Raw genomic sequence first — 60,457 nt, 5'->3', positions numbered from 1 at the left:
CCGTATAGTTCTGTAAATTTAGTTTTGAGGAGCTGGAACTTTTTAAAATCAAAACGTTGTATTATTCAGATTGATCTTTATAATAATATTGATATTATTTGACGAGCATTTCATACTAAGGTAAACATATAAATGTAAGCAGCCCGAATTCGTGAAAGGCGCTATATAAACGTAAGTTCTTTCTTCCTTTTCTTTATCTACAAATATTTGATAATCTGAGGCAAAGGTTTACAAAATGTATTCAAGTTCCATCCCACAGGTATATTTCATATTATTTATGCCAAATTCCGCCATCATTATTGAAGCCGACCAGTTGCTTTACCGTAGATGAAATTTCCATAATGACATGGTTACAGCATGCCGTGTATTCCGCGGAGTAATTTTGATCAGTGTAGTTGGAACACACAAACACACACACAGAATTTTGATAGGGCTCACTCGCCAAAGCAAAACTATTTTGCGCAACTAATGGTTTTTAATATAAATTATACTCTAGTTGAAATTGACTTTTTATGCAACCGATTATTTAAATAACATTCAACTTCATGACTAACGGCTCGCTGAATCTGACTTTCTATGTAAGTCTTAGATTGCAAACTAATACACCACATTTTCATAGGATAAATCATTACAATTTGAGTTAGAGAGGGGATGCATCGTCAAGCCAAACACCATAATAACTGTTCTGAAGAAGATTCATATTCGGCTCGAAACGTAAACTCTGTTTCTCTCTCCACAGATGCCAGATTTCCGGCATCGGCAGTATTTTGCTTTTATTACCATAATGTATAACCATTTGTGGGGAAGTACATACAGAAATCTTCTCATCATTACTACGTAAGGCTACCTAATCTTGAAGGATTTACTTTAGCTGTGAAGCTATAAGAACGAAAGGGACAAGAGGGATATTGGCCCCAGTTGAACATTTTTCAGTATGTTTAGTAAAAATTTGGTAGGCAGTACTTAGCCCAAAAGACCAGAATTTTACCTGCAGCCACCCATTGAATATATTCAGATTAGTCATATGACACTTTCTCACTCAAAGAAAAGGGCGACCACTGTATCACCAGAGATTGGAGGTATAGCCGTAGATCTACAATTTAGAAACAGGGAATGAAGTACAACCATACATTTTGTAAAAGAAAGAAAATGAAGACTTGCATTCATGAGCATCTTTCACTGCTATAGGACCTCTCAATGTTTTTAGAGTTAGAGAAGCCATTGTGACCTTTGAAGTGTAGTCACTGTTGTAATGTAGAAAATGCAGCAACCAATTTTCACACAGCAATCTCCCACAAATTGCAATGTGACAATGACCAGATGATCTGTTTTTGTGATGTTGATTGAGGTATACATATTGGCCAGGACATTGGGATAACTCCCCTGCCTCAAAATATTGCCCTGGGATCTTATATCTGAGAGGGCAGATAGGGCTTCGGTTTAAGATCTCATCCAAAACAAGCATCTGAGTCAGAGCAGAAATTCCTCAGTTCTGCACTGAAGCGTCAGCCTTGATTTTTTTGTGCTAAAGTCCTGGAATTGGGAATACAACTCACAACCTTGTGACTCAGTGCGCTACTCACCAACTGAGCTACAGCTGACATAAGACATGCAGGGAGCATCGTAAAATCAACCAAACGAGATTGCATCTTTTAAAAAATCGGAGACGCCAATGTCAGAACATTTTAAATTTTCAGCGCTGTGCCAATCACCTGATGTTGAGCGAGTAAAGTCCCTCCCATGGCACTCTGACGCAGCGAGACTGTAAAAGGCTTTTCCTTTTTGCAAGTTACAGCTTGAAACTGTGTGGTTGTGTATGTTATGGAGAAGTGGTGCATTATTTTCTGTTAATATACATCTTAAAATTATTTCCCCTCTAAAGCTCCTGCTTTAATGACCTTACCCTCACGATCTACACAAAATAATCTTTTCTTTCCCCAACTTTTCCCCCCTCAATGTGTTTGTGAAATATTTTCAGCAGATAGTTGGCTGCAGAGTGAGAGAGACTGAGTGGTCTGGTGTAGCGCTGCTGTTGCCGCTGCTGCTGCCTACTGTGGGTTGCAAGTGAAGTCGAGGAGGAGTTGAGTTTGCCAGTGAAGTTTGGCTCATCCCCCATCCCTCCTTCCCCGCCCCGTGGCCGTGGCCGCAGTGACCGGGGTTGCAGGCGGCGAGCGACGGGCGGCTCTAACTTTCCCCTCAGAGTCTCTCAGTCTCAGTGTGTGTGTGTGTGTGTGTGTGTGTGGAGGGGGGAGAGGGAGAGTGCGCTGCACTGCGCATGAGTGTCACCCACGGTGACTGCTAATTGTCCGTTTTTTTTTCTTTTTATTTTTTAAAGAGGCCCGAGCGCTTGAAGATGGTGAGTGTTTCTCAAATGATCTTTCACAATGTAATCGCGCCGGCGGGCGGGCGAGCGACTCCACGCCATCCCTTGTAAGCGGCGGCCGCTCGGGTTTGCTCGGGCTCGGCCTGGCCCTCCGGTTTCGCCACAAGCCGGGCCCGGCTGCGGCTGCCGCTGCCGCCGCCTCCTCCTCTAGCCCCCACACCCCCCACGACACATTTCACCATTGAATAGCATTCCCTTCCCCGCCGCCCCGTGTGAGCTCTCTAAGGGAGGGCTGGAGGTTACCCCGAGTGACAGGCCCTCCCTCCGCGGACTCTCTACCGGCAGCCGGCCGGCCGGCCTCGGCCAGCACCCAGAGGAAAGCGGTCGGCGCCATCGTCACTCGAGGCCCGCTGCTTTCCAGGCCTACAGCAGACGGATGTGTGCTGGGGGTTTTTTTTTACCCCCCCTTCATGATTTATTTTTAAACTGAAATGTGGACGAGTTTGTGTAGTGGGGACTGGGGGTCGGTTTCACAGGCTGCCCTTCATATTCTGCGTTATATAAACTCTTGCTGTCCTCTTCCCGTGTTTCTGTGCTTTTTTAAAAAAATAAAATGCTCTCTTCCTCCCCCGCCCCCCCCCCCCCCCCCCCCCATCTCCTCCAATGCCTTTCTGGTCTAAACTGCGCCACTGTAGAGGGTTTCTTGGGTTTTACTCCGTTCGTATTTATCTGGTAAATAGAAATAGCAGCTCATTTTCTAAAGGGGCGAATACTCTGTAGTTAATGCCAACGCTTGCAGCAACCATTCGTAAATGTTAGTTTTTATTAATTCTGTTTTAGGTTTATCAGTACTGCCACGGGGAAGACTGCTTTATAGTTTACTAAAAGTTGAAAGGATTGTGTGTTGGATACATTTTTATTTATGTAACTATTACACTGCTATTCAATGATTCTTTCCTTGTATGATTTATTAATCAGGACTTGATCATACTTGAACATTGTTAATATTTTGTGGCAAGTCTGATTTTGGTCAAGCTGAATGTGCAGTTTGCAAAGAAACCCTTTGTTGAGAACTACTTTGCAAATAGGGACAAAAGTAGTTGCTGCACTCATTTGTGCTTCCGTATTTATCATGCAATTTTGAACCTATATGGAGAAACAAATTACTACCCCTGAGTGAAGAACTAAGTCGTGTAATCGAAGGTTCCAAAACCCCCCAAAATTGCGCAGTTCTTGTGCCGTTGACTTAGGCCATTTGTAACAATATTAATTCTTTACGAGGTTAGCATGATTTAAATACTGAATATTGCTTTTCTGTTCTTTATCTTATAACGATGAGCATGTTGATATATATTGGCCTTGGAATTTCTTAGCAATTACTGTTTCTAAATGCTCTCACTTCAATGGTGATAGCCTAATCGTTCAGTCCTTGTGTAAATGTCACAGAATATCAAGAACATTGAATTTGATAATGGTTGGTGTCTGTATTGATAGCTAAGTGAGAATGCTTTTGTGAAATGCTTCTTAGGGTGTTTTTCAGGTCAATACAGTACACTTGATCACCCCATCTAACAGAGAAAACATTTGCTCCCTCCACCACAAGTGTACTATAGCTGTGATGTGTCCTGTCGACAGATAACAACACTACAGCAAGTTGTCAAGGCTCCTCCCAAACCCACAACCTTCCACCTAGAAGAAGGAAAACAGGTGCATGGGAACAGCTATCACCTCCAGTGTCCTCTTCTAGCTACAGAGCATCCATGCCTGGATATATATTGCTCTTTCTCTCTGGATCAAAACTCTGAAACTCATCTGACAGCATTGTCAGCACAATGTGTCACCACAATGACTGTGGTGGTTCAAAAAGAAAGTACACCGCCACTTTCTCAAGGACAGCTAGTGATTGGGCAATAAATGACAGACGTGCCTGTATCTTGAGAATGAAACACTATAAAAGTTGAATTGAAACTGACTAAAAGTGGGACAAAATTACCAATGTAATACCAGCTTTGCAGGTTATATTAACACTATGTGTATTTTAACATAATTATCAGAACCCAAACAATATTTTCACACATCTCTTGTACTACTGTCATACGTCATTAGTCTACAAGACGCTGCACATCTATTTCACTACATTGAACTATTATTTTTCTTTTAGCAGAAATTTGGTTAGAAATTCCTAAGACTTTTCAAAAGTTAGTAACAAATTGAACAAACCTAATAGATTTCTCAGATCAGACTAGCTCATTTTGACTTTGTAATTTTAGTTCTTTGAAATTTATAAAAGTTTGTGCTTTGTTTTTGGATCACTTGTGCTTAGCTTGGCAAATTTAGGCACAAATTTACATTCTGTATGCAAGTAAGACGTGTTTATCTTTAATATTGGTTTTTAACATTTCTCTCTTTCCCAGGAAGATCCCTAGGTTTTATCCTGGTCTGAGTTAGTTGATCTCAGCTAAGTTGCAATTTGGACTTCTACAGTTGGTTTGAGCTGCTGGGTTAGAGAGGGCAAAACGAGCCAGGGTTCCTGCTTCTTGACTCTTATTCAGCAGCCTAGCCTGGAAGTCCATGTGTGTGGACATTGGGTAAGGTTATCTGGATTGGGATCAGCTGTGATGCCTCCAGCGTTTGAATAGTGCACTGACACAAAGTCAAGATTCACATGAATAATGGCTATCTAGGCTAGGCAAGCTATTAGGGAACACCTGCAACTTGTGAAACTATACAGCAAGTAGTCAATGAAGTGGGGAAGGAAATAACTTAGAAAGAAGGAAAATAAACTCCATCTTTTTTTTGAAGATGTTGAGATTGGAAAAAGAACTGATGCTCGCTTAATATCATTTTGGAATTCTTTATTTAGTAGAGTTATTGGACAACCAGGTCAATTTTTGTTACTCTATTTTAGTTATGCATTAATGTGTGAGTTTCCTTAGTATGTGGATTTTGGAAAAGGAACATTCATTTTCAATCCCAGTAACTTTCTTGGGGTTGCAGGGTTACTTTTTAAAGCTACATTTTGCAATTAAATGCAGGGCATTTGGATGCATATTGTAAAGTGTTATACTTTTGAATGCTTTGCAGTAAGATTTTGTGTACGCGTTCAATGAGAAAATGCATCCCACTGAGTCTGTGAATTTTTTATACCAGAAATCATGTTTCTCAGCATAGTTGGACAGCTATGATATTACTGTGCTCCATACTGTTTGTCTACTTTGTAAGAAATTTTTTTTTAAATGGAATCTTCTTCACAGATTGTATAAATCTTCCTTTGTGCAGATTTTAAAACATCTAAATTTTAATAATTAACTCCACTAAAAATGCAGAGGATTCAAGTGAACCATGCTACATCCCACTAACTTCTGGAGCATAACATTTGAATGGAAAATTCTGATCTATGCATAAAGGATTTCCTAACTTTGTTTAAAACTCAGCATGGTGACTACAATTTACTTTTGAAGATTAATTACAATTGATAAATGCTTTTACTTTTTATATTTTGGCTGATTTGCTGAATGGTGGACTATGGAACTAAGAATTTAAAATAAGCTACTTTATTTGAATTCGATTTTTACAAATTGTTATCATAAGACCTTTAACCAATTTAAGAAATTTTAAGATTCAACTTTTATTTGACTTGTGTAACTAGTGTCTTGAATCCATTTAAACAATTGTAGCTATTTCTATAGTTTCTTATCTCTTAATCATTTAACACTTAATAAATCACAATGTTTAATTAAGAAGTTGTAACATTTTGAAAAGTATATGTGAAATCTGATCTCATATGAGATCTAATCCATTTGACAGATACACAGCATCTTGGGTTTCAGTCCAGAAATACATGCTCTAATGTCATTGGGATGTGCCAGATCAATCCTGTTTTTGGCACCAGGAAGCTATTTTTAGTTTCTATGAGGGAGGACAAAAACATATTTGGTGGTGCCTGTAACAAAATGTTAGTACAATGCTCATTTTGAGGTAGGGGGTGTACCCTTGGCTCCTTAATAAGTTACACAAGCATAGAAGATAAGTATGATTTGCTTATGCTTAAACAGAGTTGGGCTACATTTTGTGTGTGTTTTTCTGTTTTACTCCCATGTGTTAGCTCACCTAGGCCTTATTTTTGTTTCAGTATTTTAGCTACAATGGAGAAGATTAAAATAGCATAATTTAAGCCATGTCCAAAATATTCAAACAACTTCAAATTTTATTGAGTAAAAATATTTTTTCCATTAGCAAACAAAAAGAATACTCTACTAAATATTTGTTGCACACATCCTGATAAATATGTTACTGAACAAAAATGTGGCTTTCCACTTTGTGCTGCGTTGGGCCTTGTATAGAATTTTTCTTCTGAATGTAATCCTAATTCTCTGTTAATTTCTGAGCTCTATTGTGATTTGCAGCTTTCCTGCTCTATAATGAAACTGTATTCTTTGGAGTATTTCTATTCCACTACCTTGTGTGCTTTTGTAGATTCAGTTTCTGCTTCTCCCCCTGAGATTTTCACTTTGCTGGCTAGATCTGATCTGTTCCTCCTGGTTCCCATCTTATTCTGGATGCTGTTCCTATGGTGCTCAATTATCTCTGCTGATAGCTGTTTGCTTCTGTGGTTACTGCTTCACCCTCTGGTTTCAATCTTCACCTCAACTCCGTTAAGCCACCCATTGCCAGATTTGGCTGGTCCACATTGAGTTCTTCTCTGCCAAAACTGCCCACTACTCTGCAATCATCCTGGGCAATAAAGATAAGCCACACTTAATATCGCTTCTGTTGAACTTCTCTCCCCTGTCCCTTCATCCTCCCCTCTAACAAGTGTGATGAGCTCTTAAATTTCTTTGTTACTAAAATAGGACCTATCCTTTCCTTAGCTGCTTAACTCCCTACTCTTGACCATTAAGGCAAACCTTTCCCATGCTCCAGGAAGGGTATTGCAGGGGTCAGGGGTTCTCAGAGCTCCTATCTCTCCCTCCAATATTGTCTATTTTGGACCTAAATCTGTCTTTTCTTTCTCTGTCATTTCATTTAATGTGCTCTTCAACCTCACTGTACCTATATCATTTCTACCACAGGTCTCTCTTTGTATCTCTGAATCTTGGGTGACAATGACGATGATAACTTGTATTTATATAGTGCCTTAAAGTAATGAATTATCCAAAAATATCTCTCAGAAGCATTATAAATGAAGGTATAATGCCAGGCCACATAAGGAGATACTTGACCAAAGGTTTAATCAAAGAGGAAGATTTTAAGGCGCCTCATAAAGATGAGTTAGATAGATGGAGGGGTGTAGGGAGGCAATTCCAGACCTTGGGGCCTAGGCAACTGAAGGCATGCCACCAGTGGTGGAGCAATTAAAATTAAGGATACGCAAAAAGCCAAAATTAGAGGAATGCAGGTATTTCGGAGGGTTGTGGAGGAGATTGTAGAGATTGTGGACTGGAGGAAATTGTAGAGATGGTGGGGCAAGGCCGTGGTAGCATTTGAAAACAAGGATGAGAATTTTAAAGTAAAAATGTTAACTGCTCAATCCATTCACCTGCAACAGCGTTGCTTGAATACTTTGCTTGATTGGACTCAATGTAGTTCAGCAAGCACAAGGATGATAGGGCAATGGGACTTGCTGTGAGTTAAGACACAGGCAGCAGTTTACTGATGGTAGAATATGGGAGGTCAGGCAGAAGTGCATTGGAATAGGTGGGTCGAGAGGTAACAAAGGCACGAATGAGGGTTCAGTAGCATGATGGGCGAAGTCAGGCAATGTTATGGAGATGGAAACCCCAAGTTTACACCCTTAACCCTCGTTCCTTTTCTATATGCTGCTTATTGGCAACTTTATCAGCAGATAAGGAGTCAGCTTCCTTGTGTGTGCTGATGATACCCAGCTCAACCTCTCCATCAGCTCCCTTGACGGACTGCTTATTTGACAGCCAGCTTTGGTTTAAGCCATGAAACATTGAGAAGACCCGAGTTATCATCTTTGGCCTCACCACTGCCTCTGTCACATCCTGCACCAATTCTTTCTATTGCATTAGCTGCCCTTGCTGACCTACAATGTGCCTCCTAGTGCCTCCAATTTAAAATGCTTATCCCCTAAGAGGTCTCACCACCTCTCATTTTGTAACTACCTCCAGCCCTATAAACCCCCTCTGAAATCTTTCGCATTCCCATTTCCCTGTCTTTAATAACTCTTTAACACCGCTTCTTTTACCAAGCTTTTAGTCAATGCATCTAAGATCTCTTGCTTTGGCTCTGTCCCTTTTCTTAAAATCTTTGTGACGTTTATCTTCAGTAAACGTGTTAATGTAAGTTGTTTTTGCATTGTTTGGTTGACTGTGAAATGCTGACAAAGCAGCAGATCTTATTGCTGAAATGTAATAGTTGCATTCATATGTGTAGACACAACAGGTTGTCAGTCATTCTTTGAAAGGAATGTGTTAATTCATACTGCAACTATAGATGTATTTATTTAAACTTTTTAAAAATTGTTTTGTCAGTGTATTATTTTCTATAACTTAAAATATATGCACTTATGTAACTAGTGTATTTGTTATCCTAATGGATTTCTTTAACATATTAAGTAGAACTGCTGCAACTTTGATTATGTTGTGTAGAACCTGTGTAGTTAATCTGGACTAGCTGATATCTGCACCTCATATTTTTCATTTAGGAGCTGCATGTTATATAATCATAGAATGGTAATAGCACAGGAGAAGGCGATTTGGCTCATTATGTTCATGCTTGCTGTCTGTAAGAGTGACTCAGCTAGCCCCACTCCCCTTCCTTTACTCATATCCAGTTCCCTTTTGAAAGCCACAGTTAAATTTGCCTCTACCTTATGCTCGGGCAATGTATTCCAGATTCTAATCACTCGCAGCATAAAATAAGTTTCCTCATGTTCACCCACAGTCTATCACTATTTCCCAAATTGCTCACAGTATAACATCTGAAGCTACAAGTTTTCTATAGCCTCTGTTCTTCCAGTTGACTTAGATGCAATGAAGGAGTGGGTCTTTGTTGCTTTATGGGAAATATTCTATCCTATTATTCTTGATGTCTGTCTATATTTCAGTTTAGAAACAAAGTAACCTCAAATTAACACCTTTTGAAAAAAACATTTTTGCTGTACATTGCTTATTTTCCCCTACTTGGCTTTCTCTGGTTAGGTGGAATTGAAGGTTTCCCAGTATTATCAGGGTTCCTCTATGATCTCATGATATGATTTGAGCTGCTGAATTAGTTGACCTATTCCCCAACTTCTAATGGCACAATACTTGAGCAATATTTTGTTTAATAATTTGACTTAAACCAAGGAAACCCAATTATGAAAGTGAATTCATCTGCAACTATTGAACTTTCACTGTTTCACTTTTTTGGAAAGTTAAATCCACAAGTATTTGGGCAATAAAGCATCCTTTTTATGGAATTAATGCTTATAATTTACAGATATAACCAATATAGTTGCTAAATTTAGTGAAGAATGAGATGAAAAAATCAGCCATACTCCCTGCATCAGTTATGCAGGATCATTACAATGGGCACCTGTAGTTAAAAGGCTGATGATCTTTTTTTAAAAATAAAACTTAATGTTGAATGGGATCAGCTTTTTTTTGCAGTGGCATATGCTAAGTGCTCTGGGACTTGGTTGGTTGTGTGTCTAAGTATCTGCATATTTGTAAAACTTGACCAAGTAATCAAAGCATAAGCTAAGCACTAACAACTTGTTCCTTTATTCTATGCAGAACAAGCTGAAGTCCTCACAGAAGGATAAAGTGCGTCAGTTTATGGTCTTCACACAGTCCAGTGAGAAAACTGCAGTATGTTGTTTATCGCAGAATGACTGGAAGTTAGATGTTGCTACAGACAATTTTTTTCAAAATCCAGAACTTTATGTTCGTGAAAGTCTGAAAGGTTCATTGGATAGAAAGAGATTAGAACAGTTATACCATAGATACCGAGGTAAGTGCAATTTTTGCATTTTTGAAGCATAAATTTATTTCATTAAAGTGTGGGACTTCTTTCAAAGCTTCAGCCAATGGCTTTGATCTATAACACTTTGCCTTTAGGATCTTTTTAGAGTTATTGAAATATATGTCCTGGCCTTCTGTACAGCCTTTGTAGTATTTGAGTACACTCCTAAGAGGTCATTATTTTTTCAAAGAAGGAACTAATTGGACTAGTTATTTTAAGTACTCCAGTGCCGTAGTGGAATGGGCTGATTTCATTTCAGTTTTGTATCATAGATTATACCTATGTTTCACGAGAAATCCATGTCATTAAAAATAGACAGGGCACATTTTGCAAGGAGGTACAAATTGAAGGCAAATCAACGCATGTACACTTTTAGTAACTGACTGAAAAGGCATTGGTATGAAACAATTGTAGCCAAGGCTTTGATCCTGTTTGCAGATGTATCCGCGTACAGGCATCCATATTGTGAGCAGCGTTCCCAACATTTGTTTTCCTAATGTGTGCAGTTATATGGGACAGTAAACATTACAGTTCGACTACTTTCTTCTAAATTGCCACATGATATTCAATGATGCAGATAGATATACTTGTAAACTTTTCTGTGTGTAAGACATCTGTGGGATGTGTGGGTCACAATCTGCTATGTTGTGCATGATTAGACTTGAGGGTTCTTTGCAAATTATCTATATCTAGACTTTAACTAATAATTCTGCTTTTTTTATATTGATTTTTCTACCGTTATCCAATTTCTTCACAAATGGTGATGTGGTAGATTATGGTTTATGGCTGGAAGAAGACCTCTGGTACCTCACTCAACAGCAGCTCTTAAAGTGTGCCTGGATAGTAAATGTTGGCAAACTATTCATCTGTGGGAGTGTCACAGTTGTGCCCACTCCTGTATTTTTCTTGAATTCCAAATATATTCTATCAAGGGTAGCTGCTGCATAGCAATCAGGAATGAGTCCTGATCATTTATTTTTCACTCAAACCTTGAGGTCTCTAAATCCAAATGTAGTGGCCTCTTTGCAGTTGTCTGATGGGTCAAACCTGGGGACATGCAAGATCTGTATGATTGAGTCACAGTGTATATAGTACGTTAACTCAAAGTTCAATTTGGAGGGGAGCTCTACACAGCTGCTTAGAGGATTAGAACAGCAGCAATTTATATTTATATATCACATTTAATATATTGAAATGTCCCAAAGTGCTACACAGGAGTGTTCTAAAACTAAGTATGACGCTGAGCCACATAAGGAGATATTAGGCCAGAAAGACTTGGTCAAAGCAGAAGATTTTACTGAGTGTCTTAAAGGAGAAAGCGAAGTAGAGTAGTGGAGAGGCGTAGGGAGGGTATTCCAGAGCTTGGGATCTTGTCATTTATTGTCCCTTGATTCAAAGGTGATGTCTGCTCAGGATCGTGGGTTTCTGCCATGGGTCATAAGATAACTGAATAGACTGATTTTCGACCCACAGTTCTTTGGGTACATGGGGCAGAATGTCCAACGAGATAGTGGGATCCGGAGTGCAAGATTTGCATCCTTTTCTTTCCATCTCTGTCATTGCTCTGCTTCATCATTAAGATGTTGTGACTCAAAACATGATGCAGCTTGATGGACATTTTGCTGCCATTTTGAATGATTGGCCACTCTTGAAATTATCCATGAATGTTCTAACACTCCAAGTTGCAAAATTTAGAGTTTTCCTCCTTTGACCACAGATAGTGATCCCACAGGGTGTGGTTCCCCAGACAAGAGAAAATGGAACAGCCTATTTTTAGGGCACCTTTCCAAACTCATTCCCACTTGAGGTAAGCAGAGAGTATCCGGAAGAGGACCAGAACAGGGCTGTGAATCTGCAAGTCACTAATCAAGATTCTGCACAAAGGTGATAGAAGCATGAAAATCACTAGATACCTGCATTGGGACAAAGGTGTCTTTGGGCAGCAGCATCTGTGACTGAGCTCAGTCACAGATGCTGCTGCCCAAAGACACCTTTGTCCCAATGCAGGTATCTAGTGATTTTCATGCTTCTATCACCTTTGTGCAGAATCTTGATTAGTGACTTGCAGATTCATAGCCCTGTTCTGGTTGCCAATTCTCCAACGCCACTGGATGAACCCTGCGTATGACTTTGTTTAACGTGGGGATCTTGGGGTGCCGTCATTGTACACATGACCTTGAAAGGTTGGTGGTCAGATTTAGGTGGCGTTTTGAACCAGCCGGTGAAATGCACAGTCTTTGTCTGTTCTGCTGATGAGGACTTTTTGGACCGAAGTTTGTCTGACAACTCTCCCTGACCTTGCTGCCATGGGTGGCCCTACCAGGAGCAAGGAGGTCCTGATGGCATTTCTCAAGGGATCATTGGAGCACACAGCCCGCTCCAACTAGTCAAGGTAGAGATCCACAGAGGGTGCCATGGCTTGGGACCTAGACAACTGAAGGCACGTTCACCAGTGATGGAGCAATTAAACTGGGGATACCAAGAGGCCAGAATTGGAGGAGTGCAGATATCTCAGAGGGTTGTGGGGCTGGAGGTGACTACAAAGGTGAGGAAGGGCAAGGCCATGGAGGGATTTGAAAACAAAGATGACAGGCTTGAAATCAAGACATTGCTTGACTGTGGGAGCCAATGTCGGCTCAGTGAGCACAAGAATAGCAGTGGAAAAGGGACTTGCTGTGAGTTAAGACACTGGCAGCAAAGTTTTGGATGACCTCAAGTTTATGGAGGATAGAGTGTGGGAGATCAGCCAGGAGTGCATTGGAATAGATGAGTCTAGAGGTAACAAAGGCATGAATGAGATTTTCAGTAGTAGACGAGCTGAGACAGATGGAGTTGGGTGCTGTTATGGAGGTGGAAATATTTGATCTTGGTGATGGCACAAATGAGGTCAGAAGCTCATCTTAGGATCAAATGTCACACCAAGGTTGTGAACATACTGACTCAGACTGTTGCCAGGGAGAGCAATTGAGTTGGTAGCTAGAGCAGAGTTTGGAGCAGTGACTGAAAACAATGGCTTCAATCTTCTCAATTTTTCATTGGAAGAAATTTCTGCTTATCCTGTACTGAATGCCAGATAAGCAGTCTGATAATTTAACAACAGTGGCGAGGCCAAGACAGGTCGTTGTGAGATAGAGTTGGGTGTGAACAGCGTACATATTACAATTGACGTTGTGCCTTTGGATTAAGGCGCCAAGGGGCAGCATGTAGATGAGAAATAGGAGGGGGCCAAGGATAGATCCTTGGGCGAGACACCAGAGTTAACTGCGTGGGAGCAGGGAAAAAACCCATTGCAGATGATACTCTGACTATGATAAGCTTGATAAGAATGGAACCAGATGAGAACAATCAAACCCAACTGGATGACAGTGCAGTGGTGTTTGGGGAGGGTGGTGCGGTAAACCGTGTCAGAGGCTGCAGACAAGTCAAGAAGGATGAGGGGGAAAGTTTACCTTTATCTCAGTAACATAGATGTAATTTGTGACTTTGATAGCTGTTTTGGTACAGTGGCAGGGACGGAAACCTAATGGGAGGGATTCAGACATGGAGTACTGGGGAAAATGGGAACAAATTTGGGAGGCAACAACATCTTCTAGGACTTTGTAGAGGGATAAGAAACTTTTAGGTGGGATGTTAGTTTGCAAGGACAGTCAAGGATTGTGTTTTAGAGGCGAGGGATGATTGTAGGCAGATTTAAAGAGAGAGGTTCAATACCTGAAGAGAGAAAACTCTTCACAATATTGCTTAACATGGGGGTCGGGAGGGGAAGTTGGTGATCAGTTTAGTGGGAATAGGATCGAGGGATCAGGATGTGAGTCTCGTGGACAGAATCAGCTCCGAGAGGGCGAGATGAGCTAGGAGAGAAAGCAGAGAAATATGCAAGTTCAGCATTAGGGTGGGGGAAGGGGCATTAAGGAAGTTTGGCCTGGTGACGGGGGAAATGGGGATACAGATGGATAAAAGATGCTGATAAACGTGTTTCTTTATGTCATTAAGGATAAGGTGACAATTTAGCAGAAATATGTTCACTTTTAAGGGTTTATAGTATGTGGTTTGTCTTGAATCGTCCAGACAAAGCAGGGTTATGTGAAAAATGCTATGTGAGTACTTTGAATTTTAATTGTCACAGTAGTCTTGTAGAGCTAACAGTTGAAATCCAAACATGAGTTCAAAGTTACCGCCTGCTCCTTTAACAGAATTAACAGCTGTGCAATTTCAGATTTGGTCAGGTTTTCTCAGAATAATGGAAAAGATATTACTGGCCTTAGTAAAATTCAAAAACTGCATTTGTGATCATCTTTGCTGCTTTTAGTTAAAACCGCACTGAAGACTTCTAAAAATTGAATCCAATCCATTCCTTGAGCATATTTGAAGTAATGGAGATGCAAACTTGCAGAATGACAGTACTGCACTTGTAGTAGAGGCTGATATTTTGGAAAGGTCTTGCTACATTAAAGTTGTGTGTGACCTCCATACTTGATGAGGGAATTATAAAAACTAACGTACTTATCTTTTTGAAAGTTGAATAAACATCAATATTTGAGTTCTAATTTGTCAATATTCTACATACCTCAACTGATTGCAACTAACTTTTTTTTAAATGTGATTGTGTCAAAAGCTTTCTGCATCTAATTCTTGATTTTGCTTTATGAAAAGTTTAATGTATTAGAATTTGGTATTTTTCTATCCTGCTATTCCATAACATTTCGGCATCCTTTATGATTTTTTCTTACTAAAATAGCCTGCAGTGCATCTTTCTTTTTTTGTGAAGGGCATTCGTTTTATTAATAACTGCTCCATTGCTTGTGTTGGAGATGAGCAGAAGACTTTTGTTGTAGGATTGTCTGAACACTGGGTTGACACCTCAAGTTAAGTACATTACCAGAATGTTCCAAAGTGTTTCACAGCCAGTGAACTAGTCTTGAAGTGTACACTGTTGTATCCTCTTGGAATTATCTGCTTCTTTTTAATGATGGACATGTTCAAGATTTTGCTCTATTCACTTGGATCTATGAAGTTTGAAAGAAATGCTTCAGCGTATTAAAGTGAAAATGATAGGTTTTCAGATAATTGCTGTTGAGATTCATGTTTCCTGTCAAGTTTCATGTAAATGCATTTTAACCTACAATTATCATAGAATATTTCAGCAGTATTCCATTTATCTAGATTGTCAACTCTTGTTTAGATCAAAATGGCTGAGCCTACTTTAATCAAAATTTAAGTTTTTCCTGGCAATTCAGACAGTTTTCTTTTTATCTAATGCTGTGTATGTTCAACTTTTAATCTTTTGAGTGGGTGGAAGTATTAACTTTTTTCAAAATGTGAGCATTTGTTATCAAAGACATGGTGGTTTTTAAGAATAGCTAATTGGTCTTTTTATTTCCCTTCTACAAATCTTCGCCCCCTTCCCTGTTCCTGTCACAAAGCTAATGACCTGGAATTCACCAAACAGCATTAGTTAGTCCATGGTGCTGTTTGGTCTCCAGTGATGAATTTGTCAAAATTTGATGGAAGAAAAACTAAAATTCTCCGTAATGAGAACAGCAGCAGATTGGGAATCACTGGATATTTAAGAATTTATTTTGCTGCTTGTTTTCTGTGGGATTTTCAGTCTATTCTGTTTATTTATAGCTGGCCAGAAGACACTAAAATATATAAATGGAAATAAATACTGGCATAAGAAAAAGAATTATTAGAAAATTAGCAGTTCATTAACTCTCCAAATATATCTCAAGACTGACTATGAGCTGTTGAGTGTAGGATGGATGCTGTAGTGTATCCCTGATTAACTTTAGAATGATTTCAAGAAACAGAGCAGAAAATAGTTGTCCCAAGAGACAATTTCACAGTGTATCAAGGATTACCCTATAAATGGAAAAAAACTAGCATTCAGCCATGTGAGATATAAGTAAAGTTATGAGGGGCATGGACAGGGTGGATAGGGAGCAGCTGTTCCCCTTAGTTGAAGGGTCAGTCACAAGGGGACATAAGTTCAAGGTGAGGGGCAGGAGGTTTAGGGGGAATGTGAGGAAAAACCTTTTTACCCAGAAGGTGGTGACTGTCTGGAATGTGCTGCCTGGGAGGGTGGTGGAGGCGGGTTGCCTCACATTCTTTTAAAAAGTGCCTGGATGAACACTTAGCACGTCATAACATTAATGGCTACGGGCCAAGTGCTGGTAAATGGGATTAGGTAGGTAGGTCAGGTGTTTCTCACGTGTCGGTACAGACTCGATGGGCCGCAGGGCTCTTATAGACTGTGTGATTCTGTGAAGATATTCACATTTGCATTACAGTCAATTACAGGGGGTGGGGTTCTTGGATTGATCTGATCAGGTAAATGTAGAATGCAGGCACTATAGATTCATCGATTTTCATCTTATAGAAGGAGACCATTTAGTGCACAGTGCCTATACTGGCTCTTTTGAAGAAACTATCCAACTAGTCCCAATTCATTGCTTTTTTACCCCATTGCCCCTGCAGTTTTTTCCTATTCGAGTGCTTGTCCAGTTTCCCTTTTGAAAGTTACTACAGTATGAAATCCACTTCCACCTCCCTTTCAGGCAGTGAATTCTTGATCATAATTTGGTGTGAATATAAATTCTGTTCATCTCTCCTGGTTGTTTTGCCAATTATGCTAAATGTATCCCTGTTACTGACCCACCCACCAATGGCAACAGTTCTCTATCTATTATCAAAACACCTCATAATTTTGAACACCTCTGTCAAAGTTTCTCTTCTCCTGCTCCACGGAGAAAATTATCAGCTTCTTCAGCCTCTCCACATACTAAAGTACCCTCGTATAATTCTGGTAAATCTTCTCTGCATTCCCTCCAAAGCCTTGATGGCCTTCCTAAAATGTGGTGCCCATAATTAGATGCAATACCCTCGCTGGGATATGACCAGTTATTTATAAAGGTTTAATGTAACTTCCTTGCATTTGTACTGTGTCTCTATTTATAAAGCATTTCCCAAATGCTCTTTTAACAGCTTTATACACTTGTCCTGACACCAACAGGGGTACAGTAGCACAGCAGTTCTGATACCTGGAGAGGCCTGGACTAATGATCTGGAGATATGAATTCAAACCAGCACCATAGCACCTGAGGAATTTAAGTTAAATTAATTAAATATAATCTGAAATTAAAAGTTGACATCAGTAATGATGACTATGAAACTACTTTTTGTTTTTAAAAAAATATCTGGTGCACTAATGTCTTTTAGGGAACACATTCTGTCGTTTTACCTCGTTTGACCTGCATGTGATTCCATAACCACATGTGAATGACTCTTAATTGACCTTACCAGTGACATCCAGATATAGTGAATGAATTTTTCAGAAATGTGTATGTGAACCTGTTCCTGCACCTCCTTTAAAATTGTACCATTTAGTATATATCGCCTCTTCCCATTTTTCTTCCCAAATAGCAACTATTATATGTCCAAAAGCAATTTTGTCTCTGTCTTGTATACTTTGCTCACCAATGCCATCTTGCAAAAATCTAAGTGGCAGTGGTGGAATCAGTTTGTTAAGTTCAGCAAACTCAGTCTCTCCATTGATTTCAATTAGCCAGAGTTATAATTCACTGTTCGGCTGTATTGGTGAAGGGAATGGCTGGGTGGCACCAAAAGTCTCAGGAAATTATGAAGTCATATCAGTAACTATTGAAGTTACCCCATTATTTCCTGGGAATTCTGGACTGTAAATTGGGCCCTGCGCCTTTACAATGGCAAAGATCTCCTGGAAATTACGAACCTTTGACCTCTTGCAGGCACTGGTCATCCTCCAGTATTCTAGACAGAAAAAAGGAGGGTTTTAGGGTTGAAAGAAGTTAGTTACTAAATAGATTGGTCTGCTGACACTAGTATGTGGTGCTTGCTGTAAAGCTGCTTTCTCATTTACTGCTAAGAGCAAGTTTGGACTATTAATAACTAGGTAAATGCGATACCAGTTGAGTGAAGAGTATGCAGCCAAAGCACAATCATATTTCCTTGAGAGAAAAAAAAGTGTTTCATTGAGAAATTTTTTAATAAGATGTATGCAAAGTTATAATCATGTGACTAATGTTTCACATCTAGTTCTGGTCCATGTAAGCTGCCCATCTGTATTAGGTCTGCATACTGCAAAGATTACTGAATTAACTTTTCTCTGACTAAGTTTAAGAAATGATTTAACAATATTTGTGATAAAATATTGGAACCCGAGTTGAAATAATATATCCAAAAAATTGTCAGGATCTTTGCTTTTGAGGTGCTAACTTCCACTTTGGCCTATTTGTGGTTTTCAGCTAATTTCTGTTTTATTTTAAGTCCACACTTAAGTTTGGAATCCAAATATAGATAGAAATATTTTAATTAGAACAAGATGTAATTGTTTAGAATGGTAAATATAGTTGTTCTGAAATCTGCCTCCAGAAATTGTCTAAATTGTGTATTCCTAATTAGCACTACATGAATCATATTGCCTTCAGGGTACATCCTCTGCGAGTGCCAAATTTGGTATTTGTCAGTAGGAATAGGTGACTTTTACTGGAATCCTTTCCCCTCCATGTTCTTTGTGTTGTGTGTGTTCCCTGACTGCCTTTATCCCCTATGCTTCTATGTGGACATGCATACATGGTATCTGATACACAGGCATTAAATTTGACATGGCTTTCCTCAGTCCGTTTGCAATATTACGAAACCCAGATTATGTACAATTGGCTTCTGTATGGAAAAAGGTATCAAATGACAACTCGTTAATTTAAAAAAAAAAGCCAATGACTTTTCAGTTTCGCACAATACTTTGTCTATTATGCTGTTGCTAGTTACTGAAAATATCACATTGATAAGCTTTTCCACACACTTCTACTCTATGCAGATTACAAAAATGGATAATGATACTTAAGGTTGTATTCTAGTAAGAATTTATCTCTGTGTGACAAGGACACATTCACAATATCACGTTTTAGATTCCTTGTTTTAAATGTCCTGCTGTCTTTATACACTCCTCACAAATACAGAACAAATGTCCAGTTGACCACGTCTTTGAATTTTATCAGTTTTTTATTGTATCTTAAAATTAATTGATAAATGCACAGATTGTGTGTTTTGGGAAAACCAGTAATCTGTTTTGTCTCTATGATGTTGGGTTTTTATATAACTATTTACAGTTTGGACTAAGACCTAAAACTTACAAAGCCTTTTTTTTTGTTGTTGCAAGAAATGTTTGGAAAATGAAGCTGAGCTGGCTTTTTCTTTATAACCTTGTACAATGATTTCACCAGGCCACTAACAATTTAAATTCTCTTCCAGTAGCAGTCTACTGATTTTGTCTTTATTCTTTCACGGGATGTGAGCGTCGCTGTCTAGGCCAGCATTTATTGTCCGTCCAAGATTGCCCTTGAGAAGGTGGTGGTGAGCCGCCACCTCGAACCGCCGCAGTACTCGTGGTGTAGGTACACCCACAGTGCTGTTAGGAAGAGAAATCTGTGAAATGCATTGCATGCTAATGAAAAAGAGGACATGCTTGTAACATTGACTTGTGTAAAGGACAAAGGAAATCCTTTCTGTGTTGGGGTACACAATTGGAACGTATGACCTTTTTCTTAAAAAGATTTGCATTTATATGGTACCTTTCATGATTTGGCCCCAAAGTGCTCCACAGCTAATGAAGCACTTTGGAAGTGGTAGTCATTATTATAATTGAGGAAATGCAACAGTCAATCTGCACATGTAATCATTTTTACAGATTTGGACCAGTGGCAACTGGAACTGTCAAACTAATGGCAAACTGTATATGCTTCAGCTTAATTTTTACAGGGCACCAGTTACATTTCTGTCTCTCTCAATCCCCTTTACCACTTTACCTGAAGTCTGCCTGCTGGATTACAGGTGCATGGCTTGCTATCAGGCTGCTGTCAATGTTGTCATGTGACTGGCTCCCAGAGTCTGTCTCTAAATTACTCTTCCCTCCACTTTCCACTTCGAGTTATGACATAACCGTAACTCGAAGTTAAAAGACTCGGTTTGAAAGGCAGCAGTATAATTTTGTATTAGTATAATTTTCTTGCTGTTTGTAAGCTTTTATTTGGTCTGACTTTTCACTCATTGATCCTTTAAGCAGTCTGGAACTGACTGATCTGATTTTAGTACTATAATGTACCCTGAAAATTACATGAAAGGTGAATGAATGAAGGAAAGATGGTTACCTTTGTTTTTACCTTCCAAAGTTTGTTAGTTTTTTTCCTCCACATTTCTCACTCAAATTCTCCTTTCCAACTGTTTTAAATAGATTAGCCATTATGAGTAAATTTTAAGAAAGTTATCTCTCTTAGTCTACACCGCAGGCTGGTCTATCCCCATTTGTAAAGAATTGAAAAACCATCTGTAGGGTGGGTTTTAATGTAGTGAGAGACACTGGAATGGTGCAAGGCTATCATGTCTTCAAAGAATGAAACTCCTGAGGGAAGTTCTTGATTGTGACATTTTTCCACCAGAATGATGGACCCATGCTAAAGTTATTTAGAAGGAAAATTACGTTTGAAACCATTCTGAAGCTAATCATCGTGGTTAATGCTAAATCTGTTTTCACTGGAAAAACATATGGTGGGATTATCAAGGTTTTTCTTAAAATAAAAAGAATTGATATGAATGTAGAAATATTTTGAGTAGACCTACATTGAGGGTAATGAGAGCATAAGCAATAGCCACATGTAACATATTGGCTCGGATTTTGTAGTCAGAAGCTAGCACTTTTTATTCGCCATTCATTACATTCACACTTGTCCACAGACTATGGGGTTTTGTACTGGGATTTGCTGTTATTAAAACTCAAAAACAGTGTGGTGCCCTCTACAGGGATCTGAGAGTTGTGAAAAGAGCAAGCAACAGTGTGTCTCCTTAATCAGAATGAAGAATGCTTACTGAGACATAGTCTAAATGAAGAAGTATAAATTAGAATAGTTAATTCAATGGAAATGAAGTATAGAAAGCAAAATAGAAATGGAAAGAAAGATGGGATTAGGAGAGAGAAAAGTAAGAGTCTAAAAGAAAAAGGTCCAGATTTTGCTGTTGCAATGACTGCAAATCTGTCGGCGTTTGCTTTGACAGCAACTTCTGAAGTCCACACATGCGCGATGTGCTGTTGTAGTCTCCCCCGACTGCAATCAAATAGAAGGGACTGAACTGATGAGAATTTGTCTCCTACGGAATTAGTTTTGCTGTAAAAGCACGGAAACAGTTACACTCGTTGAATGAGGTGTGACTAGGTTTTTAACAGCATACTAAGTTTTAGAATTACTGCTGAGCAGCCTCACAGGCCCTGAGAAACTGATTTTATATTTGTGGAATTTCATTTTAAAATCCTTTTTTAAAAGTTAGTTTGATACTTCAGCTTCTTCCTTAACTTCATGTATATCTGAATCATTTATTTAGTTCTACATGTAGTTTAATTAGAAGTGAAAGCTGGGCTTTTTTTCTTTCTGACTGTTACTTTTCTCTCTCCTAATCCCATCTTTCCTTCCATTTCTGTTTCGCTTTCTATACATCATTTCCATTGAATTAACTTCCTCATTTAGACTGTGTGTCTCAGTGCACTTTGCTTCCTGGTTTGCTATGAAAATACTTGTGTCATTAGCTGATTATCCTGCGATGATACTACTATTGCTGGATGACTAAAGATCCCATTTAACTTGTTCAGATTCAAACTGATATGGGGAAAGAGAAATCCAAGCTGGAGAAAGCAGTAGATCTTTGTGGGCATCTATCTTTGAGGTCAGCAGCAAGCACCATTGCTTCACTGCTGATTGGTCTAGATTTTGCAATGTTTGAAAAAATTTTTTTAATTGTTTTCGAAATCTCCCAATGATACTTCAGTTCTGCAGGAAAGTGTCTCCACGTTTGTAAAAGTAAATTTTCAGTGCTAGTAATTAAGACTTAACACATTGTTTAAAAAATCACTTACACTTGAATGGACAAACTCTAACCTTTTCTGGTGTGTTTATTGGGTATCTATCATACATGTGCCCGAACTTCACACTGCATCTGTTTGAATGTTGAGAGTCTCACTGAGGTACCAGTTCAGCACAGCTTCTGGAAGGACAGTGCATCTTGAACAGCAAATGTGATTCCTGTGTTTAAATGCATAAGTATCTGCGCTGGAAGTTGTGGTCTGATTTGCACCTTAATTTCAGTGAGCACTGATTTATTTATTTATTTAATTTATTTATCTACAGTTTATTTATATGCTTCTACCACAAAATTCAGTGCCTGGAATAGACTGCTACTTAGTATATTAGATACTGATTCAGCTTGAGCATTTCAGAAGGAATGTAGATGTAATTTAAGAGAGTGGAGAGGCAGTAATTAATGTATTGGATTCTGACATAGGACAAATTTTCTGCCCTGGATACGAACTACCCATGCTTACAATTGTGGTACAGATTTTTTTAAGTTTCTCCTTTCTTACACTGCTTGCTTTTGTGGCCAGGTTTAACAAAATTGTTGTTGTTCTACACTTTATTGCAATTGGACTATAAGGGGTTCTTGATGATTGAAAGGCAATGGGTCAGGAAAATTGGCTCATGTGTCTCTATGCATATACTTGCTGTTGGCAAAACCACAGGTAGGAGACCTTGCATGCCAAGAGATATAGAGACATGTGGGTATTTGGTAAAGTCAGAAGTTGCAGCATAATGGCTTTTGTATATAAGAACTGATTCATAGGAAAAGGAGATTGAAATCTGAGAACCGATCCTTTTTTTCAGTTTGTGTGAAAGTTAAGTGCTTGTATACACTAGGAGTAAATGATCCACACTTTAATAAGGAGTAGTGACTTCCATTCTGCACCAGAGCATGATTTAGCAAGATAAATGTGATGGTCAGGGCATTTAACTATATAGCTGAAGACTGAGATCTTCGAATGGTGATGGAATAGATCCCACCTCGAAAAAGATTATTAAAGAAGCAACGCCTGAGATGATACAACTGTGAACAAAGGCTTGAATGGAAGAATGATTGCATGTGCATTGCTATGAGAGCAGGCAGAGTTGGGAATCAATAGTGAGGTCCTATGGTATATATAGTCAGTCTTACAACTGATTGATCTCAGCAATGCATGTTAAATTTGAAGAAAAGATGGCTGCAAAATTTGTATGTTTTAATGTAATTATGTATTTATACCTGTTTGTTTATATTGTTAAAACAAAGTCTCAGGTCATTGAATCCTTGTTTTGTTCAGAGATATTACTTATGAATTGCAGGTGCCAACTCAGAAATGCATTGTATTTAGTATTTTGAAGTTTTTTTATGTCCGAGTGCAGACGTGGCTTTTTAATATTTTGGTGGGACTTCTGTTAGTCAAAGGAAATGCTATTTTATTTCATGTAGCATGCCATTGTATCAAGACACTGAATAATTCAAGTTACATTTTTATTAAGTGCCCAGGGAGTGTCAGCATTTTTGTCTGGTCCAAATTAAGTGTTTATGTTTATATTTTGAGGAAAATATGCATCGATGATCTTTATTATTTTTATTTATGCACTCAATTCATCTTTGTTAAAGCTTTTTTTAAAAATTCAGGACATAGTGGAAGAAGGTAGAATAGAGGCTACTGTTGTGCGAAAGTGGTGTGGCATTGCTCAGGTGGGGGTTTACTCAGACCTACTCCTGGGATCTGAACAAGAGCAAACTAAAGGTTATGCAGGAGAGATTGAGAGTTTGGGAGAACCTCTGAGAAGGATGCTGGGTTCTTGGAAGCATTGAAAGTAGGGCTCAATTATTTTTGGCAGTTTTTATGGTGGACATTGGCATATAGGAGAATGGAAACTGTCAGCTTTGACCTGTCTACCCGTTCTCCCTTGACATTTGAACGATTTGGACTTGTAAGGATGGCTTCCCAGCCCTGAGCTGGAAACTGGCTCTTGTTTAAAGCACTTGGTTTACATATACTGTGTGCTGACCGCCTGTCGGCTCTCTGTGCTTCGAAAAGCCAAGGGACTACTTCAAATAGAGAAGCTGTTGCTGACCACCTCAACCCTTGAAATGTCACGTTTTTAACTGAGCACCAGCTTATGTTCTTTGAAATGGCTCCTGTGCTATTTTATTAACTTTAACAAGTCCTTCAAAGAATCTAAAGCTGGTGTTCAACATGCCCTTATTTAGGAGCTGGGTAGGGCTGGCAGAGCCATTGGCTCTTGGGTTGTGTAAGGAGCACCCAGCAGAGCTCTGGCTGGGCAAGTCTTCAGCAACAGATGAATGAAGTTATTAAGAACAGGACCACCTGCAGCTAAAGGATGCAAGTCAAAAGCTAGGAGGACCAGAGCTGGAGTAAATTGTGGAAATAATGAGCCAAAATAGTTGTGTTAATTTAAAAAAAAATAGATTTCTGTGGCATTTACAGGAAGTACATGTTATATGTAGGAGTTTTAATATATTGATAGTAGATCTGTTGTGATGTACCTCCTTGTCATAAAACTGCATTGCCTCTGACTAAGGGTGGATTATCAGTAAAATGTGATTTAAGAAAGTAGAGGAAGTTAAGTTTGACACTTCTGGGAAGCGTTTCATATACTCAACATTCTTAATATATTCTAAATGAATCAAAAGGAAGTTTGGGCATTCTTACTAAAACTTGCATTAGGTCCTAGCAATTATGTAATACTTTAGACAAAAATAGCTACACCACTCTAGCCAAAGATGTGACAGATTCCTTTGAGTATCATTACAACACCCATTAGATTTTTCTAGACTGGGGAATGTTCAACTCCAGCAAAATCTGGGCCTTTATTCTACTATTTGCCCACAAAGTATTAAATTTGCTGCTGAGATAAAGCTATCACAAATTCTGTGACAGAATTTTGTAGCTCTATCTAAGTTGGATGCAGGAGTCATGTGCAACAGTCTGCATCTTGTTCCATTCCTCTGTCTTGGTTATATGTTGCAAGCTTTTTTCTAATGTAGCTGGTTGATACCAGCCTATGTGTGGCCTACTATTCAGTTAATTCATCTAAACATAGCTTTTTGAATATTAAAACTATGAAATGGTAGCTAGTGATGTCCTGTTGGAATGACTACCATTTATACAGAATGTTTAATTTGATTACATGAGATTGTATAAAAGACAAAAATTTGCAGGGCATAATATTCAGATGGGAAATTTGGAGACCCAGTACAATGATAGATGCATAGAAAAATTCAACACTGATCAGCATAAAGTAACACAGGGATAGAACATCAACAGATGACAAAGGAGGAAAGAGTGAGAGTAATTAATTAATGGCAATTAAAGGTTGCTAAAGGAAGAGGAATGTTTGGGTCTATAGGTATGAAATGTGCAAAAAGTGGCAGACACATATGGAGTATTTCTTAGCTTGTGCTGGGGGTAGGTATTGTTATAGTTCTAGCTTTTTAAAAAAATTCATTCATGGGATGTGGGCGTCACTGGCCAGGCCAGCATTTATTGCCCATCCCTATTTGCCCTTGAGAAGTTGGTGGTGAGCTGCCTTCTTGAACCACTGCCGTCCCAGTGGTGTTGGTGCACCCACAGTGCTGTTAGGGAGGGAGTTCCAGGATTTTGACCCAATGACATTGAAAGAATGGCGATATGTTTCCAAGTCAGGATGGTCAGTGGCTTGGAGGGAATCTTGCAGGTGGTGGTGTTCCCATGTATCTGCTGCCCTTGTCCTTCTGCTGGTAGTGGTCATGTGTTTGGAAGGTGCTAAGGAGCCTTGATGAGTTTCTGCAGTGCATCTTGTAGATGGTACACGCTGCTGCCACCCTTCGTTGGTGGTGGAGGGAGTGAATGTTTATGGAAGGAGGACCAATCAAGCAGCCTGCTTTGTCCTGGAAGCTGTCAAGCTTCTTCAGTGTTGTTGGGTTGCACTTATCCAGAGAAGTGGTGAGTAATCCATCATACTCCTGACTTGTGCCTTGTAAATGGTGGATAGGCTTTGGGGAGTCAGGAGGTGAGTTACTCGCCTCAGGACCCATAGCCTCTGACCTGCTCTTGTAGCCACAATATTTATATGGCTAGTCCATTTCAGTTTCTGGTCAATGGTAACTTGCAGGATGTTGATAATGGGGGATTCAGTGATGGTAATGCCATTGAATGTCAAGGGACAATGGTTAGATTCTCTCAAGTTGGAGATGGCCATTGCTTGGTACTTGTGTGGCATGAATGCTACTTGCCACTTGTTAGCCCAAGCCTGAATATTGTCCAGGTCTTGCTGCATCTGGACTTGGACTGCTTCAGTAAATGAGGAGTCATAAATGGTGCTGAACATTGTGCAATCGTCAGCGAACATCCCCACTTCTGACCTTATGATGGAAAGAAGGTCATTGATGAAGCAGCTGAAGAGAGTTGGACCTAGGACACTGCCCTGAGGAACTCCAACAGTGATATCCTGGAACTGAGATGATTTTCCTCCAACAACCACAACCACCTTCCTTTGTGCTAGGTATGACTCCAACCAATGGAGAGTTTTCCCCCGATTCCCATTGACTCCAGTTTTGCTAGGGCTCCTTGATGCCGTACTCAGTCAAATGCTGCCTTGATGTCAAGGGCAGTCACTCTCACCTCACCTTTGTTTACGTTGCATCACCAATGTCCGTTGAAAGGGTGAGGGCTTACCCTGGTACCCCAAAACGCCTTGAGCGTTGGATGTCTTGTTTAACCTAGCGATTATTATTATGAGCATGCAAGGAGAAGGCCCACTCTCACGAGTAGGGGTTCTACAGCACGATGTATAAGCAGTTAATTTATATTGTTAGAAAAAGTTCACTTCACCAGCTGCCTCCTCTTTAATTGGATCTTTTCACCTGCCTGTGTCTTTCCCTGTTCTCATCTTTTCTTAATCATGTTTCCTCTCCTCATCTCATTTCCTCTTAATTAGATCTACTCTGCCTCACACACGTTATACAAGATTTAACAGTTTTCGGTTTTCACTCAAGTTACCCATGATTCCCCTATGCCATATGTCAATTCCCCCTGTCAGAGCGCCCCCTTTTGGCACTTGGCCAGCATCTGGCCCAGGGAAGGCATTACCATAGAATCCACTGCCCATTGAATAATCCAGGGATCCTACCGGTTTCGACGAGCTTCGAATCCTTACTGAGGATCCTCTTACAACCTCACCTGTGTCCTAGTGACCAGGCTTAGACTGTAATTGATACTTTGTATTATGTTAAGCATGTGCTGAAATAAATTATAACCCGCGTTAAACTTCTACTCAAGCTAAACTATAACCTGCTTGCAATCTCTGCTTAGGGTACACTAAGGACTAAACTGATCCTCCCCAGTAGGTGCTCCCACCTTTCAAAAGTTCTCTTTCTGTACCTTCCAGAACATTGACCAGTGACATTTTTCGCTGTCTCTTTAGTCTGCACAAGAGACAAGTCATATATAGCAACATCACCAACTGGGCAACCACCAAAACGTGGGAGATAATCCGGATCCACAGATGGATCTGCACGTTGAGGCCCTGATTCCAGAGGACCTCCCACCAAGTGGTGTCGTCTATCTGCTCAATGTCCTTGCTCTTATACTGCGGAGCATGGTATGTCTTATGCACCCTTTCAAGTGCCTCCCGTATTGCATCAAGGTACTCAGGCAGTGGGGGTATTGGTAGGAGAATTGGCTAACATATTGTGCCAGGTTATCCTTCGTGTTTCCCTCAACTTGCATAAAAACTTTCTCCTGCTTGTGGATGTCTACCAGTTCAACCCTTCCCACCAGGGGTGTAGACATTTGGTATGGTTGGTCAGTGGACATGGGTGATTCCCATGACAGTATTCCTGTCATGATGTGATACAATATCTCCTTTTGCCCAGATATGTTACTCGTGTTGGTTCCAATTCAGCTGCTATAGCTTCCATTGTACAATTAGCCATTGCTGTAAGTTCACAACTGGTCTCTGCCTTCTTGTATATTGGGTGGGAGCACACCACTGTGGAGGACCCTACACTGCACTCATCTAAAGTGATACTTATCATGCTTCCCCCTTTCTCTACTACGTATGATGAAACAACATAGTGTCTTACATAATAATCCCCTCTAATTACTCCTATATTCTCTACTCTATACAAGGTTCTTGCTGGTGTTAATTCTGTCAAAAGCAGGATTGCTAAGACCATGCCAAACAACAATCCATTTCTTAACACATTCAGTATTTGCTGAATACACATAAATTAAACCCCTGAGCTGGCAGCTGGCTATGTTCGACCCTGCCTTTATAGAAAGGTTGGTCAACTGTTTGTTTGTAATCCACTTGGGTAGTTCTCCCTCATGAATTTGCCTTAGATTACCCCATGTCTGTTCAAGCACCCATGACCCACAAGTACTACAGACATCATTTTGAGCTGCCTTACGTGAGGCATTATGGCCTTCATTAATCAATTCGTTAATGGTCTGAGTGTGACCCTCCAATACAGTTGCCTAGGCCTGGACTCCTTGCTCTTTTTTTAATATTTCTTTAAGTTGAACGCTTAATTTACAGACCTTATGGCCCACCAAGGCCAGATCAATCAAACTTACTGTTGAGGTTCCTGTATTAAACTGCACAGTAGAGTCACTTACCAAGCTGCGCTTCCTCCACCCCTTTCTCTGGAGGTGGGGATCTCACCTGCTTCTACTACTAATCTGGGCTGCTTGTTGCTTCTGCAGTGCTGTGTATAGTGCCCAAGTTTTAGTTGAGCACCAAAGGGGTAAGCCTAACTCTGATGTTCAGTACTATGGGTACCAGCTGGTGGTGTACATTGTCACATACCTTTGTTTTCTCTTACTAACAGTAATCCGCTTGCTGGACCTGTTTCCTGTTCTGGGCAGAGTAGCACAGTTCATTGGTCAGGTCCCATAATGGTTGTCTTTTGTTCCTTCCCGAAATATCTGGCATATGTGGATACTGTTGTAGCCAGTAGTCCAATGCATATCGCAATCTGTATCGGTCGCCCATGATTCAACCTGTAACGATATTGTTAGTTTCTGGGATCCATGTTGATCTCCCTGTAGAGTAAACAAATCAGCCATTAAATGGTTTTACTTGTGACCAGTGTTTCCATCCTTACATACCCTTACAGTCCATACACACAAAGTGTCACTACTCATCATACTGTCATCGGGTTTGTTTCACCTTGCTTGCCATCCTGGTTTCTCTAGTAACACTTTAAGGACTACCTGACTGCCCCTCTCAGTATCTCCAGGTCTCCCTTGTCCCCGGTGGTCCTAATCAGGTCCGCCATGTCTTGTTGCCTCCCCCTGTGCCTGGTCTACCCACGCATTTCCCTGCTGGATTGGGATAATGATCTCCTAGAGAACTTTTAACTACTGCAACTTTCTTTGGTAGTCCTGCTGCCTCTACAAGGTTCCTAATTATTTTTTTCTGTATCTGACCTCCTGCCTGCTTCAGGCAATCATGTAGTCATGCACCACCTACTACAGTCCAAATGCAGACCTACTTTCCATGTATATGTTGTAACTTTGGTACTAAAGTTTAGAACTTAAAAATTACTAGAGTTTCATCCAGAGTTGTGCCAAAGTATTTTAGCTTTAGAGTTTCCCTGAAAGTCACTCTTACCCAGTAACTTAAATCTTTAAGCCTAGTTAATTTCCCTTAGCCCTGTGGCTTGCAGGATTTTAGATTAATTGTCATTTGTCTCCAAACTTCTGTTTCTCTTTTTTTTGAATTTAGATCACCTGCTGTTTCAGTCCTAAAATGTTTATTTCCAAGTTTCAATTAACATTAAGAATAAATTCCCTCTTTTTTTGAGAACTGTGACAGGAGCCAAAATCCTCAAATCGTTAAACTTTGCAGGAAGTTTTTAACACAAGACCAATCCAATCCAACTCAATTAATTAGAATGAATTATAATTACTCCAAACATTTCAAAATAAAGTATCCTCCCCTTAACCCTAATCATAAAGTTACACATTCACACATACAAACATCATGCATACAAAAAATAAATCCACACACACACAGCCAGAAAAGAGCAGCACGTGCTTTTAAAGGAAGGTAAACAGAAATAAATCAATTATGTCAACAATCCCAATTTTTCTTTCTTCGAATGTCTTTCAACAACTGTAATTGGAAACGACAGTGAAAAAGTAAGTTCTCTCAAACAGACAAACTCTCCAAGAGGTTATGTGTCAGCCTTTCAAGTCATTCCAATCATTCAAATTCTTATTTTTATCATGATTAGTTTCTTCTTTTCTTAGCTTAGATCCACTTGATGCAACTTTGCTCAGAGACATTTCACACACGTTTGCCATTCAACAGCTTCCAAATGCACAGAGACCAAATATCAACATAGACTTACACGCACACACAAATTTTCCTTCTTTTGTCCTTTCAACAGCATTCTAGACTACTATGGTACTTCCAATGTAATTTCTACTAAACTTTCCCTGACTGCTCTCTGGGTTTGTTTTTACCACTAATTCTTTATCGGCCTGGTCTTGTTCCTGAATTCACTGGCAGAATCCCAAATAAGAATTGATTATGTTCATAATTGTTTTATCCTTCCCATCTTTCATTTGGCCCTTCCACCATTCTTCTTGTGCTTCTGGTGGGTCATTAAATTCCCATCTATCTTTTTTTCTGATCAGATTCTCATATTTATCTGCTATAAACCTGGTAAGGAACACCTCTGGTCTCCAATCCAGGCTTTTCAACACTATCGGTCATTTTGTCAGAGTATTGTCTGCCTGAACAGTGTTGACCTACAGGATACCCTTTAAATCCCCTGTGCAGCTTGATCTCTTGTGAAGGTCTGCTTTACGGTCTCTCTCAGTGCGGTGTCCTGCGTGGTAACAGCCTTCAGGATACCTCCTAAACCCCCCACGCGGCTTCACCTACTATCTGGCTTTGTGTTGTGGCTTTCTCAGCATGGCTGTCTGTCTGGCCCTTTCAACTCGTTACCTTCTTCTCTGGCACTCGCTTTGATTGCTCGACACTTGAGTCTCCAGGTGTTGGTTGTTTGATACCCAATTAAGTTGCCAGTCCTGCGACTGCATGGTAGACCTTTCCTAACTATGGTGGTAAAATAAAAGATACTCACCCATTGGTCAGTTCCTCACTGTCGGGGTCCAGATGTGTCATATCCCATCCTCGTCGCTATATGAAAGGGTGAGGACTCGCCTCGGTACCCAAAAACAGCTTGCAAGTTGGATGTCTTGTTCAAGTGAGTGATCTTTATTACAAGCATGCAAGTAGAAGCTCCGCTCTCACGGATAGCAGTTCTATAGTTTAACCAGTCAATACTGTTATACTGTTACAAAAAGTTCACTTGACCAGCTGCCTCCTCCTTAATTGGATCTTTTCACCTAACGCTGCCTCTTTCCCTGATCTCATATTTTCTTAATCATGTTTCCTCATATGGCTCTGTCTCCTCCCCTGATCTTGTTTCCTCTTGATTAGATCTTCTCATATAACACTGCCTCATAGACATTATACAAGTTTTAGTAGTTTTCAGTTTTAAATCAAGTATCCCATGATTCCCATATGCCATACATCAATCCCCCCTTTCACTGTAAAGGCACTGGAGAGTTTCTTTAGTGTTTTTTTTTATTGGGAATTCCTTGGTGGTGTTTGTTTATTCCTATCTGGGCCCAAATTAAGTTTAGGCATTGATAGGAAACCAGTTTTTTTTTGGACTCACTGCAGAATAATTGAACCCCACAAAAAATTTGTTTTTAAAATTATTTCCAAGGAACCTGTTAGCTTGCCTGTGAATGTTTTAAGCTTCATTTTAAATTTGTAGTGCTGCCAAGGAGCTGACTTCAGACTTCCCAATATTTAATCGGAGGAAATTTCTGCTTATCATAAGGAAATGTTAGGAAAGATGATTAAAAGCTCAGTTTTAGAATTTAAGCCATGCTTTAGGGGAGGAGGAGAAGAGGGAGGCAAATAAGTTTTTGGGACAGGAATTTTTTTAAAAAATTGATTATGAAGAGTTTTAAGATGTTTGAGACATGTAGGCTACTGACTCCATACCTCTCCTTGACAACAATCCGAGACTGAACCAATCTATCCACAACCTGGGTGTCATATTTGACACCGAGATGAGCTTCTGACCTCTTATTTGTGCCATCATTAAGATTGCCTATTTCCACTGCTGTAACATTGTCCAACTTCACCCCGTCTTGGCTCATCTGCTGCTGAAACTCCCATTTGTTATTAAGGTGCTATATAAATATAGGTTATATAAATGTAAGTCGTATGTTTTGCTGGTGGTCACTGAGGGTAAGAATGTTGGCCTGGATACTGGGACAATAATTCTCCTTGGATGCTAGGAGAGCAATTCACTTTGGACAATGCTTTGTGATTTTTAATGTTCACTTCAATCCCACAACAGGCCTTTAATTTAGCATCTCATTTGAAGGATGACATCTCAAAATCTGAGCACTCTTCTAATGACGCACTGAAATGCCAAGCTAGATTATGTGCTCAAGTGTAGCTGGAACTCTTAAACTTCAGACTCAATTGTATGTGTGCAACCAACTGGGTTAGACAGACACCTTTTCGAGAAAGATTAGCACATTCTGAGTAAATGTGTACTTTTCTTTGCTTTTAGATCCGCAAGATGAAAATAAAATAGGAATAGACGGTATTCAACAGTTCTGTGATGATTTAGGATTGGATCCAGCCAGTATCAGTGTACTGGTCGTTGCATGGAAATTTCGAGCAGCCACACAGTGTGAATTCTCAAAACAAGAATTCATAGATGGTATGACAGAATTAGGGTAAGTAAAATAATACATTTGTACATGTCTAGAAATAGAAATTCATGTCTAATAAGCTTGTTTGTTTATTCACTATGAAACCCTTCAAATCCGTGTTGCAGTTATATAGATTTTATAGTCCTAGTTTTCAAGAATTGGTTCTGTAGGTTGAAATCTTGGACTTCCCTTCTATTAAAGCAATTTTTACATTACAGGGTAACTTTAACATCAAAGAGAGCAACAGAGATAGCAAAACGCCATAGAATAGTGTTGAAGCACTGTTGCCCATTCCTGTATAGAGAAGGGATTTCACAGCTACATTTATACAGGGCTCCCCCAGATTGAAACACAAAATTGAAACTATATATACGCAAGCAATAGTCACTCATACACGTAATTGTTTTGGACAAGATTTGACTATGTTTGTTCTAATTATGGCAGCTGCTGAGCAAGTGCTGTACAGTGAACTGGTAGTGAAATTGCTTACATTCCGCATGGTGTGGGAATACTTCAGCCATTTGCATTAATCCCTTGTTTTGTGGCTTCTCTATTTGATTTCAGCAAAGTTTCTGCTTATGGTGAAGACAGGATTCTAGCTTGTATCACCCTTTGTTTGGAAAATAAATCATATTGGTCAGTTGTACGTATTGCCTTTCAAGAACCATTTTTTTCAACAACATGGAAATCTTTTGATCTTAACACTTCAATTTGGTGCTTTTCAAACTTTAACTCCCGCAGTTTCTGTGATGGTTTGTCTTGAACTACCGTTTTTAAAAGGTAGATTGTAAAATGCTGTAATAAAAAATACTATCTGCTTAAATAGGTTCTTCCCTTCAGAATTACTCAATCTTTTAGTAAAAGTCACAAATAATATTCTCTTTTACTATAATGTGTTATTCCTTCCAATGTTTCTCAACCCCTTTGTGGTTGACCACCGCACCATACTCCATTACCTCTCCTTCACTTGTCTATCTTGGTGAGACTGTCTTGCTTGGTTTAACCTGAGTTACCCAATTGTACCCAGAAGCAGTGGCTTCTCTTTGCACCCCTGTACCCTCACCTGCAGTGTCCATCAAGAATTATCCCTGCCCACCCCCCCTTTCCTATCTGTTACATCAGCTAAAGACATGGAGTCAGTTTCCATATATGCTCCAGTGATGGCCAGCTCTAACTCTTCACAACCTTTCTCACCCCTCGACTGTCTCTTATGTTGGGTTGCTTGTCCAGCTTTCAGTCTTGGATAAGCCGCAATTTCATTCAGCTAAGCTTTGGGAAAGCTCTAGTCATTGTCTTTTGCTCCAAATACAACAATTTATAACACCTTTTAAAGTAATAAATTATCCAAGGTGCTTTGCAGGAGCATAATACAACCAAATATGACACCGAGCCATAAAAGGTGATATTAGGTCAGATGACCAAAAGCTTTATCAATGTCATAGATTTAAGGAATATTTTAGAGGAAAATGAGGTAGAGAAATGGAGAGGTTTAGGCAGGGAATTCCAGAGCTTGGGGCCAAGGCAATAGAAAGCATGGTCACCAATGGCGAAGTGACTAAAAATGGGACAGGAGTGCAGATATCTCACATGGTTGTGGGCTGAGCGAGATTACAGTGATTGGGAGGGGCAAGACCATGAAAGGATTTGAAAAAAGGATTAGAATTTTAAAATCAAGATGTTGCTTGACCACGAGTCATTGTAGGTCAGTGAGCAATAGGGGTGATGGGTGAATGGGACTTTATGTACGTTAAGAGTATTGCAAGCAGCGTTTTGGAATGTCAGTTTTATGGAGGTTATAATGTAGCCAGGAGTCCAAGTAGACATCTAGAGGTCACAAAGGCATGACTGAATATTTCAACAGTAGATGAACTGAGATAGGGATGGAGTTAGGCAGTAGCTGAACTGAGATAGGGATGGGGTCAGGCAATGTTATAGAGGTGGAAATAATAAGCAGTCTTTAATGATGACATGAATATATGGTCAGAAGTACATCTCTGGGTCAAATATGACAGCAAGGTTGCAAACAGTCTGGTTTTTCAGGAAAGGTGGGAATAGATTTGGGAGGCAACAACATGTTCCAGGACTTTGGACACAAAGGGGAGGTTGGATATGGGACTGTAGTTTGCAAGGACGGGTTAGGGTTAAGTTTTGAAGAGAGGGATGATGGCCAATTTAAAAGAGAGAGGGATAGCACCTGTAAAGAGAGAACTATTAATCATATTGGCTAACTTGGGGGCCAAGAATGGAATTTGGTTCATCAGTTTAGTGGGACTAGGGTCGAAGGAGCTGGAGGTGGGTATCAAGGACAAGATGAAGGCATGAGGGGGAATAGGAGAGAAACTAGAGAAAGATGCATGCTCAAGGCCGGGGTGGCGGGAGCTTTAGAGGAAGTTTGGCCCGGTAGGTTCATGGAAGGGAGGGATGAGGCAGTGTCAGCTCATGAGATAGCATTAATCTTAGTGACGAAGAAGTCCATGAGCTTGACACCTATTGTTGGAGGTGAGGGTGGAGAAGAGAGGGAAATGGGGTTTAAGATGACAGTTTGAAGTAGCGAAAAGAAGGTGTTATCCTTGGTTTCCAGAATGATTGTGGAATAGTGAGCAGTTTCAGCAAACGAGAGCAGGCAGGGCCTGATGGTGCCTAATGTGGTCTAGCCAGATCTAACTGTGAATGGCTGAACCAGCTGTTCACCATATTCTTTTAAGGATTTTGTCCCTTGGATGTAAGGGAGTGGAGATGAGGAGCGTACTGGGGGAGAAGCCAGGGTGAGAGAGAGCAATAGTTTTATTGGGACTTGGGCTTCAAAGGGTGAGGTTGAATAAATCAGTAGCTGAAGAAATGTGGCAAACAGAGGGCCAAAGGTTAGAGAGTTGGGATTTTGAAAGTGCAGTTGTAAATGAATTAGGGGATTTTTTTTTTCAGGTGCAGATACAGAAGGTGGTGGGGTTGGGACTTGTAAAGGAATATGTGCGTAGAGTGATACAAAGGAGTGATCAGAGATGGCCTTATTTGTGTTTAACAGAATGGGATTAATAAGACCACGAGTGACAGCAAGGTCAAGGGGTAGCCTTGAATATGAACATGGAGGGAGAAATTTAGGGAGGATAAGAAGGCAGTGAACTCAGAAGAGAGAGGATGGTGAAATAAAATGGAAGTTGAAACTACCAAGGATGAGAAGTCATTCGGTGCAGAGGCTTCACCACAAGCTCTGTACTTGCCCTGGCCACTGTCTTAGATTGAACCAGACTATTTGCAAGCTCAAGTGTCCAGTGTGACCCTGAGTTTAGTTTCCAACTCCATTTCCTTCCAATCAAAGATTGGCACTTCTTCCAAAATGACTTTATTATCCACTGCCCCTGCCTGAGCCCATCTGCTACTGAAGCTCTTACCCATTCTTTGCCAAATGTGGACTCAACAGTATTAATGCTGTCCTGGGCTGCCTTCCATCCGGCGTAAATTCAGCAGATTCATGACTCTGCTGCCCTTCTTGCTGACCTGCATTAGCGCCCTGTCTCCAAATGCCTCAAATTTATAATTGTTCTTGTTCCAATTTCTCCCCATCTCTGTAGGCTCCTTTGTGCTACAAGCTCCCCCCCCTAGACTGAAGTTTGCTCTGATTGTCTGACTGCAGAGTCATGCATCCCTATCTTTTTACTCCATTATTGGCGGCTCTGCCTACAGCTGCTTATGCTTGTATGCAGGAAAGTCCTAAACTCCATCCCCCTACCTCCCTCCACTTCTCTCTCCTCCTTGGCACCACCTTTTTTGACCAAACCTTTTCCTCCCCACTCCTAATATCTCATTTGGCTTTGTGTCTGCTTTGTCTTGTACTTCTGAAGCAACATGGGGCATTTTGCTATATAAAAGCAAATTGCTGATGCTGTTGATGATATTGCTCTTATGTCAACTGAGTAGGTCCAGTTTATGCAGGCTTTCAAATGAATTGAATGAGTATATGGAGAGGGAATGGGTGGAGTATTTCAGGATGACTCTATTCGCTCTATTACTTAATCCTATATTGCAATGCATTGTTGCAGGTTTCAACCAATTTCAGTTGGATAGTCTTTGTTGCCCCATCCATACTATCATCATCCTATTGAACATTGACTTAAAAAAAAAGGGATTCTGTTCCAAGTTTAGGGATTACACTTTGCTATCGCATTTAAAATCTGTACCTCAGTTGCCCAAAGATGTGAAGGACGAATGATTATTGAGTTGAATTGGATGGATGTTTTAAAAAAAATATAGGCTTGGATTTAACAGTCAGTGCCGAAACGAAGATGCTTGCTGCTGACTGAAAAGAAAACTGTGTAGAAAGATTTCACAGTTTCTGTGGCATGGATTTCCCCTTTCCCACATTAGTTTGAATCTGGCTCCAGGTCAAGGAGATCTCCTGGTGTCCAGCAGCATTGATGTCATCATGGATCTATGAGGGAATGCAGGCTCTCCAAATATAAGAAGTCCTTTATTGGAGAGTTGAATTGTGAGGACAGATTTCATAAACTTGCCTTGAATATAAGTGGTTGAGGGGTGATCGAGGTGCTTAAAACTTTAAAAGGATTTGATTGGATCGAAATAAATATTGCCTCTGCTGGGGTAATCGAGGGTAAGGGGACACTGTCTTAAAATAAGAGTGTCGGCATTCAGGTGAGAAATCAGAAAGCATTTTTTCACACATAGGGTAGTGAAAATTTGTATGCTCTTCTTCCTAAAGGCTGTGAATGCTGGGACAATTGCTGCTGTCAAGACTGAAATAGTTTTTTTGTTATGTAAGGGTATTAAGGGGTATGGGTAGAGCAAAGGTGAGAAAGTGGAGTAGAGATGCAGATCAGTCGTGATCTAATTGAATAGTGTATAGGCCCAAGGGACTGAATGGCCAATTCTTGTCACAAAAGCAAAATACTGCAGTTGTGGAAACCTGGAATAAAAGCAAAATGCTGGAAATACTCAGCATGTCAGGCAGCACCTGCAGAGAGAACAGTTAACACTTCAGGTTGATGACCCTTTATCAGATCTGATGAAAGGTCAACCTGAAACATTAACTTATTATTTCTGGCTTTTTCTTGTTCTTATATCTTCAGCTTTTATGGCTATGGAGGTAGCTGCAGTGCCCAATAAAATTTAAATGCCTGGAGCATTTGTTTTTACTGTGGTTAATTGATAAAAGTAGCTGACTGAAGTAGAGTGTGCCTACATGGTGAGGGGATGGGAGTGCAAGTGAGTGTGCAGGTTAATTAGTTAGTACTTGAGGTTCATTGGCAGAGAAAAATTCTAACGGTCATAGGATATTTGGGCAATCAGGCTTGCCTAGTTTATATGGCTACATTTTCATTATATCTATTCCTGGCGTGGTTTATCATATACCACTGTTGACAATTCATTTAGTGATCATACAAACTGGAGAGCATGTAAGGTGCCTGTATTGCATTGTCCAAAAAATAAATTATTGGTAACTTGTCAAAACTCTGGCCTGAGAAATTTTTCATGTGTCTGTATAAGGGAGATTTGTCAAGCTTCAGCGAATGAAGATTTTATGGAGGAAGAGGAATTTTGAGTCCACAGATTGACGTATGACAAAAAACTTAGAAATTTGTAAATGTGTGTTGGAAACTGCTGGTGTAGTTGCTTTCTTAATGAAATTGTGTAAATTGTTACAATCCATGTATAGACCGATAACTTATTAAAAGAAATTTGAACTTCCATTGACTGACATGATTGAATTATATAAGATCCTGAACAATCTTGACAAGGTGGATGTGGAAAGGATGTTTCCTGGTGGGTGAGTCCAGAACTAGGGGGGCACTGTTTTAAAATTAGGGGTTGCTCTTTAAGGACAGAAATGAGGAGAAATTTTTTGAGGGCTGTGCAACTTTGGAACACTCTGCCTCAGGAGGCAGGGTCATTGAATATTTTTAAGGCAGATTTAGATAGATTCTTGTTAGGCAAGAGAATCAAAGGTTAACGGGGGTAGATGTGAATGTGAAATTCGAAACACAAGCAGAGCACCCATGATCTTATTGAATGGCGGAGCAGGCTTGAAGGGTTGAATGGCCTACTCCTTTTTCTTATATTCTTATGACTGACTGGAAAGGTCAGAAGACAAATTAATTAAAAGCAACATTGAAAAATATACTATTTTTGTAGGCAACTTATACTTTAACTACAGCATACTTAACTTTTTAACTGTTCACATATGGGAAAATTCCATGTTAAGGTTGTACTTCACACAGTCTCCAGAAGCCAATCTAAAGTGATTCTTAGCTTCTGCGGGCTGGCTTCCTTACTTTTTCTTTCCCACAACTCATTTCTATCTTGGAATTAAATAGACAGTTCAAAGTATGACTGTTCATAAAGCCTGATCTTCTAAACACTTCCCTTTGAGACTTGGAGGCTAAAAGCCTATTCACTGTCAGTGCAGCTGCTCTAGTCGTGCTTTACACGTGTGAAAATCTTGCACCTTCTTCCTAGTAAATCAATTTGGGCCTCACTGGCTCCATAGCAACCAAGCCACCCAGGCTTTTTGTGGAGCAGGTCTCATGTCCCCCTTCACTAATGCATTTTACTTTAAATTAAACACAGTCCCAAAACATAAACTTTTAAACTTTGCATTTGAAACAAAATATTTTATTTCCAGGTAATAACTTACACCTATAAAACAGTACTGGTTAAGCCCTAACTTAGTCTACTGCATTCGTTGCTCCCAATGCAGTCTCCTCTACATTGGAGAGACCAAACATAAACTGGGCGACCGCTTTGCAGAAAACCTGAGGTCTGTCCGCAAGAAAGACCCAAACCTCCCTGTCGCTTGCCATTTTAACACTCCACCCTGCTCTCTTGCCCACATGTCTGTCCTTGGCTTGCTGCATTGCTCCAGTGAAGCCCAACGCAAACTGGAGGAACAGCACCTCATCTTCCGACTAGGCACTTTACAGCCTTTCGGACTGAATATTGAATTCAACAACTTTAGATCTTGAACTCCCTCCTCCATCCCCACCCCCTTTCCATTTCTTCCCCCTTCCTTTTGTTTTTCCCAATAATTTATATAGATTTTTCTTTTCCCACCTATTTCCATTATTTTTAAATCTATACCTTTTATGCCCTGTTAGTCTTTCCACCCTACCCCCACTAGAGCTGTACCTTGGGTGCCCTGCCATTCATTCTTAATTAGCACATTTGTTTAGATAAGATCACCACCTTCAACACCTCTTTGTTCTTTTGTCTGTGACATCTTTTGATTATCTGCTCCTATCACTGCTTGCTTGTCACTACACCCACCCCCCCAGCCCAAACCTTGAACCAGCTTATATTTCACCCCTCCCTGATATTACTCAGTTCTGCTGAAGGGTCATGGGGACTCGAAACTTCAACTTTGTTCTTCTCTGCCGATGCTGCCAGATCTGCTGAGTTCTTCCAGGTAATTCTGTTTTTGTTCTGGTTAAGAGCTAAGTGCTACATTCATGAACTAGGAATAGCCTTGGGCTACCCAAAGATGCATTTTCAAATGTGTGCAGAGTACTTACTGTGTCTTCTCCAAAATCCTAGTTCTCTTTTTCTCTTCTGTATTGTAAAAATGATCAATTTTCAGTTGAATCATAGTGCACTAGTTCAAAGGTACTGCACAGTTGTGACTTTGATGCATTGTAACACTTTGGCAGTTACGTCATTCCACGGGACCAGTAATTCAGAATTTGATACAGGCATCTATGCACTTCCAAAAATTTGAAGTTAATTAACGTCAAAAGTTTGATGACTTGACATACCCTATAATTGTTTAGAGGTACTATTTTTGTGATTACGAAAACTCATGAGCACCAGATAAATTTTAGACAAAGCTTGAAATGTGTTTGTATGGAACAAAGTGCAAACTATAAGGGCTAGCACTTTGCCTGCTTGTTTGCCCTTCCTCCTCCATTCCTTCCTTCCACTCTGTCTCAAACTTTTTTGCCTTATATTCCAAGCTACCTATTTCCTTCTCAAGAGGTGGAAGGAACTGACCTTGCATAGACTCTTACCTCAGACATAGTTGGAAAATACAAAACCATATAGAGAAATGAATAGCTGAATTGGGGCCTTATGGTAACATCCAAAGCTCTGAGGGCATCCAAATGCAATACCTTTCCAATTTTACTATGAACTTCAGTTATTTGTATCTTTCATACAAATATACTGACATGTTTTAAGTTGCAGAATTCTGAATCATCCTTTTAAAAGTGTGATTGGTAAGCATGCAGATCTTTTTGAATTTTTAAAAAACTCTTAAGTTTGACATTTCAGCTCCTTTGCTTACTTTGTTGGGCTTTCATTGTGCAGTAATAAATAAAAAGTGTTTTGAATCAGATCTTAAAGCCTAATGGAGATGCTACAGCTTTCTGATTGGAAAGATAGAGGGAGGATGAAGGAATTTTAATTGCTCCGTAAGAACTATGGATGAATTATGTGATATATTGATTTAAAGAAAAACATTTTTCTTATTGCTTAAGGTGTGACAGCATAGAAAAACTGAAAATCCTACTGCCAAAGTTGGAACTAGAATTAAAAGATCAAGCAAAGTTTAAGGATTTTTACCAGTTCACATTCAACTTTGCAAAGAACCCAGGCCAGAAGGGCTTAGGTAAGTGCAGTATAAAAGATCTGTTTACATTCCAAAAAAAATCATTACATCAGTAAACTAAAAACGAACAGCATTCTGATGGACTTTATTTATTGTAGCTGTTTCAGAGTAATGCAACCTGTGGGGAATGGATTTTTCACTGAATGCAAAGAGAAAACTTATGGCAGAAGAATACAAGACTTCTAATGTGTCCCAGACTTGATGTTTGAGTCATCATTTGTCCTTTTTTAATTGTTTTAGTAGGGGCTGTTTAATAACAGGACAGAAAAAAGTCAAGTGGCATATGACTGTAATCTACCTAAGCATTGTTTTATGTGGCAGTTGCAATTTGGAGTTGGTGTTGGTTGTTGTCTAGGTAGAAGTAAGGGATGGTAAATTTAAGTTGTCAGTCTTGTTTACTTTTTTTTAACTTTGGGACATTATTTACAGTCAAGCAATCAGAGCAATTTAATCAAGACTTCTGGAACCATTTTACCCTAGATTAGTGCTTTTACATTTAGGCTAGCATTTTTACAAAACTTTGATATTAATGGTTTGTTATTTTCTATTTTTGACTGCATTCATGATATTGAAGTCAAATTGCAGTATGTATTGAGGAATGCAGATCAATATATATGTAGCAACATGGATTTATCGACAAAATACTCACTTTTTCCCCTTACAATTGCCACGCAGGAAATCATTCCTTGATAATACCTTCCGTATTATTTAATGCAAACTGAGTTCTTAAAGAAAAAATAATAAAAATGAACATAGTTTCTCTCTATATATCAATATGGCCTGACTAAGTCTGTTACAGCAGGTAATTTCTTCCCTACACCATTTAACCCACCAAGTGGAGCAGAACACTCAGCCTTCCAAACTTCAGGTGCTGCTGTTGGACACACATTTAGGATTTAGCTTTCCAACAGAATTGGTGGATAAGATGGAAGTGAAAAATGCCCCTGTAAACCCACAAAAACAGCCTGCCCTTCCTAGATTCCCAAATGGGCTATCAGGGGTCTGTGAATGTCTTATAGTACCATTAGTCCAGGAAGAGATACTTCATTAAACATGCTCTTGCATGTTCTCTATTCACGTTGGTATAATTGTAAACAACCAGAAGTAGTCACTGGGTAGATTCAAGTAGCTGACATAAGGCCCTTTTAGAGTCCGATAGCTCAGACAAGGCCTTCCAGTATCTTATCTAGCTTTTTCACTTCTTCTGAGACCAAGTGATAATCAACTCCAGCGCAAGTTGACCCATCTAATCTATTTGCCCACACTCTGGAAAATTTCCAAATATATCTGCGCCATATTTATCTCCATGTCTGCAGACAACACAGAAAATCTAAAGGAGGCTTGGGAACAAGACCTAGGCTGCCATAACGAGGAATAGGGAGAAGTGTGGAGGCAGACCTTCAGGACCTTCACATGCAACAGAATGCAAGAGGGGCAGAACTAATTTTTCAAAGGTATAAACATAGATTAATTTTAGCAAAATGTTTTTAAAAAAAATATAATGATTACCATTCATGGCTTTACAAAATTGCCATGCAATAATTAAATTTATTTTGAATTTTTTATTTTAATCCGTTGTGATCTTTGCGCAATAAACGGCAAAGTTAACCAGAGAGAGCAAAAAGGTTAAAATGTTGGAAATACTCTGAAGATCCTTCATCTGAAAAGCTTTGTGTAGAGATTTTGTGTCAGAACTGATTCTGATAAATACATGTGGATTGCTAAACATAAGCTGGTATAGACTTGATGGTTTGATTCTTCCACTGCAGTGCTAATTCTGCAACTGATGGAAGTCACCTTGTGTTGTCACCTTTCATTGGGTGTGTAAAGATGATCAGTTAAAGAAGATTCTTGATCCTTTTGGCCTGATTGTTAAATATGTGATTTTTATGATTCCTGGCAAAATAAGTGCCTTTACCTCCAGGCATTCCAGCTGATCTTACTGTTATAAAATATATTTTTGAAAATGAGTTCATACTTTGAACAATTTATTTCAATTATTAAACAGTTATCTTTGAAAGTTTGACTAGGTCACAAAGTATCAAATAAACTGGTTAAATATGAATGAACAAATTAAAAGTCAGTGTAGTCTGAATTTGCTCTATTCCAACTTATTTGTGAAACCCAAATTTAGGAAAAATCAACTTTGGTGCTTGACTATTTAAAAAAATAAAGAATTTACAGGAACACAAATGTGATCATTTGGATTCCTGAAGCAGTATGCTTTGATAACACCATTTAACATGCCCTGCATTAAGATTTTGGTTGTTTTTGATGGCTTGTATCTGGTTTGGTTTAAAATTCTAGATCTAAACTGTTTTGTTTTGTGGGGTCAGACAGAATATAGAAAAATGAAGTGCCCCCAAGTTTTCTCCTGGCAGTCTAGCAGAATGTGTAGTATGTCATTGTCTTTGTTTACCTACTCATGGAAGGTATGCCAGGTCATGAGAAATCTGTCCTAATCTTTATGCACCTCTGAATTTGTGTTTCTATACTTGAAGCTTACTCTTTCAACAGAAAATTAATCTGCCTGTAAAATTAACATTTGTTAGGGTGATAATGAACGGAATAACCAACATTTAATGCAGTTTGTTTTTATAAACCCATCTTAGTGGTCTTGAGCATTAGTAATGTGATCGTTCTCTAATGATTTCCATATTGGCTCCATGATGTGGTCAAAGTAGTCTAGTCCTTTGATTGAAAGGGTAGAGCAGAGTCAAATAAATCTTCACTACTGGCATCAACAAAAATACTTGGAGAACATGGCCTCCTCAATTTGTGCAAATTTACTTGCAGAATTGAGTAACCTGGAAGTAAAAATAATTCATCTAACTTTGTAGACTTCAAAACATTCTATCCAACTTGGTTCCTATTTTGTAAAGAACATTCTGAATGTTGGTTGTTTCATTACAAGTGTTACACTATTACTAACGAAAAAGCAAACGATTTCCATTAACTTGTGCAGCTGTTTCTAAAACATGATGGCATGATCTAGGTTTTTCAATCCAGGTCAGTTATTGGCAGCTGGCAAAATCCCAGAAAAGAATTTAAGCTCATCCACAATTTTATACCAAATTTCATAATGTGAACAATTAAAAATATAGAAACAACTGGAGGTTTAACTCTGGACTGACAAAATCCAGTTCCTGACATCTCAATGTTGCAGTACAAAACAACCTGCATTTGGTGCTCAGGTCATGTAAGGATGACTATCATCTGAAGTGCCCTATTTGGGTTAGGCTATAGGCACAGTATTGGAGCAATTATAGCGGAAGCTGTATTCTGCAGCTAGCCTATATTGAACCTAACCTGAGAATGCTCTTTGGTGCAAAAGAAGGAAAATATGTGCATTGAAATCCCTCCTCTTAACCAAAAAAATTACATAAATAGGACCAGGAGTATGCAGTTATAAGCTGGAAAGCAAAATCAGGTGACTATTTTAATTACTCAGCAGTCGTTGATGCTTATAAATGGAACAACATTTGCATGTTGGTAGAAGTTGCGTACAAATGGAACTTAATGTACAATGGATCCAAAATCTCTCTCTACTAATATTAAAAATATTCCCCTACTGCCCATGAACGATTCAATTTTTAAAAATCCGTTCTGTGTCTGGCCAGTTCCATTGATTTTAAGATGACTGACAGGCTGATACTTGGCTATTTTGTCCTTGCTCACCCACACTTGTCTGCTTTGGATGGGCATGTTGTGCAGTACTTAAAGTATTAGATTATACTGAATTGTTCTTTATCTATCCTTTATAAGTAAAGCAGCATCTCCTTTTATGACATTGGGTTTAATGGGGCTATCAACTAGCACACAATTCAGCTGTAAATACATAGATTTAGTTTAAATATTTTAAGAACAGTAATACATCCAGCTATTGGGACTTAAAATGTTTAAGTACTTTTCTAAACTTCCTACTGATGTATCTTTAGTGATCTTAATCTCTGTAGACATTTCCTACTGATCAACTGCTGAAACGGTGTTTTAAATTACTATTTTAATTAGTTTTTTTTATCACTTTTCCTCTAATTAAATAGTAGTTACAGCAGCCATGGAGGAAGATTTACTAAAAGTTAATGTTTAAAAATTACATGGTTACAACACCTGTAGTGCTACTCTCGAATGGATGTAGACGTTTACCTGAAGATGTACTTAATATTTTATTTTGCAGATTTAGAAATGGCAATTGCATACTGGAATTTAGTACTTGCTGGGCGATTCAAATTCTTAGATCTATGGAATAAGTTTTTATTGGTGAGTACAAGAATTAACATTTCCAATTAATCTAATTTATATTTTGTTTTGAGAGTTAGTGATTTCTATTAGGACAGCCCCTAAAGAAGTTAAATCTGTTCTATGCAATGCAGACACCAGGTTATGATCAGGACTTTACAGTAAAGTATGTCATTTGGCTTTTGGGCCCGTGCTGGCTCTCGAAGAGCTATCCACTTTCCTCTTATGGATTCTGCTTTCACCATGAATTCTGATGGGATATTTCCTGTCCTAAAAACCCTGTGCATGTGAATATATTTCTTCTAACCACTCCCTTTTCTTTGGACATGATCTTTCAGCTAGTGATACAATGACTAGTGAGAATAGTTTTTCTCGGTTAGCAAAATTTCTCATAATTTCAAAAGCCATTTGTTAGAGCTTTTGTTAACCACCTTTGTTTTAAGGCAGAGGCCTAACTTCTCTCGTCTGTCCTCATAACCAAACCCTCTATCCTTGAGGTCACCCTGCTCAATCTCTTCCGCACATCTCTATCACCTTGATGTTCTCCTCAAAGGAAGGCGCCCAAAACACAACACCATATTCTAATTGCACCTAACCAATTGTTATTGTAATTTTGGCATTACTTCCTGGTGTATATCCCTATTTATAAATCTTAAGTTCCATTATGTACTATTTAACCACTTCAACAACTGGCCCTTCCACTGTTAAAGATTTGTATATCTGAATTCCTGAATGGCCCTGCTTTTCTCGTTTTGGTATTTTACCATCAAATCATATGACTTCTCTTTATTCTTCCACCTAAAATGTACCACCTCTCATTTCTCATTTAAGTGTCCTGATGCTTATCTAGTCATCAAATCAACTGATTTATCCATGTCCTCCTGAAGACAGAATAATAGACTCTTGCATCACAGAAGGACACCATTTGGTCCATTGTACCTATGCCTACTCTTTTCAAAGAGCTGCGCAATTTAGTCTTTTTCCCTTAACCCTAAAAATTAATTGTCTAAAGATAAATGTCTAATTGCCTTTTGAAAGTTCCTCTGGAATCTGCACTTTCAAGATTATAACCCTCAAAGTGAAATAATTTGTCCTCCTTTCCTTTCTCGTACTTTTGCCATTATTTTAAACCTATGACTACTTGTTGCTGACCTACTTGTCTAGGGTGGTAATTTTTTCCTACTGACTTCATCAAATCTCTTTAATTTTGAATACATCTATTAGATTTCCCCTTAACCTTCCATGCTGTATGGAGAACAATTCCAGCTTCTCCAATCTCCTTACATAACTGAAACCTTCATTACTGATAAATCACCACATGCCATTCCCTAGCCACCAATTCAATCCCTCACCCTGGCTACTTTGAGGTTGACCCAGACTGTTGCAACCTTGCTGCTGTATCTGACCCCAAGAAAGGCTTCCAACCGTATTTGTGCTATCACTAAGGCTACCTGTTGCCACCCCTGTAACATCAACCAACTCGGCCCCTGCTGAAACACTCATCAATGCTTTTGTTACTTCTAGACCTGATTATTCCAAGACATTGCTAGCCAGCCTACCAACATCCACACTTCATAAACTCATCCAAACTCAGAGCTAAAGGGAAGTAGAAATGTGATGGATTTTATACTGCTTAAGAAGTGGAGCAAATGGAGTAAAATAGAAGGTCAGGGATAAGTGGGGGCTCAGGAGAGATTGACAAAGTTGCCATGGACACAGGACAAAGGGAGTGTTAATGGTGGTGTTAAAGACTAAAGGTGCTGATAGTCATGGACCTTCGATCCACTCCTCCGTCACCCCCAGCTCTTCAGCCCCTTTCCATGGCACCTTACCACGCAATGGCAGAAGGCGCAACACCTGCCCCTTTAACTCCTCCCTCCTCAATGTCCAAGGCCTCAAACACTCCTTTCAGGCGAAGCAGCGCTTCACTTGCACCTCCTTCAATTTGGTCTGCTGTATTCACTGTTCCCAATGCGGCCTTTTCTACACTGGGGAGACTAAACGCAGACTTGGTGACCACTTTGCAGAACACCTTTGCTCAGTCCACAAGCATGACCCAGACCTTCCTGTCACTTGCCTTTTCAATATCCCCATCTTGCTCTCAGGCCCACATGTCCATCCTTGGCCTGTTGCAATGTTCCATTAAAGCCCAACGCAAACTGGAAGAACAGCATCTCATCTCCTGATTTGGTAGTTTACAACTCAACAGCCTTCCAGACTTAACACTGAGTGCAATAACTTCAGACCATGAATTCTGTCTTCCATTGTTACCCCTTTTTAAATCTAATTTTTAATTTATTATTTACTTTTATTTATTCATTTTAATATTTCTTTTTAACCTGTTTTTAATCTCTCTTTTTTATCTCCCCTTTCCCCCCCACCCCGCCGCCACAGGGGCATCTGTCATGTGTTTCTGTGTTGTGATTTTACAAAGCACTGATCCTTGATCTGCCATTAACGCATTCTGCTATCTTACCTTTTTGTCACTATCAGCACCTAAATTTGTCCCTGATTAAGCCCCAATTTGATATAAAAATTCTCACCCTTGTTTTCAACTCTCTCCAAGGTCTCGTCCTCCTGATGTTTAACTTCCTCTAGCTTTACAGCCATCAGAGATATCTGCGCTCCTCCAATTCTGGCCTCTTGCACATCCCCAATTTTAATTACACTAACATTCTGGTTGTAAACTAGTGCACGTAAATAAAGTATAAAAGTTCCAAATTTGGCGAGGTTGGAATTCAATGCAGGGGAGGGGGTAAGAGCTGATTTATGTTCACAGTACTTATGGTGATTCGTGTTAGCTTGAGTCAGCAAGTATATTTTAAAAAATTGTTCAGTGTTTTACTGTTTTCAAGTTAGTGTGTATTTAAAAAAAACTGAAGACAAGAAAAAGTGTATATGGATATTTATATATAGTTTAGACTAAGATTTGACACAGCAGGTTATAAGTCTTGACTGCAGTATATGGGAGTTCATGGACAGTGAAACTATCCCAAGTGAACATGTTGGCAGGAGATGTCTCCCGTCTCACATCTCTCAGGTTCAGATTCATGGAGCTGGAGAGTGAAGTGGAGACATCTGAGACAAAAGGGAGGGCAAGAATTATCTGGACAGTTTGCTTCAGACTTCAGTCACAACTTGTATAAAGTTGTAGGTTCAGAACTAGGTTGTTTTTTAATTATTCATACATGGGAGTGAGCCTTACTGGCAAGGTCAACATTTATTGCCCATTCCTAATTGATCTTCAGAAGGTGGTGGTGAGCTACTGCCTTGACCTGCTGCAGTCCTTGTGGTGTAAGTACACCCACAGTGGTGTTAGGAACAGAGTTTCAGGATTTTGAACCAGCAACAGTGAGGAGCGATAATATATTTCAAAGTCAGGACAGCATCTACTGCCCTTGCCTATGTGTTAGAGGTTATGGGTTTGAAAGATGCTGTCCAAGAATCTTGGCAAGTTGTTGCAGTGCATCTTATAGATGCTACACATTGCTGCCACTGTGTGCCAGCCATGGAGGGAATGAATGTTTAAGGTGGTAGATGGATGCTAATCAAGTGGGTTGCTTTCAGAATATGGACTGCATATGAACATGCAAATTAGGAGCAGGAGTAAGCCACTCAGCCCCTCGACTCTGCTCTGCCATTCAATAAGATCATGGCTGATTTGATTGTAATCTCAACTCCACCTTCCCACCTACCTTTGATAATCTTTTACTCCCTTGCTTATCAAGAATCTATCTACCTCTCCCTTAAAAATATTCAAGGACTCAACTTCCATCGTCTTTTGAGGAAGAGAGTTCCAAAGACGCTGAACCCCCAGAGAGTAAATTGCTCCTCATCTGTCTTAAATGGGCGACCCCTTATTTTTAAAATGACCCCTAGTTCTGGATGCTCCCACAAGAGGAAACATCCTTTCCACATCCACCCTGTCAAGGCCCCTCAGGATCTTATATGTTTCCATCAAGTCACTTCTTACTATTCTAAACTCCAGTGGTTACAAGTCTAGCCTGTCCAACCTTTCCTCATAAGACAGCCCAGGTATTGGTCGATTCCGAACTGCTTCCAACGTGTTTACATCCATCCTTAAGTAAGAAGACTAATACTGTACACAGTATTCCAGATGTGGTCTCACCAATTCCCTGTATAATTGAAGCATAACTTCTCTACTTTTGTATTCAATTCCTCTCGCAATAAATGATAACATTTTATTAGCTTTCCTAATTACTTACTGTACCTACATACTAACCTTTTGAGATTCATGCTCTAGGACTATGGAACTTTAGAGCATGAGGCTGTCCAAAGTGGGTAGAGAAGAGGACGAGGAAAATGTAATATGGTATTTGCAGGTGATTCATAGGATTCCTTATACGCAAGGTTGAGAATTCGATGTTGTGTAGTGTTAGCGGGGGGCATCTTGAACCACCTTGAAAGGATTTTGAAGAGGGTAGGAGAGGATCCAGTCATTGTGATTGATGTTGGGCCAACAATATAGGCAACAAGTCCTGTTTGGAGACTATCGGGAACTAGGAGCTAAATTAATGAGCAGGACCTCAAAGGTTATAATCTCTGGATTATTAAACTATGTGCACATTGGTGTAGGGCTAAGCAGAGTACAGAGGTGAATACATTGCTGAAGGAGTGGTGTGGGGAAAGAAGGGTTCAATTTCATGGAACTCTGGCACTAGCACTGGGAGAGGAAGGGGTTGGGATGGACTCCATCTGAACCAGACTTGGACCAGGGTTGTGACAGAAAAGATAAAGAGAGTGATCACTAGGATTTTAATTAGTGCATTGTGGGAAGGCTCCAGTGAGAATGATAATAGTTTGAAAACAATCTAAAGGGAAGAGAGTAGAGTAATAGTTAGAAGTTGTGATTTAGGCACTACAGGTAAAAGGAAAACAATAAGTTGAAATGCAGATAGATAGAGACCGGATACTTCTGTTAATGAGTAAAGCAACAAAGAATTAATGAGAGGTGTTCAAAAAATAATTTACTGTGATGCAGAACCAGATTATGCCCTTAAAGTGCAAGAGCTCCACTTGCCAAGGGAAATTATCAATGGACGACTAAAGAGGTAACAGACAACATAAAAAGTAAAAGCATGCGAAATGCAAAAAAAAACATAGCCTGGCAAATGGGAAAGGTACAGAGAAAAGCATATGAGAGAAAAAAAGTGAGAGTTACAAAAATGGAATATGAAAAGAAACTTGCAAGGTATATCAATCAACGGGAAAAAGAGGGTGGCCAGGAGGAAACTGGGCTGCTGAAAACTGATAATGATATTATCAATGAAAATAAGAAAAAGGTGGACATATTGAATAATAACTTTTCCTCTATTGCAATAGTGACACAAAGGTTGACATGCCAGAACCCTGAAACAAACTAATATTGAATCAGGGACAGGGTTCACCAAAATTAACATGAGCAAAATAATAGTAATGAAGAAAATAGTGGTACTAAAGAAAGACAAATTCCCAAGACCAAATAGTTTCCATCCCAGGGTTTTAAAGAAAGTAGACAAATGCCCCAACTATAATCTTCCAAAGTTGTTTTGATGCAGGAACCGTTCTTCAGATTGGAAAATTATATGTTACCCCAGTATTTAAGAAAGGAGGAGTGAGAAACCAGGGAATTATTGGCCAGTTAGCCTAACATCTGTTGTCAGGAAATGACTAAAGTCTATAATTAAGGATAGAGAGACTAAACACCTTGAAAATTTTCAGCTGGAAGAGACACCATGAACTTTTAGAAGTTAGGTCATATCTTAAAACCTGATACAGTATCACAGTATCTTTACTGTGCAGAAGGAGGGCATTCAGCATGTTGAACCTGCACTGGCTCTCTGAAAGGGCATTCCACCTATTCCCTCTCCCTTGCCTTACCCCCGTAACCTTGCACATTCTGTCTTTTCAGGTAGCAATCTAATTCCCTTTTGAATTCATTTTCCTTGCATCTTATTTTGAAGAGATGTCTGGAGTAGTGGACAGGGCAGTGTCTTAGGATGTTACGTTATTTATATGAACTTCCCGAAGTAATTTAATAAAGTCCCTCAAGAAAGTATTAGCTAAAGTTGAAACTCATGGAATTAAAGGCAAATTATTTACCTGGTTAGGAAATTGATTAAGTGATACGATTTAGAGAGTAGAGATATTGGACAAGAATTCCATTTGGCAGGAGGTGACTAGTGGTGTCCTACAAGGATCTGTGTTGGGGTCTCAATTCTTCACCGTATTTGTTTAGAACTTACGATGGGATATGAAGCCACGTATCTAAATTTACCAACGATGCAAAGGTGGCATTGTGAACAGGGTAGATGGACACATAACATTACAAAGAGATACTGATAGATGAAGTGAATGGGCAAAACTGTGAAAAGTAGATTTCAATGTAGGTAAATGTGAGATTGTCCACTTTGGACATAGAAGGAACAGAACCGGGTGCTTCCTAAATGGTGAAAAGCTAGAAACAGTGAAAGTCCAAAGAGACTTGAGGATCCAGGCATATAGATCACTGAAATATCATGAACAGGTACAGAAAATAATCAAAAAGGCTAATGGAATACTGGCATTTAAATCAAGATGACCAGAATACAAGGCAATAGAAATGACACTACAGCTCCACAAAGCCCTGTTTAGATCACAGCTGGACTACAGAGAGCAGTCCTGGACACCACACCTTAGAAAGGATATATTGGCCTTAGAGGCAGTGCACTGTAGATTTACCGGAATGATACCTTGTCTCTTATGGGTTAAATTGCAGGAGAGATTAAACAAGCTGCAGTTGTATTCAATGAAATTTAGAAGGTTATGGGAAGGTTTGATCAAAGTTTTCAAGATATTAAAGGGAGCAAAGTAAATAGGTACAAACTATTTTGCTGTTGGGGAGTCTAGAACTATGGGGCATAGACTAAAATTAGATCGAGACCTTTCAGAACTGAAATTAGGAAGCATTTCTAAACACAGAATGATAGAAGTTTGGAAAACCCTATTAATTGATGACAGATCAATCATTAATTTGAAACTTGAGATTCGTAAGTTTTTATTAACCAAAGATATTGAAGGATGTGGGGCAGGTGTATGGAGTTCGCTAGCAGATCAACCCCAGTCTAATTGATTGGTACATCTGCCTTCCACTAAGTATGCTGACTACAGCAGGACCCAGTATAAGTTTTTGGTCATTTCATCCTCCATTCTCAGGCCAACAGAGAAAATCATAAAACTCACTTTACTGAAAAGTCTGGAAAACACCAGTCAAGGCAAAGGTTTGAGTCCTGGTTGAGACAGACATTCCAGCAATATCGCTGCAGGGCCTGCCTTTCAAGCATAAATATCAATGTAACATAACTAAGTTGCTGGTTGATAAATAGGGAAAGAAATTTTATTAATAGTCAATGTTACTGTAGTTCCAGAAATACTTTAGTATTTTGAAGTTCAAGTGTATAAAGTGAATATTGGTCGGGAGTAGATAGATTCAGAAGCAGATTTGATCTTTCATGTTAATTGAACCTCTTTCTTTACTTACAAAAATCAGCATTTATGATATATTGTGATATAACTTGTTTTCAAAACAACCAATGCCATGGCAAGATCTACCGAGGATGCTCTATTCACTTAATGCATTATAACTTTCTCTGTGAAATTCTTAGTGGATTTGTGGTCAATATAACAGACCTCCTTTACTTTGAACTTTTAGATTTTTAGCGTTTACTTCAGGTCGATGTTGGATTGCAATAGGTTACGAACATGACATAAATTGCAGAAACAGATTTTTAGTTTGTGCAGCTTAGATTACTTTACTGTTTCTCCGTACTTTCAAGCCACAATTTATGGTTTTGATGTCTAAAGAATTGGTGCATATTTATGTTTAGGAACATCATAAAAGATCAATACCGAAAGATACCTGGAACCTCCTGTTAGACTTCAGCTGTATGATTGCTGATGACATGTCCAATTATGATGAAGAAGGTATGCTATCTAAAATAATTGTCAAAAGATTATTCTGTAGCTGCTTTAGCTTACATGATTATTATTTACCCAGCGCTGAACTGTTTAGATAATTACTTTGGAACCATTCACTAAGATCTTCGCTTTGTAATTTAGTGGTGTGAGCTACTTGCAAAGTAAATTTACGCTTTGCCAAACATTACTGTGAATTCTATGATTTTAATTTTCAAAGGAAGTCAGTTTAAATGGGGCAGATAGGCTAGTAACTGTGTCAGAAAAATGTAGGTCACAACGAATCAGTTTGTTGTTCAGTAGTTTAATTTGTCAGCAAAAGCTGCCAAGATTGCATCAGTTACTATAGGGATGTTAAAGATGAGTGTGACATTAGATACTGGGTTGAATACTGGCCATTACCTCTGGCCCGAGTTTGAATCCAGCTTGACTTGGTTGGTTGACCGCAACATTACACCTCAAATTCAGGAAAGTGTATCTGGGTAACCCGGATTTAGCCTTGCTACGGATGAGCCAAACAGACTTGTCCTGAATTTGTTACAAAATTGGCATTCACTTAAAGAAACCACAGAAATGTTACATTTGTGCAAAAATGGAGGACTACTCACTTGAGGCAAAGTTGAGGTGCAACATGTAAAGTTGTACCCTGCATCTAACCCTTGCAATACCTGATTAAGTGATGGTAGAAGTTCAGTTTTCCAGTTTTGTACTCATCTCCTGGCAAACATAAGATTCACTGAACAAAAGCTGACAGTTCGTACGTAGTAATAGTTTAATTTGTTTAATAATCTTAAATGAAATAAAAATGCTTTTTAGAGGGATTAAAAAAAAATTTACATACACAACTTTCTGATGTGTTTCAGGAGCATGGCCGGTGCTTATTGATGACTTTGTGGAATTTGCACGACCACAAATCACTGGGACAAAAAGTACAACTGTGTAGCATTGGGAAGCCTTGTCGCAAAATGTACATGATGTGTACAGAATGAAAAATACAGCAAATAATGCACAGTCATTTCACAATTAGTTAATAAAATGCAGATCAATGGATTGAAGTGAAGATCAATCCTTTTATTCTATCCAGAGGGTTGTTAACACCAAAAAGGACTTTTCTTCAATCATATCGTATTCATTTAATGGTGGTTTGGGCTTCTGTCTTAGTCAGGACCTCTTTATGTAATTTCATCAACACTGAATGTGAGTTCCGTCTGTATATTCTTTGGAATCCTGTTTGGAGGACTTTTCTGAAAGGATAATTTTATAGTGCTTTTCGACATCAAGCACATTGCTGCCTTCAGTTAGGAGCTGAACAGCATTCTTGGACACCGGAAATCTGTGTTTGAAATGGAAACCTCGATTTGATCTTAGTACTTTTTAAATTATGTAAACAGGCAGTTAGACCATCACAGAATCTTACTTTAGCTAATAATACTTCAGCTATTTCTTGTTCTATGGCAGATTACTTGTCATAAAGTCTTACTTTTCTATGAAGACTGGATCATACCATGCCTATGCACGAAATTTGGTTCCGCTCCATAACGAAAGTGGCATTAGAATGGTGAAATCCTACAAATGAGATCTGTGGTACTTACTGTTTGTTTTTCTGTTTGACAAGAATGAAGTTTCCCCACCCAACCACCTTCTGATATTAGCATATTGCTAAACATATTTAGGTCGGGTATAATACAAGAGGCACCTTGTCACCATTCTGATACTGGATTTTGCATCTTGGCCTTGGATATTTGCAATATATAGTGCCCTGGATGGTATTTCAGGTTTCCTTTACAACTGCAGTATTATTAAAATTAGGTTTTGTGCTGTTGACTAAGAGAAACTGAAATTCTTCCACTTTTTCAACTTGGGCAGACCATGCTTAACATAAAGAAAACAGTACAGACCTTCCTTTTTTATATCCAAGGAAATTCATGGGAAGTTGACTAGAAATACCATCGTCTTTTCATTGGTGTTTGTAGTCATTCAATTATTTGAGTTTAAAATGGTCTGTGCTTTAAAGAAAGTACTAAAGGCAAATATTTTATACCTGTTTTGATCCTGCAACCCAGCTCATGATTCACTTGTATGAAAAGTGGGATGTTTAAATTGACTTGGCAACTATCATTGATATTTGGGGGGGTGGATTGGGGTCGGGGAGGGGGGACAGAGAGAAGAATTGAAAATTTCTGTTTGTGTGAGATGGATATATTTACTTGTACGCTTAGCATAGTTTTACCAGTAGTTTCCTTATAACTTTCACATAGGTTGCCATGTCTGTTTATCATTCCCTCTATACATATGAATGGTTGTAAAGTAGAGGATAATGAAATGTTTCAAAAACTAATTTCTCAGGTCAGTGTTCCATGCAGGTTTAAGATGAGCCTTTTTATTAACTAGACACTCAAGTTTAAAATATGTGGAATAATCATTTAAATAGTAATCGAAATCTGATTCTTACTGTAAATGACTCCCATGTTGGTCTAATGATGCATTATTCAGGTAAAAGCTTAGAGCTGGAAGAGACTATAGCCATTGGGATGTTTTATTTTTTATTACATATCCTTGATCTGGATTTCATACTTGGGTTTTCAATGCAAACAACCTGTATCTTATGCCCTGTGCTAATCTCAAATGCATTTTAAAATTGTTTAATAAACTTTAATTTATAGGTGTTCTGATGTTACACTGCCATCTAATGCAGTTGACTTTCAATCAGTTTTCACTCACCTGTGCTTTGAATCCTGAAATTGTGTTACAGGCTCTCTTCATTTATTTGTGACATGCAGCCAATGCAGAGACATCTCAATTAGGTTCCACAGTTTGTTACATGCCCAAATAAGTTTTTGACTTCAGCTATTTTGTTAATCCAAGTGAAACTTGACAGTCAACATTGATGACTAAAATACACCTAAAGAGTAAAGCAAGCCTGTTCATCTTGCTTAGAATACTGGAAAACTAAATGTGGCTCTTATTTGAGCAGCATACTTTTTTTCCTAAAAGTTAATGGCCCAATATTTTGAGCTTTACCACTGTTTTGAAACTGAACTGTTTCTTCGTCAGTTAAAATGCATTACTTCAACTCAATACTGATAGGTAATTCAAAAAGTTTCATTAGGGTTCTGGTTTACTTTTTATTCCACTATATCATAACAATTCAAAGACATTTAAGTGATCGAAGAAGGTTGACCATTTTTAAAGATCTATTTTCTTGTTTTCATTTGGAAATTATACTTTCAGTAGTTTTCTTTTGAAGATGCATGGTACATTTTAAAGTGCAGTTCTACTGTTATATTTTGGTGACACTAAGTTTTCAGATGGAGTCGACCCTAATAAGTACATGAAATATGGAAAATACAGCTTTATTGTGTAGATTTTCTCTAATTTGCAGCTTATACTGTGCAAACATGATGTACTTGAGTACTGTATGAACCATGGAGTCAGTTAGAACTCCACTGTCATTTGCACATGAGATTAGAAGATTCCTAAGAAAAGAAGGCTTAGCTGTTAAAATGAGGTTATATGGACAATGTAAGCTAAGGAAATTTTGAAGCTAAGGTTAAGCAATGATTTTTGGTTATGGCTTGAATTTAGGTACTTCTGATGCCAATATAGACTTTTAAATCAAGATATTAAAGATGAATCACTTTTTAAAGTGGTAGATTTTGATTTGTTGCTCACTAGTGCAATCTACTTGCCTGCTTCTTCCAGTGTGCGCTTCTTTGAATCTGGTGAAATTCAGTTTACTGGTATAGTAAACAATTTACATACAATGCATAAAATATGCAAGATCTCATAATGCACAGATCTTTCTTTTTGTGTACTGAGCAGAGCTGGTGATGGACCTTGTCAGGTCTGTAATGTCCGCACATTATTTCCATTGTCCTTTGATTTTGAGGTTTCTTTCCCGTGTTTTTATAAAATCACAACTGCAGTGATGGATTTCTCCCTCACAAAGTCATTTAGTAACCAAGATTCTGATGAGAATGTTCTTCAGTTGGACATGCAAACTATTATGGATCTCGAGTACTTTTGTGAGTACGTACTCTCATCTGGAACCTCCTACGATGATGAAAGCTGCACCCCTCTTGAGTAACCAACTGTATGAAAGAGAAATATCACCTTGCTAATTTTTTTAAGTTTATGTAAACTTGAAAACAAAGCAACATGTACAGACAGGAACAAGCAGGATGGCGAATTGTTGGTGAGTAACTAATCGTGGAATTTTAAACAGGATTTAAGTTCCACCTTCAGGGTGAGGTGGCTGTCTTAAAACTTAATTCAGTGCTATCCATATGAATGCCCTGAATGTTGCCTCACTACATCTTTGGATTATTCTCCAACTTTCAACCCTGATGGAAACTTTTTGTTGAATGTTCTCACTTGCCCCTGTGGGAGAATTATCTGTGTGCTGGATTGGTGGGAATGTATTTCAAGTGAATGAGAAAGGTACTTGTACATACATACATTCGTGCATGCCAGGCCTTGTTTGATGTAGAAAATGCACTTCTTTTTTTTGGTGTGTTCTATGAAAACATCAAAATATTTGGGTTTGATCCTTGGAACAATTGGATAGAATATTTTTTTAATTAACTGCAGCATAACTGTTCATTTTTAATTAATTGATGATCTTGGGAAGTCTGATGTCCAACTAGTTAACTTTGTATTTCTACTTGCTTTACCTGCCATTTAGTTCTTCCATGCCACAGCAATTCCTAACCAAGGGTAGGCAGAGGACCTATCTCCAGAGCTTTTGTCAGTTTCTAAACTTGCCATTAGTTTGTTAATTCAGCCTAACAGGTTTTCCTTTCCCATGAAGAAACACTTTTCTTCAGTTTGGCACCCATGCCCAACATACCGGCTACATTTATGAATCTGAGCTTGCATCTTGTCACTCTACTCCAACTTGCTGTGTTCCAGTGATGCTCATTAAACTGGGAATTTAGTCATGCAGATTAGTACTGTTTCTGTATTCATGAACAATGCTGGTGTAGCTTACTATTGCACTGAGCTATTCATAGGGATTTCACATTGCACCAAAACTGTTCTGTGGCACAGATTTTGTACAAATCTGACACAAACTTTGGATGGCCCTTCCAAAAGCTTGAACCTTATTATGTTTTGTACTGCAGTGTTAAGCATTTTTGTCTGCACATTTTTTCTGTACATTTAAACAAAAGTGTGATTGCTGTTATGGCGTGATGCACAGTTTAATATCAAAGCTGACTAAAGTAATAAAACTACTATAGAACTAGTTATTTAAAATGCTTAGTCACTTGAAAGGATGAGTGGTTTCTTTAAAATTGCTATTGGATCATAACACTTTAAGGAATGTTAATCAAATGAGAAAAATTGAGGGAGGGAGTGGAACATTAAAAAAAATCCTTTTATCATAAATTTGCATTCTCCTGTTAAAATTTGCTTTATGAATGTTCAAACTTCCTTTATACAGCTACATAAACATATAAAGTGGAGATCTAGTTTGAAAGGAAAAGATAGACACGTGTCTCTATTGACCCCTTACAGAATTGTCTGCATTTTTTATGTAGTGTGCCAAAACCATTGTCTTTCGTTGCTTGGCATAGAATAAACCAACATGGTTTGGTGTACTTTTGTCCTATTTGGCCACATCCTTGAATATGACTTGATAAGGGTCCATCTGTTCCTTTTGTGGTATTTTAAGGATATTAGAGAATTGAACATTTGTTCATACTGAGCAATTGTTAACTGTGAAGTCTTCATCCTTGGGTATGGGACAGGGAAACAGTATTGTAATTCAGGCCTAATATAGTGCTTTGTACGTATTGCAATTCTGTACACTTGTAGGTAGTACATTTTAGAGTATTGAAAGCTTGTTTAGGAAGAGCTTGTTTAAATGGATGTCTTGTAAATTATGTAAAATTTTTATCTCATTATGGGCAAATGTATTGTAAATTGACACATAAGATGAAAATCTACAGGGTCCACTGAGAAATGCCAATAAAAGGGTTGTAAAAAAAAAAAATCAATTTATAAGCATCTCATTGCCTGTTTGTTAAACAGTGAACAAATCAAGAAACGTGTGCTGAAAATTGAGGTTGTAATAAATGCTGTGGATCAGAAGTCAGATGCTTGAGTTAAATATCCAAAATAAATGTGTGGGTAACTGCCTTTTTTCAAGATCACAAGTGTTGATTTTTCTCTCCTCACTAATTGCTTCCCCATTTCTTCATGTGTACATTTTCTTCCCCTTTTTTTGTCAGTCTTGGGTACAGTTTTTTAAAACTCAGTTATATTTTCCTCATTCAGAATTTTTAGGAACAGGAAAAATTTAAACTCAATAACCCTAACCCTTTTTTTTAAACCAATCTCATCTACAGACCTTGCCATAACCCTTAACACCTCAACAAATTTATTGTTTGTTTCTTGAACACTGCACTTAATGACTTTTTTGGTAACTTATTTCAGGTTGCTCTGTTACCCTTGATGTAAACTAGTCCTGTTGACCTGCCTTGTTGCCTGAATATTTGAATTGTTAATTTATGATCCGTAACACTAGCACACTTCAGTGTGGCACAACGAGCAGTTTGCCCAAAGCAATTTAGTTTGTTTTCTCTGTAATCTTGAAAACTTCAGTTAAGTCACCTTAAAGTTTCTTCCAAAGAAAGCAAGTTCGATGTTAACCTTCCACCACAGCTTAGAT

At 39.0% G+C, this 60,457-nt stretch overlaps 1 protein-coding gene across 2 annotated transcripts; it reads left to right on the top strand.

Annotated features, from left to right (window-relative positions):
* Positions 1–1,915: 1,915 nt before the first annotated feature.
* On the top strand, positions 1,916–59,779 carry dcun1d1 (DCN1, defective in cullin neddylation 1, domain containing 1 (S. cerevisiae)). Of its 2 annotated transcripts, none has more exons than XM_041182738.1 (7): positions 1,916–2,356; positions 10,066–10,282; positions 32,837–33,005; positions 41,462–41,592; positions 45,770–45,852; positions 53,697–53,793; positions 54,648–59,779. In XM_041182738.1, the coding sequence occupies exons 1-7, from the start codon at positions 2,354–2,356 to the stop codon at positions 54,725–54,727; spliced, it is 780 nt and encodes a 259-aa protein (XP_041038672.1). In that variant the 5' UTR covers positions 1,916–2,353; the 3' UTR covers positions 54,728–59,779. The 2 variants fall into 2 exon arrangements, with proteins under 2 accessions (XP_041038672.1, XP_041038671.1); XM_041182737.1 differs by lacking the exon at positions 1,916–2,356 and adding an exon at positions 3,038–3,055.
* The last annotated feature ends 678 nt before the right edge of the window (positions 59,780–60,457 follow it).

Source organism: Carcharodon carcharias, chromosome 2 (genome assembly GCF_017639515.1).
Source record: "Carcharodon carcharias isolate sCarCar2 chromosome 2, sCarCar2.pri, whole genome shotgun sequence".
Classification (NCBI taxonomy): domain Eukaryota; kingdom Metazoa; phylum Chordata; class Chondrichthyes; order Lamniformes; family Lamnidae; genus Carcharodon; species Carcharodon carcharias.
The sequence above is the reverse complement of the archived record's forward strand: the minus strand, read 5'-3'. Positions and strand labels throughout refer to the sequence as shown.

Bases quoted from the DNA above. Each gene is read 5' to 3' on its own strand.
- dcun1d1 (XM_041182738.1), top strand. The intron at 10,283-32,836 runs GTAAGTGCAATT...CTTTGCTTTTAG, and splicing joins GTTATACCATAGATACCGAG to ATCCGCAAGATGAAAATAAA. The intron at 33,006-41,461 runs GTAAGTAAAATA...TTATTGCTTAAG, and splicing joins GATGGTATGACAGAATTAGG to GTGTGACAGCATAGAAAAAC.